Source organism: Aythya fuligula, chromosome 2 (genome assembly GCF_009819795.1).
Source record: "Aythya fuligula isolate bAytFul2 chromosome 2, bAytFul2.pri, whole genome shotgun sequence".
NCBI classification, from domain to species: Eukaryota; Metazoa; Chordata; class Aves; order Anseriformes; family Anatidae; genus Aythya; species Aythya fuligula.
The window spans coordinates 21629403-21701491 of record NC_045560.1 but is presented as its reverse complement, the minus strand read 5'-3'; the positions used below and the strand labels follow the sequence as shown (position 1 = coordinate 21701491).

The 72089-nt window shown below is 42.0% G+C and overlaps 1 protein-coding gene across 1 annotated transcript; it reads right to left on the bottom strand.

Annotated features, from left to right (window-relative positions):
• Positions 1-18305: 18305 nt before the first annotated feature.
• On the bottom strand, positions 18306-59015 carry ST8SIA6 (ST8 alpha-N-acetyl-neuraminide alpha-2,8-sialyltransferase 6). The gene is made up of 9 exons (XM_032183470.1): positions 58789-59015; positions 58525-58620; positions 48642-48740; positions 42179-42265; positions 30608-30752; positions 28891-29003; positions 27478-27570; positions 24053-24525; positions 18306-19533 (listed from the first exon to the last, which is right to left on the bottom strand). The coding sequence occupies exons 1-8, from the start codon at positions 59013-59015 to the stop codon at positions 24057-24059; spliced, it is 1329 nt and encodes a 442-aa protein (XP_032039361.1). The 3' UTR covers positions 18306-19533; positions 24053-24056.
• Positions 59016-72089: the final 13074 nt, after the last annotated feature.

Below are 72089 nucleotides of genomic sequence, written 5' to 3'. Positions count from 1 at the left end.
AGATGAGTGGCTGAGTGTCTGGATAGAGAATCTCACTGATGACAGGTAAATAACAGAAATTTTAATTGCAAATCCTTTTACTAGGGAAAGGAATGAAAGCCTGGGTATTACTGAAATTTTTGAAGTCATTTGCATATAATGAACCACTTTAGCAGACATTTGCTTGAGTGCAGTCATGCATGCAGAACTAGGAAGTGCCAAAAATAAAATTACATTTTCAATCTTCATTTGGTCTCTTTGTGCTCATGCAGAGCGCTACAGATTTCAGCTGCAAATTCATGGACCTTGTCCCATTCAGTGCACATACCAGACAGAAGTGAGCGCTCACAACAGCCCTGTGAGGTGGGTTACAGTCTCCCCATTTCATGCATGAGACTGAGAGGAAGAGCCGTCAAGCTCAGGAGTGTAAGCTAAGCCCAGGGATCTGGTGTGAGGTCAGTCAGCACTCTATACTTTGAAAACACTTACTGGTTTCAGGTCCGGGTACGTTCACAGTCTGGATCTCAGCTCAAGTTCACAAACTGAAGATTCAGGGGATACCAGTGAAAAGCACGGTTCAGGTGAAATTGCCTGCCTCCAACAGTAAAGCTGTAGCACAAGGGGGAACAAAATCCAGTTCTACAGCATGTCATACAGCTCCCTTACCTGTGGGGCCCTTCTCTCTTTATAGCACATCACATTGTTCATCCACAGTTCCCTTCAGTGGCAATAAGGGAAGCGATGCTCTAGCGAGCTGTCCCTCCACAACCCAGCCCAAGGCCACACCTTGGGCCTTGGCTACTCTATGAGGAGCCCACAGGTGAAAATTGCTTTTGGGCTTCGGTCCGCAGCAACCAAACTCACTGCTTCACAAAAATGCAAGTCCATAGCAGCCAAATCTCTGCACAATGGTGCGTAATAGTTTCCATACGAACTCCTCAGCCTGACATTTTCTGCCCATTTCTTTTTCAGAGATGTATTGCAGCTGTCTCCCTGTGGTGGATTACACAAACTGCAAGGGGAAGGCAGCCTGTCCAAGCATTGCTGTCTGATGGATCCCTTACTGCAGTGTGCTATGCAGGATTGTATGGTCACTAATGGGAGAGAGGTGATGCTGAAGATGTCTCAGACTTGGCAGACACAAAATGAAATCGCTTTCAGGATGTAGAACTGTGGGAAATTGTCCAAAGTCAGCAGCCAAGCACCCACAGAGCTGCTTTCTCCCTCACTCTCTGGGACAGGGGGAGAAAATAGGAAGAACAAAAGTAAGAAAAATTATGGGTTGAGATAAAGACGGTTTAATACGTGAAAGAGGGGGAAAAAATAGAAGCAAGGCAAAGGAAATCATACAGCACCCCCCACAGGCAGGTCGATGCTCATTCAGTCTCTATGCAATGGCCACATGGGAAGCCAAAACCCCTCTTCTTCTTCTGTCTTTATCACAAATTTTATTGCTGGGCATGATGATATACAGAATGGAATATTCCTTTGGCCCATTTGGTCAGCTGTACCAGACATATCCCCTCACAACATTTTCCTCCTGAGCTTTCTTTTCTCCAGGCTGAACTTGTCCTCTTCTTGTATGTCAGGTGCTTCAAGCCCTTCCCTGTCTTTGTGGCCCTTGGCTGGACTTGCTCCAGCTGTAAATATCTCTTTTGTACCGTGGAGTACACAATATTAATCATTGAATTACACTGACTGGTCATGAAAAGGATCCATATACAGTGGTGACGTGACAGATGGGAGTGCAAGTAAAGGCCACAGCTCTAAAGTGAACAGCCATAGCAGGTCAGACCAACTATCCACCTCATCTGTTATAGTATTTGCTGAAGAAAAGGGCACAAGAAACAGGGTCTCAGTCCCTGGAATATCCTTCATTTTCCTGAAAACAAATTCAGGAAGTTTTTGAGCCAGTGACTTCATCCAGACCATTGATGAACTTGTCTCATCTATTCTGAATCCTTTAATATTTCTGGCTACTATCATCCTGTATTTCATTATTTGACAGCGTACCAGGGAAAAACATCTTCTTTGGATGATTTTATCCTCACTGTCTGAACCGACTGATATTTTATTTTATTTTATTTTATTTTATTTTATTTTATTTTATTTTATTTTATTTTATTTTATTTTATTTTATTTTATATTTTATTTTATTTTATTTTATTTTATTTTATTTTATTTTATTTTATTTTATTTTATTTTATTTTATTTTATTTATTTTAATTTAATTTTATTTTATTTTATTATTGTTATTATTTTTTATTCCAGACGTTTATGTGTTAGGAAACTTAGTAAATATTCACTCTGCATTCAGTCCCTGCATGCCACCCCTCATTTGACAGATTTCTCTAGTAGCTCTTGCATGTTTCTAACACCTAAGTGTCTTCTCATCTAGGAGCCCTCATCCAGGAACCCTAATAATCCTCATCTTTCTTCATATTTTAGTTCTGCTGTAACCTACTTAAAACAAGGTGACCAGGACAATGAGTAATCTTTAAGACATGTGCATTGAAGCAACACAGAGTGACATAATGGGAACTCCTGCTTTGTGCTCAGTTGCTTTCAAGGTAAGTAAAAATATCCCGTTTGGAGTTTTGATCATTGCTCAGTACTGGGCTGACATTTTCAGAAAGTTATCCACACTGACTCAAAGACCTATTTCTAATAGCTAATTCAGAATTCTAGCTTCACAGAGTTATTTTTTCCCCATTCTTTGCAGTCTTTGACATTAAATTTTCATTCATTTTGATCACCCAGTCAGCCAGGACTGTGATATCCTTCTGCAACTTTGAGCTTGGCACTAACACTGACTGCTCTTAATTTTGTACCAGCTGAAAACTTTGTCAACTTGCTGTTCATTCTTTGCTAGGTCACTGAAGAATACATTGAATGGCAAAGTCCAATGTACAAATGCTTGTGGGAGTCCAATGACAACTTCCTTCCGTAGCGAAGGCTGTCCATTATTTCTTGTTTCCTACTTTCCTTGTTTCTGTCTTGTTTCCTACTTTCTAACTTAAAATAGGGAGGATATTCCCTCTCAATTCCTTAGCAATCTGCAGTGATCATTTTTCAAAAGCTTCTGACAAAATCTTCCATCTGTCTTACACACAAAGCTTATAAAATCCTATAGACATTTCCACCAGATTCTTGAGGCATGACTTCCTCAGGAAAAAATGTGTGTGGAATCCTACCCAGTATAGCTGCTTTTACAATTTCTTCTGAATTTGCAAGGTGAAAATGTTAAATTTATTGCTCTATAAACTTCAGCATTATCCTGGAGACTTTTTATAGTCTGAAATTTTACTGGCCATTGATGATTCCTCTGACTCTGGAGTGCAACTAGCAATTAGTACTTTCACACTGAGGCACTTCAGACCTATTTAGTGGTTGCCATTCCATATTTTTCTTACCTGTCAATGCATCGATTTGTTCCAAAACCTCTTCAGTTTGAGATTGACCTTCATCTGGGGCTCCCTGACCTTATTCTTAATGAACTGTAGCCATGCCGTATTTTTCCTATGGCTTATCTTTGCTGAGTTCTAACTCTTCACTGTCTCACTTGAAGCTGCACTGAATTTCTGATAGGCATTATGTTTTGGATGTGTATGAAAGTGTTTTTTTTTTTTTTTATTAGCAATTTACCCCTTGAGCTGGTATTTGATCCAGCTCACTGGAGATTTACTTCTCATATGACAGAGACCATATTTTCTGGTTTGCTCATTTGAACGTGACTGCTGTCAAATTTTAGTAGTTCCCCTCACTGGCTTTTTTAATTGAGCTGTGTTTTTGTGTGTGTATGTGTGTTTTTGTTTGCTTTTTTATTTGTTTTGCAAGGATTTTCAGCAGGACAGCAGGCAGTTTTCAGTGTTTGATAAGGTATCTCAAAAAGTGTCTTTGTGGCTTATAAGTTTTCAATCTTTTTTTTTTTTTCTTTTTCTTTTTTTCGTTTTTGGTGTCTACATTTGAGGAATTCTCCCTTTTGAAGTTCAGCTTGATTGAAGTGGACTTCCAGGCCTTTTTCCTTCCTGGCTGGATATTAAATTTCAGTACATGCAACTGCTATATCCTTTTCACCACTAACCTCTTCACTTTCCACACAGGGTATAAATTACCCATCTCTCTCTTTCTTTTGCAAGATATGTTCTTAACATTTCTCTCCTTTAATTTCTCAGTATCTAGCCACCTTTTCCTTCATGTACTGCAGCTCCTATGTATCTAACTGAACATTCAGCAATTGCTTTGAACTTCATGGAATCTACTTCAAACATGATAAAAAGGGCTTTCAGATGAAAGCTTGTTAGTTCTTTCCCCAAAATTTATTAGATTGGGCTACTATAGCACAGGGCCTTTATCCAAAAACCTTGTCTTGTACTGTTATTGAAGGGATGTTGGGGCACTGCAGGCCTCCCTGGCGCCAGCATGCCAAGGCCTCAGCTGCCAGAAGCCAGGCCCCATGGCATTCAGCTCACCAAGGGAAACACGGGAGCTCTGGCTTTGCTCGAGTGCAGACCCTGAAACAGATCCTTGTTTATGCCTTCACTCGTTGGTACCTCCAATGCCAGGAGAGCAGCACTGGCTGTAATGTAGGTGGTATCCTGATGCCACCAGTGACTGTGTCACACTAGCTCCAGGCCATAGGTCAGTCTCTGTGCTTGACAACCCCCTCAAAGGCTGGGCAGTGATACCTCTGCCTACTGTAGTTATAGGCTCTCCATACACCATATGAAGATCTAATTTGTAGTCCCCTCAGAGGTGGCTCCCTACAACAGGTTGGCTCATTTTGGGGGTACTGGTGAGGTGGACCATGTGGAGATGGTGAATTTGGAGCATAGCCTGTCACATCCTCCACAGGGGTGATCAAAAGGCTGGAGCACCTCTCATATGAAGACAGGCTGAGGGAGTTGGCGTTGTTCAGCCTGGAGAAGAGAAGGCTCCGGGGAGACCTCATAGCGGCCTCCCAGTACCGAAAGGAGCCTACAAGAAAGCTGGGGAGGGACTCTTTGTCAGGGAGTGTAGTGATGGGTCAAGGGGGAATGGCTTTAAACTAAAAAAGGGTAGGTTTAGATCAGATATTAGGATGAAATTCCTCACTCTGAGGGTGGTGAGGCACGGGAACAGGTTGCCCAGAGAAGCTGTGGATGCCCCATCCCTGGAGATGTTCAAGGCCAGGCTGGATGGGGCTTTGAGCAACCTGGTCTGGTGGGAGGTGTCCCTGCCCATGGCAGGGGGGTGGAATTAGATGATCTTTAAGGTCCCTTCCAACACAAACCATTTATGACTCTATGGTTCCATGGTTCTACAATTCTATGATCTCAACTCCATGTGCTGCTACCCTTCTACACAGTGGGAGTGAGGTGCCTTGTGCTTGGTAGAGCACTGAGGCATCATGTCTGTAACTCAGTCTGCAACACTTTGCTCAGGAACTGCAAGGCTCTCCTTAGCTCCTCCACAAACATCACAGACTTCTGCAGAAAGAATAGTAGTAAACAGTAATATGGTAGCTTCAGAATACGTGCTAAATGCAGTGTAAATTGAGAGGCTATATCTGGAGACAAAAAGAGGCATAAAAATGGAAGAAAAACATTTACAGATCTACTGCTTTTGCATCTGACTTTAATTCCTTGGCTGAGCACAAAGAACTATGTATATTAGATATTTTGCTCTTGCAGAATATTGAAGGCTGAGGCATGAATTTATTTTTCAAAGGGAGGTAACACCTCCACCTGATATCCCACATCATCAGCCACCAGTTGGAGAGATGCACTTCGAACTTTGAGATTTGTTGACATTAATGTGGGTTAAAGTCTACATGAATAAATTCTGCAGGGTTTATTTGCCTGCAGTCTGAACTGAGCTCCCTGGAGCTGTTGAGGGGGTGAGAAGGAGACAGCAGCAATCTGATCAGAGGAGAAGGAAGTTCTACAGGACCTAGATAAGACAGGTTGGTATAGGCTTGGATATAGGTGGCTTGGAAAACCACTATTTTATCTTAAGTTTATGCATGAGACAAAGCAAAATACTTGGCTGGCCTTCTACCTTTGTTCAATTTCCTTTCCAGGTACACAAAGCAATTTCAAATAGAGGATTTGCTTTTCAACTCTCAAATATTATTTCTGCTCATCCAAGAAGACCTTCCCCAAATGCACCATATATCACCAGGGACCTGCTCCACACTCCAAATGTTTTTTTCATGTAATAAATACTTGACATTTAGAAAAATTGCTTCTAAATTTACAGAGTGCAGTGCTCACAGTTTGAGATTACCCTCTAAACACCCTGAAGTGCCAGCCGCATAAATAAATATCTTTGCAAATAGATTCTCATTTATTAGTTTTGCAAGTGTATTTTCACTTCTTGGAGATGGATGATTACTATAGGAGGAAAGAAACAGCTCTGGTTTAAATTACATAGTAAGAAAGTGCAGGAGAAAGGGTGATCAAAAAAGTTAAATCCTCTCCTTGTTCTTTTTGATTTGTTTTCTCTTTGTAATTCAAGTTTCATAAGAATGGCACGATACATCCAAACTGTTCAACTGTGCTTTATGTCATGGTCCAACCAAACATAGATCAAGCTGTGAAACAGCAGCAAGAGAAAAACTACAGTTTTAAGAGAGATGGAAAGCCGTCTATCTTCAGTTCATGCATAGTCTCCATCATAGAGAACACAAATAGGTCTCAAGATGTGGTGTGTATACCCCAGTGACACTACTGGGAGAGGACCAAGCATCACTTTTCTCATTTAGAAGGGGACTAAGTACTCTTACGGGACAAAGTGCTTGGCCATAGAGAAATCAAGATACTGCTTACTAATATCACTACATAGAAATTAAAAATTAAAGATCCCTACAGAGGCACCCTTCCCTCTGAACTGCAAAGGCATGCCTCATTTCCACGGGGGTGTGTGGGAAGGAAAGAGAGAAAAGGTCTGATGGCCACAAATTGGCTAGCATCCCATCCCTTCTCACTATTGCAAAAGGCCTGTGGAGGGTGCCTATGTTGCAGAGGGTGGAGTATTGATGCAGTTAATAGTGTCATGCAAGGATACAACCTTAATCAACACACAAGGTGATCCTTTTGTCTGCTTTATCTGTCAAAAAGTTAACCCTCTTGTTCAAGTTGGCTTTCTGTTGTCAGTGGAGGCACATCGGCACCATGGTGATTGGGTCAAAGGGCCTGTTTCCAGTAGTGACTACTGTTTTCCATTAGTGACTGCTGATGAAGGCTAGGTGAACCCTGACTTCTAGCCTTTCTGAGGGCAAACTCCACTGGCCAGTTTCCTCTTCAGTACAGGCTGAGCCTCAGCAGCCAAAAATACAGGCGCCCAGAGATCCTTGAACACGAGCTCTGAGCCTATGAGCTGAGGGCCTCCAGGTCAGGAACTGCCTTGTGTTTTGACCCATAGAGTCTGAGCCAGTAACCATGATGGTCATGGCAATTACAGACTTCTCTTTTGGTTTGGATGTGTCAAAATGATGTTTCTTGGCTAAATCACCACAACACTTCAAACCAGTTTGCTGCTTTTTCTGGCAAACGATAAACAAAGCTATGTGGAGTGGACAGAGGATGGAGGTCCTTGTTAGCACAGAATCATGCTTTTGTTGCAGCTTACCTCTTTCTCTGAGCATAGATAACCAGATTCAAGGAATATGCTGTCCAATCAAGCTTCACGACACCCTCTTCATTAATTAATTACACTGAGAACTGGCTCCTACCTACCTCTGGTTTTGGTTCTCTTGAGAAGGTCTAGCCCATGGCTCACAAAGCTCCTCAGACATAGTCAGTTTACATCTTGCTAATAAATTTATTCAAGTCAGGCTGTGAGAATCCCTAAGTAAAAGCAGTTTTACTTGCACTGCTAGATTGCTGAACTAAGCTAAAGCCAATGTAAAATAGGATTAAACTATTTTTAATATATCTATTGAGGGCTGCTCAACAGTTTAACTGCACAAATCCAACACTGATTTCAACAATGAACATTTCATAAAGAGCTTTTACATTCTTACTAACTTCTTGTGACTGTGAAAATTGCTTGGAAGATCAAGGAAATTAAGATCACTCTGTTTGTTATCGAAAAAGGTACGTCTTCCAGAGAATCCTTATCAACTTGATCTCGTTGTATGCTATCTTTAAGTAATGTTATACAGTCTGCTACTTAGCTACTGTTTCCATGGCCATGAAGTCTGATGCCACAGGTGTGACGATTGGGCCATAGATAAGCCCATGACTCTGTAGAGATCAGGCAGATGGTAGCTCAGTCTGGGCTTGTACCTGCACTTCACCAACACTGTGGGCCCTGAGACTAGAGCATCTAACTGCAGAAAATATGCCCAAGCTTTACAAACCATGGAGTCTAGGGCATAATTTATCACACCCTAATGTAGATATCTAAAATAAACTAGAGGAATTATGCTCCAATTATTATATGCTCCAATTATGCTCCAATATGGTCAAGCTCCATAGTCACACAAAGACCACGCTTGGTGTCAAAATGCATCTGCTGCAAATCTATAGGCACCGAACTCCCACTCTGGGACTCATTCTCCTCTCCTCTTTTTCTTTTCCCCTGGTCTGAGGTCACTTTGCAGTGATCTTTCATCTCAGCTGATCTCTTGCTGTCTGGCTTTTGAAATTAATATCCTCAGCAAATCACTCAGCTCCTGCAGAGCACATACAACACAATCAGTATAATTACTTCACGTCACACCTCAGTTGTCACTTCACTTTAATGGACTGCAAGTAAGATGAACTTGAAAAGTGCTCTAAGTTAATGTTCTTAGAGTCTCTATTTTAGACTCTTATGAAAGACGTTAAATATATTCGGAAAAAGAGATTTCATCCCAGAAATTATTATCCGCATTATAGCACAGTGAACAGGGCCAACAGAGGTCAGGGCTCTGTAATTAAGAGACTGTTAAAAAAATATTCAGTGTAGACAGGAAAAGGGTAGGACAGGAATGATGGGACTCATCTGGTAAGTGTAGGTGTTTCTGATGTAGAAATTTATATATCAAGTGTATACTCTGTCTATGAAGTAGCATCCAGTCATTATGGACCACAGAGCTTAGCAGACAAATCAGCCTTCTTTGAATCGGAGTTGGTGAGATTAACCTCAGGCTATTTGCTTCTACCACCTCATTCAGCTTTAAAGAGATATGAGGTGCCCAAAGACAGCCAGCAGACCTGTGTCACGGCTCCTAAATCTGTCTCCTACTCTCACCACCCAGGACTTCAGCATGTTTGGCTCTTTGAAATGAAGTAATTCTGCATTAGCATTTGAAGAACAGCGTATTTAATATCAGAGTAGCACAATCTCGCATTTTAGGTCATTGTCTGTGTCACTTAATAATCACACACCCTTCCTCCTTCCTTTGTCACATTTCTCCCCATTGTGTTGTGCACGAGCATATCCAGAGGATATGAAATCTCATCTCTTGTACTTCTATTCCAATGCCTCAGAGAATATTTTTGTCTTTTCTGCAACTAGCTCTGTAGCCATTCCTGAGAATGTAACAACTCCGTATGTTTGGAGACTAGATCTGGCTCATTTAAAATCCAGCTAGGATAAGACTCCTTTGTTCCTCTTTTATACCATAGTCCACTTTTAGGACATCTACCAAGGCAGCATGTCATCCAGCCCAACTCCTTCCTCTCCTCCAGGTGACTCAGATTTGCAATTTCTGCCTTTCTGGAAGGACCCTTAGGAACCTAGCTGCTGACCAGCCTGGGCAGGAGCAGGTAAGAGCCCTGGGGCAGAAGCTGGGCCCATGCAACGAGAGGTGGCACAGAAAGCACCGGGCTGCAGCCCACCCCTGGGTTCACCCCTGGCTGGGCTCACAGCAAGCTTTTGCATGATGTATATCGTTCGTGGTGAAGTATCAGTTACAGAGAGGCAGCTCGAGTTGACAGACCATTACTGAGTGTTTTTACTCTGCTAAAGCTCATACATAGTACAAGAGCAATTTTCTTCCGTATAAAGGAGATTAAAAGCTAAACAAAAAGAACTAATGCCCCTGCAGGTTTGGATTTACACAAGCAGCACTGCTTTTAGAATTCAGCCAAATTATTTTTGCCCTTAAAGTCTCTCAAAATGCCTAATAAAGTAATTTGGAAGATGAAAGTTTTTCCATTTCTAATACTTTTATCTTTTTCCCAGCACATCCAGCATTTCCTCCTCCAATGACAGTGGCGGGATGTGTGCTTCTGAACTAATTCAGCTTTGATTCCCTGTGCTGCAGAAAAGAGGCAACAACTTAAATGCAGTCCTTGTTGGTCTCTCTCCTTTTTCACTTACATGATAAAAGAGTTTCATCCGCATTTATATACTTAAGAGGCAGTGCTTTCATTACGGCCTCTCCATTAACCAGATGGTTCCTTCTATCGCTCCCCACAGGCTGTGAGACCCCCCCGCTCCTATTCACTATTAGCTGGCTCTGGCCACAGGGTGAGGATGGCACAGATCCTTCATACAGGATGGAAGAAGGAAGCTAAATCTTGTATGTACCTCAAAACCCAGGCACATTCAGATACCCAAAGAAGGGAATAGCAGGATCCTTCAGGAGGAGGTGATCTCCCCTCTCTTTTAAAAATGCTGATGGTCTTCCTCAGCCATATGCATACTTTTCCAGCTGCTGGCTGTATTGTGGCCATGATCCCAGCTAGCCAACTGCCATGACTTTCATCTTGTGGCCTAGATTTTAGCCGTTCTCCTCTCCTCAGCCAACCCATTGAACGTAAGTGCCTTCATGTTGCAACAACTTTACGTGACACTTTTTGCCTAACAGTATTTTGAGAGAGGAGAAAAACCTAACCTGGTCTTGACCAGTCTTGCTGCTCCGAGAAAAAATCCTTTTGAGTCCTTCTACCACCAGTGACCACGTGTTCCCTGTCGCAGAAGAGCCTTCACGTGAGAGGTTCTGTCCATAGGATGGTTTCTGCTTGCCATGATCCAGAGGCACTACAGCTGTTTGACAGGGAAACACAGCCGCATCCCTCCCACCCTCACCTTTCCCAGCCAGCCTTTTCCAGACTGCTCCCTTTCAAGCAGGGGTTGAGGAGGAGGCAATGCTCTGTTTGGGGCACTGCTCACTTATTCGGTACCTGGACAAGCAATCCTGAGCACCAGGCAGTGCTGCTCTTTCACCAATTAGCTGCTCATCGGCTAAATGTTTGAGATGCCTACGCTCATCTTAAGACACTTTCCTTCCACAGCAGAAGTTGCACTTCTGCTTCAGCAACAGCTCAATTTATGAGGACACATTTGCATCTGTATCACTCACATATGCAATTCCAGCTGTTAGCATAGCAAACAAAAGAAACCCTTTGTTCCTGAAAGACTGACACTCTATGGGAAAGGGAGAGGGGACAACCACCCAGATCCTCATCATTGGGCAGAAGCCACTTCGTGGTCTCTGAGGTCCAACGAAACCTTTCAGTTCTCATCCTCTCTTCTGGCTTCAATACAAATTGGCAATTGCAGTTCAGTCCCTAGAGGGCCCTAAAGGATAATAGTCCCCGTCACAAAACAGCTGCACGTACACATTTACCCTGATTTGATGAGACAGCCAGCTTCTATTTGGAGAAGTCACAGCAAGCAGCACAGAAGCTAGATGGCCTTCTTTTGTCCCAAAGGGAGAAGTAAATGCAATGAGGGGAAATTCTTTCTCTGAAATTCATGTTTGAAGCGCACCTACTACAAGTATCTGTGTACGTGTCCTATGTCCTGTGTCCTTGAGGTCCACCAGGTATGTGTCCACTAGACATGTACTCATGGTCAGTATTTTCTATGAAAAACTTTCACATGATTGGTTTTAACATGTTTCAAATTGCTTGGTTCTTTTTAGAGATATTTTTCAAACCGTATAGCTACTTTTTAGAGAAAAAAATGCAACGTGTTTTGTTTCTTGTTTGGTTCCTTTTCTTGATTGATTTTTCTTCGATTCATTTGCTGAAATAAAAAACATATTTCAAGTCGATAGAATTAACAAAAGCAGATGGAGAACTGTGTTGCCATACAGGAATGGAGAAATGAAATGACATGAAAGAATTATTTAAGGTATATATCTTTATGGAGGCACCAATGCACAGCCCATACCTGTTTTCAAGCACAGCTTGCTTTCTTCCCTGTTCATTTTTAATGAACTGTTCATATTTGTACTAACAGTGGCTAACACTGCTGTGGAGAAATCAGACTAATGCATTGTCTACACTGCTGTGCCTCAGAAGATGTCTTTTTAATTGCTAAGGCTCAGGAATTAAACAAGAAAATAAATCACAATTATGGCTAATAAGTCTTTATTTCCAAACAGAAACCGCAAAAAAAAAATGTTCTATTACAGAACAGGTAACAAGTGCAGAATTCTAAGTATGCAGTGTAACAGAAACCATTGCCTCCTTGACAAAAAATCATTAGGCACTTAAAACATGAAAACAAAGTATAAATTAGGTCAGCTAACAGATGACTCAACAATACAACTTCATCTCGGTTTTCTGTAATAAAAGCACACACACGCTTGAGGGGCTTTCCTTGCCTCCTCCTAAATCCTGCGCAGACACGTCTATGGGAGGCTGCACACGTGCTACTCATGTGCGGACAGACAACATCGAGTTCACATCTGAAGACATAAATAAGTTCAGCACTGAGAGAATTTGAGGGAACCTTTTTGGAAAGAGCAGCTGCAGAGCAGCTTCACGCAGAGTTTGGCCCTCGCGGAACACAACCACACCAGCTCCAGGGACGGGAAAGCTCTGCTTGGACCACACTGCATTGAGAACACAGGGCCAGAAGTGAGCACAACGCACCTTTGGAGAGATCATGAAACCTCTGGGCACAAGCTATTGGGGAAACTTTGTGAAATTACATCTTGACAAATGGAACAGTCTCTGAAAAGAAGAAAATGTGCATTTGGCATCCCTTAGCAAAAGTCCCAAGCAGAACCTCTCCATCCATCTATTTTCTTGTATTTCTTGACCTAAACCAGCAGCAGAGGTGGCCTCTTAGCCCTGCCTTAGAAAGGCAAATCCATGAAGCAGCTGTCCCCAAAATTCCCTTCTAGAAATCAGTCAGATACCCTCAGAAATGACTTTGGGTTGTATCACTGTTATTTTAGGTGGCATTATGCAACTTTCCCTGTAGCTTACTCTGGTAGAATAAAACACAATGAATATTTTAAAATAATTTTAATTCAATACCTGAAGAAAAGAACATTACGAATATCAACATAAAGAACACATCTGAAGCTGCTATATAAAACGTGCATATAAAACAAGCAGAAATTTCACCTACTACACTTCAGTTTCACAACAGTCTAAGACCGATTCTGTACCATAAGCTCTAAAAATAAATGCACTAAGAAGTAGAAAGAGGATTTTTAGGGAATCACCTCACCACTAAGCCTAGAGCTGAGAAACCTAGCAGGCTGCTGAACCACAGGCTTGCTGTGAAGGATCTCCTCTTGTCGAGGACTAAAGTGAATGGTGAGGAATTAGAAACCCGTAATCTTGTCTTACACTAGGATATCCCGTCCCAACCATTAGCATTACTCATTCTGATAGCCTCTTGCCATAGTACCATGAATTGATGGTGGGATGATGAAAATACTTCCATTACTCAGCTTTCTGAGCTGTCTCCCGCTGTGGAGAAAAGCAGGATGAGAGAAATAAAAGACAAAACAGCACTAGGTGCAGCAATTTATGTGGCACGCTGTATTGCTGGTGCTACCTCAAAATTTAGCAAAAGACAGGCTTGACTAGTTACTGGAAGGCAATGTGGGGATGCCATTCCTCCTTGGATTTAATAAGGAAAGAGAAGTTCCAGCAGTTCTACTATTTGAATTAAGAAACACATTCAGAGTGTTTTCATCCTTAGATGGGTATTTGCCAACACTGGCCACTGAAGGGCAGTTATTTCTCGCCCACAAAAGGACGTTAATTCAGTAAATTCTCAAACATCACAATAATTTTAGCTCACTTCCCTCGTGATGGGGTCCACGGGACAGGAAGCTGCTCTGAAAGGTGATGTTACAGAGACCACTAAATAACCACACCAGTTCCTCTGCTTAGTGGTATGCTGCAGATCTTCTAATGCTCTGCTTGACACATTATTGTAATTTAGAGCCAATTAAGAAATACTTAATATGAGCCTCATGAAGATCCAGAACGAAGCTTAGCAGTAATAAATTTGCCCACTCATTGTGCCCTGTAGCTGAAAGCCTCAAATGATTCCTTCAGAGTATCCCAAGAGAGCAGCCCGTGAAACTCTGGCTGTCCAGAAATGTGGAGAAGGAGGATTTTCCAGCCTAAAATGAGAGAATCTGAAACTAAGAGAGCCAGGCTTGACGTGGTAATAACACAACCCTTTGTCACAACTCTGGGCGAGCAGACCCAGAGAGGAGAGAGAGACTGGCTGCAGGAATATTGCAAGATAAAGGATTACCTGGCTGTCAATACTTCCAGCTAAGGTATACCTAACCAGCCAGCTCATGTGGAAGAAGTTTACTGCTTCAAAGTACTACAGCACCCTGCTCTCTGCAGGTGTTGTATGAGACGCTGGGCTGAGCAGAGGCTGAGAGCCCAGGTGTGCTGAATTGCATGCAAGTTTGTGCAAGCTTACCAGTGAAGTGAGAATACTATTTCCAGTCAAAGCCTTCACTTACAGTTATCATTTCTGAACCCAGTGACGGTGGGCAGCTTGTTAAAATGACTGAATTGGGAAAGGGAGAAAAGGGCAGCAACAATCACAGAATCACGGAATCATCTAGGTTGGAAGAGACCTCCAAGATCACCGAGCCCAACCTCTGACCTGACACTAACAAGTCCTCCACTAAACCATATCCCTAATCAACAAGTGCAGGTACCCAGAGCCCTCAAGCCCCCCTGTCCCTGGGAGCAGAGACGGGCCCCAGCCCTGCCCCTGAGGTCCCCAGCGGTGTCACATCCCCAACTTGACGTAGGCTTCGTCAGGCAGCTGGGCCCATCCAAGAGCCATCAGATACCAGAAGGGCATTGCTGCATCCCTACATTCCCACCTGCCTGGTCTCACCCCTCCTTTGCTGTGGCTGAAATTCCCCTGGCTCTGTTGGCATGAGCCAGTTTTCTCCTTTTGGCGCCACGTTATATTTTTGCCATCTCGGTGTGCCGCATGGGTCAGTGTGGGAGCAGACAGGCACCACAGACAGCACAAAGGAAGGGGACTCGACCCCATTGCCAGCCACCACAGCTGAAGTCACCGTGGAGCTACAGCCCAAATTTAGCACCTCAGTGTGAACATTGCTGCCTTCCCGGAGACTGCACACCAAGCCATCTTAGGTGTGTTTTACTATGTTGCAAGCACAGCAGCATTTGATTCACAGCCACACAGGCTCAGTGACAGACACCAAACAGAACCACGTAATGCCCCCAAGGAAAAAGAAGTAACTAACTCCGGGCAGCGCCAGATCCTACAAGAAAATGCAGCACTAAAGATTCGGAGGAGAAAAGGGAACAAAAGGAGACGAGCGGGCTTTAATCTAAGGATGCCGTGACCCAGTCATGTGCAAGGACACTGTCAGCCCCTGCAAAGGTACAGTGGAAGTATTAGCACATTGTCAGGGCTTCTATCTTTAGAAAACTATTTAATCTCTGTATTCGCTCCGCAGCGTGTGACAGCACTGGAGGCCCACAAACCCGAGGAATGATTACTCCTCATACAAAGCAGAGGGAGCTGAGAGGCCCTTCCTAACCTCTGGTCAAGAGTCCTTAATCAAAACCGCACTTGGCTTGGTCTTGCAAAAGCATCATAAACATTCCCAGCCAGGTACCAAATCCATTTACTCATCGTTAACCTGGCACAGATGTGCACTAAACGAGAAATAATTTATTCAGCTGTCAGAGAAAGCATCCTTTACCACAGTGACTGTAATTCGGCGAGTCTTGATTAATCTGACTGCACTCTGCCACCCAGAAATGCTGCTATTAGCTCGCCTGGCCTCTGCACAAATTAAGCAGGACCAGCCACAAAGCACACGGCAGCAGCAGCGGCACCAAAACTGAGGGCAAGCGCTGCGCTCCGGTGATGTGGAGTGGATGCGACCAACATCACGTAATGGCCTCGTGTCTGGAGCACAGCCTGAGAAAGCTACATTAAAGATAATGTCTTAATCTAGAGTCTAACAGACTGCATTTTTATACTGCGGGGGAGTTAAGAGTGTTTGCAGGAAAGGGTAGGAAAGGTTAAAAATCCCTCCACACATTTCTTGTCAGTCTTGTGCTCCACATAAATGGCTGAGAGCTCTGAGAGCATCAAGGAGCAGGTCTTCAGGTCAGTGGCAAGTGCAGACTTCCCTGAAGGCACTAAAAAGTCAAAGTGTCTGTCTGTGTTACAGAACTTTGCCCCCATTTGTGCTGATCCATTAAACCCTTCAGTTTAGCCCTGTTTTGTCAAGGAAACTAGAACGGTTTTCTTCTTTTCAGCTACAATTCTCTTAAAATATATTCCAATAAACTTTCTCGTTACTAATATACGTGTATTATAAATAACATAGCTGCATAGAAATAGCCCAGACACATGGTAACTTCAGCTCTGTGGTGTGTCATAGCACACAGCACACATTTATTCACTGACATCAGGTAATACGGTGCTATCCAACACAGGAAGTTGCTTCTCTACTTCTCTACTTACACAAAACCACAAAACCAGGCTTTGCACTTTACTCATGCTGGCTACAGGGCTGAGTGGGCTTGCAGCCCCTCTCCTGCCATGCTGGGTACCGCTTCTACTCCCATGCAAAGCACAGGGAGAGTCTAGGGCCATAGAGACTGGTCTGGGGTCTACTGCGACTGCCTAGCTGCACTCACGACAGCCACACGACTAAACTGGGGCTCTAACAGGTGCTGCTTACAGCTTGCATAAAAATTTCATGCCATGCAGCTACAGGTGTCAACCAGCAGATCTCAAAGGAAATGGAGCTCTTACCTGGGCACAAGGTCTGCACTGGTAAATGCGGCAAGAAAGTCTCGAGGACTGAGGCCAGCTGTACATCTGTGGTAGCAAACCCTCCTTGCCTTGAAACAGAACAGTAATTTCAACCCCAAAACTCTTTGTAGGGACAGTCCAATCCCAAACCCTGTTGCACACATGGCACTGATCTCTCCCTGCACTGTGCTCAGAGGTGGAGCCAGCCAGGATGGAAGAAAATAAGGGGAAGGAATAAATATCACCTGTGGAGCCTTTTGAGATAATGATCCACAGGCTGAACAGAACTCAGCAAGAAGGAGGAAAAGCTACACAGCCAAGATCATCTCATTGCTCTGCACTAGCTGGGGGTAAGCTACAGTCCATGCCTGAACACTGGTATGTCTTTGACTCCTGGAGGAAATACGAGGTGGCTCTCAACCAAGTCTATTTGCATCACGCAAAGCACATCACTTTGCACAGCTCCAGTTACCAACACTCAGGTAGAGTCCACACGAGTGATTTATGGCAAAGAGGAGTTCTTGGAGAAAACTGGTCTTTTATTTGTCTTCTCCAGATTTTGTCTTGGAGCAAATTTGGATGGAGCAAATTTGTCTTTTACCTCTTAATTGGGGTCTTGCAGTAGGCAATCATCCACCACACTTGTAAAGTGGATGCGAGGTCTTACAGCAGCCAGCTCTCTGCACAAGTGACAGATGCCTGTGGCCAGAAACTGGCACAAATTTCACTGCTACTGAGGACAAAATGTGGACGTGTGGTGCTGGAACCGTAACAGATCACAGTGAATCAAACCCTTGTGCTCGCCTTTTTCAGTCACCAGCTGGTAACACAGCTGTACCAGCGACTCAATTATGACATCTTTGTTTCTGCTAAAAGCCCTACTGATATTCAGAGGTCCACTTGTGTATTAGTGGGGTACCATTAGATTCTGATAGCATTATTTTGGAAATGGATCAAAATGCTGGATATTTCTCAGCTAGCAGAACTGGAACAATAACGATTGATTCTAATGCTTTTAGGATTATTTCTGTGATTATAAAACTGCTGCAAGGTAAGCTTTCAAATATTGCATCAATATAGAAATGCTCTGATAAGGTATCAGCCTAAAAATATATTCTATAAGGTTCAATACATTTAAGTAGTTTTTTGTTTGTTTGTTTGTTTGTTTGTTTGTTTTTTTTGTGGGGGAGAGAAATAATCCTCAATGAGTGGAAAATTGAATGCTCTGTAAACTATCAGTTGATTGGGGATTTAGTGCTACTGTGGTAAAATGAGTTTTTTTTTTTATCCAACTGTAAAAGGATAGGAAGGACACTTTATCTTTGAACTGATCATTGAGTCTCAAAAAAAACACTGAAACTCTTCCTTTTTTTTTTTTTTTTTTTTTTTTTTACTGCAGTAAAAAATATAAGCAGAAATATACAAGCTGCTACAGCTAGGGAAACAATTGCTTGTTGTAGCGCCCATAAATGTTAATGTGATCCTTTATTTCACTTTTGCTTTTCGCAGGATGTTGCTCCACTGGACCATATGGAAACTTTAAGCACAAGAACTGCACGGGGTTTGAATTAAATAACCGTAATTTTCTTTCTTATATGTCCTGGTACAGGAGTTGACTCTAAAGGGAACATTCTTCTAATAATGCTCAATGCAGTTTCTTTATCTGTGGTCACATAGAGAAAGGTGTTATGCTAGGTGGAAAAAAACAGGAAAACTGCTGGGGTTGGTACAGAACATTTTTCTCGTGAAAGGTCCATCTCGTGTGTCAGCAGAGATAGAGATCTGGGATTGCAGGAGTGTGTGCAAAGTCATGCCCTAGCAGGACTCTGGGGACTGCAGCATGAAACCTGGTTTATTGTCCTCATTTGGAGCTGAGCTGGACCTTAGACAGGAACAGGAGCAGGAAGAGGGGTTTGAAAATAATTACACATCTCTGGTCCTTCACACAGTTGTTCACAAAATTAACATAATTCACATGAGCGATCCCATTAAACCCACAGCATTATCTACTGGCCACAAAATTAAAGCACATAAACTATTTGACTATCTCTAACCTGAGGAACTTTTTAAATTTGTGCTCCCAGGGACAAACTAAGACTGACTTAGCTCTGAATTAAGTACTCCACCATTGCTCTTCTCATCACCTTTGTCATGTAGACAAATGCTAGCCTTTATAGGATCAAGTTCTTAATTGCAAGTGTTCACTGCCAACTCACGGAGCTACCATACAGAGACTGTTGCCTGTATTATGGGATAGTAACAAAATCGGAGATCTTACATCAAAATATTTTAATAATGCTTTAAGAAGCAAAACATGATGAACGTCACATATTGCCACCATCCTGAGATTGTGCTTTGCTACAATTAAAACAATAGGAAGGAGTTTCATAATTTACCAGATAAATGCTATTTTGCATTAAAAAAAAGATTACTCAAGATTCAGAAATGTAGCAGTCAATGTGTGGAAAAATCACTTTCTTTTCTCCCTAAGTGTAAAATATTTCTCTATTGTAATAATGCAGTTTAATGCTCACGAAATCACATCGGATCAAATCCAACACCAAGCTGCTGAGATACACAAATTGTCTCCTTAGCATCATCACCCTGGAATTAAAACAATAAAACATGTTACTGGTACAGTAGGAAAATCACTTGTTATATTCCAAATCAACCGATAGTTTGGTCCTCTGTGCGTATGCATTTCACCTCCTGCATGTGCTTTTTCAGCCTTATTTCAAGCTGGAAGTTGGTGACATTTATTATACAGTCCTACAGGCTCACAGAATTCTCCTGGGTAAGCTGGGCTCTTAGTACCTGACCTAGCCTGAGCATCTGCTCTCTGTAAAGGGGGACTGCTTCGTTTTAATACCCCCAAAACTGCTCCCACTTACCCCACCTGTACTGCCCTCTTCAGCCTTCCTAAGCCGAACAAGGCTGGGCGTAAACACATCCACTGCAAATCTGAATATGGGTGAATTAAATTAGCTTAATCATATTTTGCAATAGCTAGAGAATGAAATTATTCTGTTTCTTCAACAGGCTAGTTCTGCTGTGGAAAAACAAAACAAATCCCTCATAAATCTGTAAAGATTTTTTTTTTCATTTGATTTAAAACCTAATTTAAATTCTAATCTGATTTAACCTAAATTTTTCTATTCTGGTGGGTTTTAACTGAACAGAAGCAACTTATCTCCACTGGTTTCATTGCTGACATTATTCTTAACACTTAAACTTAGCTCAGTGGCTGAACACAAGAGCCAAGTGTGTACTTCAGAGCTATACCGCATGGCTACTAAAGCAGAAGATCTTTCTTTCAACATTGCACACATCTCATAATTTCACGCTGGATAATATTTTCCCAAGTCAAGGATAGGCTGAAATTCGGCTGCCTGACAGGAATCCAAAGGGGTCCTTATTTTCAAAACGTGCTATCATTTTCCTCACAGTAATTAGAAATACATTGTGATGTAGCTCATATTGCTCCAGCTACACTGAGACACCACAAGGATAACAGAATTCCAGTAGAATTTAAGCTCGTGTAGGTATCCTACCATTATAAATAGGTTATTTATAACAATTATATTTATAAATAGGTCATTTGTAGCAGTATTTATAACTTATTTGGATTTCCAGCAGCTTTCAGTATTAAAAACCCATCACATGCTGGCAGTTTGGAACAACATGACTCGCTTTGATGGGAAGAGAATCACAAGAAAATGAAGAGGCAGCAGCCCCCTGCTCTACTTGATGCGGCCCAGCCAGCTCCACCTGGACTGGAAGGCTGCACTGCTTCTCCCTCTGTCAAAAATAGACAGCTTTTAATCATCTGCTTGGAATGGAAAAGCCTAGAGCCAATTTTTACTTTCCAGGTAACATGCACTCACTCAGCAGTTCTTACTCTAACCTCCAGCTCCTCTCGGCTCAACCTTTCCTCCCTCAGCGCCTTCTGCTTGGACGACTGAGCGCTGTTCTCTTCCCCAGGCTCAGGGAGTCTCAGTTTCATTCTTACTTGCTGTGGGTTTTTTTTTTCTGTTGATTGACTCCTCTGAGCAGCTGCTTAATGCTGCTGTGCTGTATGTCAAAGCAACACATACTCTCCTTCCCTGCTGTCTCTTTCGAGCATGAGGAAAAACTGATGGTTCCTTGGTCAGACAGTATTTGCATTTTAACCAGGCTTCTGAGCAATCAGGTTTTTTGCCAGTCTGATTAATTTATCATCTCACAATTTTTCTAATCAGATTTTTCTCTCTATTTTTAAATAGGAATCGGGCCAATTCCCCTCCTTGAGCCTATGTTTACTTGAAGCTAATAACACACCCTTCAGGCTTATCAGGTTAAAGCAGTGAACAAACAAGACTTCCTTCAGCTGCAGGGCCACAGCAAAAATGATTTTATAATTTAATACAAAATAATCAAGTTCATTATTTTAATTACATTTTGAGATTTTGCTGATGTCTCCTTTCCCAGCTTACCATGTGTGATAGGTAGGCATCTGCTTTAGTGAAGATGGGCATATCTGTTGAGTATAATCATAATGGTGCAGGAGTGGATAATGTAAGGCTGATGGAGTTTCCACAATGATCTACAGGACTCACAATCCCCTCTACCCAACAAAGTTCACCTCTGCAATGGCAAGGGTGGCGTTTAGGAGCGACAGGGCTGAAATGGTTCATTGGGATGCAGGTATGCTCTGCTCTCCGGTAGTGTTCCGGCACCTGCTCCCTGCTTGGGACACAAAACAGCTTCGCTCACTTCTTGTTTAGAGCAGCAGACTTGTGCTCCGGGAATGTGTGAGGGAAATTCTGCCGGAGACTTTTGGGGACACCCGGTGATATAGGGAACCTTCAGCTACCCGCTAACAGGGAAGAGCGGGGAGCAGGGAGAAGAACGTTAAAGGGAAATTGAAAAGAGAAATGAGATTGTTCAATTTTTAGAAAAGGTCATCTCTGGCAAAACATACTCATTAGAGAATTTCAATTATCTCTAATAGTTGATAATAGCAGCAGAATGGTAGCTCATACTAAAAGCATTTAAATTCTATTTTTTTTAGGGACTAACTTTTCTCTTTGTAAATAGAAGTGATTAACGTAGTGGAGAAAAAAATTAGGGCAGTACAACGTATCCTTCTGGTTGCTTTTTTCCTTTACAGTTTATTTCATAAATTTGGCTGCAGAAGTCATTTTCAGCCTGCAAAGCGTGGACAGCATTTAATTAACCTATACAGATGCTTAAACATTTTTGTGGCTGCTAGCTGCTTTTCTCTAGATGAAAAATTCATAAGGAGCTGCCTTCCATTTTCTTAGCTGGTGTAGTTACTACAATTAAAATTACATGGTATGTCTCCAGCGATTTATACGATTTATACTGTATGAAGAATAAATACAATGCAGGAATATAAACAGCTTGGCCACTACGAAAAATACATTATGTATTTCTTAAACTACATAATGCTGCAACTTTTGACAAGCGAAAAAGCTTACCTTAGCAGCATGAAGCTGCATACACACACACCTCCTTTTAGGTAACCTCCTGCCATGGGCTACTAATGAGAATGGATTCACTAGACAGCTTCTAGGTCCCTTCTAGCCTGCTTTATATTATGCTAATAATACATGAAAGCAGTTTGTTTTTCTATTTCTTTGAAGAAATTGAATAAGAGTGTGCCTTCTTGGTGTTAGCTATCTGTTAGCTTAAAACTTAGCAGCCTCTGACTATGAACCAACTGTGAATGCATCTTGGACAGCATATTTTCTAAAGAGCACAAAGGGTACCTTAAAATACATTTCATAAGTTAGTCAGAAGAAAGCCCTTAGCTTTCAAACTTAAAATTTCTGGCTTAAGCAATCTGCTACTTTAATTTATTTAATTAGAAATACAGTCGTAAGATTACATCACTCCGAATAAAACATATCGCATACAGCGGTAGTTCTGCTGTACAGTTTCCTTACTGCTATATTAGCTTGGGTTCAAGTTAAAAAAAAAAAAAAGAAGTTAAGTTAAAAAAAATTTGGTTGTATGGAAGGCAAATCTGACAACAGCATTCTGAGCTGGGGAATTTCTCAGTTAGCTAAGAGGATGAAGAAGTACAGGCACTGGCTGTCCAGGGCAGTGGTCACAGCCCCACACCTGCCAGAGTTCAAGAAGTGTTTGGACAACACTCTCAGACATACGGTCCGGTTTTTGGGTGGTCCTTGCTGTGTGGAGTCAGGAGTAGGACTCGGTGATCCTTTAGGGTCCCTTCCAAATTGGGAGATTTTATGTTCTATTCTAAGTATCTGTACAAATGGGTCTTCTTTTGTCAACAGGGCAAATTAAGATTGAAAACATGCAGACAAATCTTTTCAAAGTCATCTGTAATCTGTATGCAGTAAATTGGCTGAAGGTCAGGCGCCAGACTGTGTGCGGCATTTCTTTAAGGCAATACACAGAAGGTAGAGGTCCAAGGGGGATGGGACAGTTAGAAAGAACAGAAAGGGAATGACACTTCATCCTATATTTATAACTCCCAGATTTGGAGCTGCCTCAAGGTAAAATGCTCAGCAGGATCTGCTACAGTGCATGGCAGCCTCTTCGCTGCTGTCCACAAGCTGTTCTGCAGCCCAGGGCTGACAGCACACTGCTCTCAACATCTCCTTCCCTAACAAGAGGGAACCAGAGTGCATATGCATGCTACTCCTTCATTGTAATCCTTATTTTGTCCTCTGTATAGACCTGGGAAGGCTGTGTTTGGATTAGGCATCTTCTCTTGTAGAGTATTGTATGTGACTGCCTTAAATAAAGCGATTCACAACAGAGGCTGGTTCACTGATACCGAACCAAACAGGTTGGTGGAGACATGTATCTGACATGAGGAGACACTACTGATTGGCTGTGAATTGTGGTGACAATGTGTATTTAGTTATGCTCATAATCTAAAGTTCACTATTAGGAAGCATTTCTCAACTCTGCAATACATTACATGTATGCAGGAAATTCCAGTCTTCCTCTTATTTATGAACACAGCATCCATTGACGACTGTAAAGTGTCTTTAAGGAAGGATAGACCCAAACCGTTTGCAAAACAGGTTTTCCTTTGACTCAGTGCTTAAATAAGGACATTTTATGTGGTAAGAATGTGACCTACCTTTTTAGTCTGATTCACATTTACCAAACTGCAACTTCAAAATGCCTTTGCCATGAAGCTGAAGGATCTGGTTGTATTCTTTGGGCATTGCATGGAAACCTGGTTTAGGCAGCTGGTTGTCGTAATAGTGGTGGCTGATTGGCATCTTCTCTGTGGATTTTGAGAAAGGCCAGAAGCCATAAAGCTTCACATTCTCACACAGCTCAACAGCAGCACTAGTGATCATAAAACCAGATGACAAACGATAGGCTTTCACACCCTTAGTTCTCCAGAACTGGGCAAGACTTTTCAGATAGGTGGGGTGAAAAAATATTGCCCTTTGGGTTGCTTTGAACTCTTGCAGAGTGTGATAGACTTTAAAAGAAGTGGCTGTGTTGCTTCTGAAGGAAAAGGCTGGTAATAAGAGGAAAGCATCTCCATAGACCGCGATGTTCTCCACAAATTCTGTCTTCTTTTCATTTAGTTTGTTGTATCTGCCAAGTACAACGTTTTAGGAAAAGAGTGAATGGAATGTACTGCCATAAATACATTACAGAACAAGACAGTACAACAGTACTTGCATATATGAGCTGTGAACTCTGCTGCACCAGTTAAGCCTGTCTACATTGCAGATTTATACCAACCTGTTAGATGTCGTCATACGTGCTGTTATGAAAATCTGGCTTTATTGTATAATAAAAGTGCATTTCGTAGGATTGATTTGGCAACACAGGAGTTACTGGAGAAAATCAAATTTACTGTTAATGTGACCAGGACCTGTTTATAGAAATGATTTATTCAAGAAATTTCAAAGGAGAATGGAAAAAAGAAATAGTATTTATACTTTCTCTGTGTAAGAATACAGGCACGATGGTATCTACTGCATGTATTTGTGAAAAATGTTTCTGCCATCAACATGCATAAAATAACCCCTCTTCAAATCCTGGCTGTCTGCCCTTTGTGGAAATACAATTATGCATGTAGGCAGTCTTGGAGCATTAAAGGTTTGTGTGTGCTCAAGTTTTGCTGGGTCTTAGCTGCTTGTGATATGCTTTTAAAATAGCTGAAAATATAGGCATATATGTCTCCTTTGACAACAAAGGGAACACACATGGGGTTCTGTAAAGACTTAGAGGTCTAACTTCGTAAATGAAGAGGATTTATACTCAGTTGCTTCAGTTCCCCAACAGCCAGCAAAGAAACTTATTTCTCGCCGTTGGATAATGCAGTGTTCCCAAATATCGAATAGGGAACTTTACAGCGTGAAACAACACACAAGGGAGTCACTCAGTTCATTTCCTTTGTAGATCTTAGTTGTCTGAATGCCCTGAACATATGGCATTTGCGCCCCCCTTGGGATTCAAAGCACTGAGTCCTCTTTTGTTGGTGGCTGATCACCTGAGCAGTGTGCTTTCACCTTTTTTTTTTTTTTTTGGCTACCAGAACCCACTGTTCACAAATGGCTCCAGCAGAAAATGGAAAACCTGGTTTCATTTCTCTTTGCAACTTGAGCAGGTTCAAACCCTATTCTCATGCAGCACTTCAAGACAGAGGACAGCAGCCACTGCCATTTCCATTCAAAACTCTCCCTGCTGGAGTAGTTATCAGGTGCCTCTGGCACAACTGAACTCATGCAAGTAGTGACACACCCCCTCTCAGTCTGAAGGGCTTTAAGCTTCTGATTCCCAGAAAAGTGCCATTACCACCAGGCTCTGAAACAAAATGAATGAGAGACTCTCAGCCCCTCCTCTTGAACCTGGGGCCCTGTGAATCCAAGAGGCACAGAGAGAAAGCAAGCAAATCCTGAGCTACAGATAGGCAGTCCTATAGCTAGGAAAAGTGGCCAAAGGTAAACTTCTGCCCTCTACTACCAGAATCATCTTTGCTTCTACTCAGTGTAAAATGCATAAAAGACCTTCAGGACAGAATCTAGATGTCTGTTCCTCCTGCTTAGCTAAAAGCCTGAACAACCCAACCCGATCTTGTCTTGCTTTCCCTTCAAGCTCTGCTCTGGTAAGGTGCAGCACAGCCCGGCTCTGTTAGGACACATAAGAATTGTGCTCTTTCCTCCAAGAGAGTCTCTGTCTGTATCATAAACTCTGGCAGACACCATTCATAAGGTGATCACCTTAACAGTAGTAACATCAGATTAACCCAGCACCCAAACACAGCATTAGAAATTAAAGTGAATGAAGTTACTTCCCTCTCCTCTTTCAAAAGCATTCAGTCTTCTCTGAATATTTAAATAATTATTCTTTACAAACCCTAAAGTCTTCCCCTAATCTCATTTCATCCTCAAACAGGTTTAATTCCTATTACTTTCAGTGTAAGTGGTATCAGTTCTGGTGTGGTTTAATTTGGCTAACACTGAGTGTAGCTATGGCAGGGCACTATGATCAAGCCCAGAGAAATCATGCATCATGCCAGCAGTCACCAGTGAAGCTAAGTCACTGCACAAAGTTTTCCTTTCTCTTATTCTTGTGCATGCCCAATAACATCAATGAGCTATATCTATTATAGGGGAAGCAAAAATCCATCTTCATTTAAATTTAAATTCTGCTTTGGGTAAGCATCAAAGCAGTTAGTACTCATTACAAAAAATCAAGTTCTGTCCTAAATCAATGACAAATGCCTGTTAGTCATTTCTATGCTTACTATGCTTACGGTACCTTTCCTTCTGGCTTTTAAGGAAAAAAAAAATCTTTGCCTGATGTTGTCTATTTGACAAATACAGATATGACAGACAATAAGATAAAGTAAGATCAGTAAGGAGTAAATAACATGCCACAGTAGTCCTTTTCATAGATAAGCTGCAGCTCCAGACTGCTGAAGATGCCAGATTAGTCAGCCTGGTCTTATTAGGTTTTCTTTTCATCAAGGAGGTAAAAAAATATTTTCTGAGAAAAAAAGGTGCGACCAGCTTTTATACAAAGAAAAAAAAAAAGAGAAGGAGAGAAAACAGATTAGAGAAATTGGGTCTCTGTTTAGGAAATACCCTTAATCAGAACAGCCCCTTAGAACATTAACTAGTAACGTGTTTACAGTCCAACTGATAGAGTTGGGCACACATTTCCAAGCTCTCCTGATTTATGATTCCAGTTTCTTTCTTATGCTGGGGTCATGAGGGCCTTGGTGGGGAGGTGGGGAAAGGAAGAGGCTCAGGCTTGCAATCATCAGTTTTACTCTGTCATAAAGTATAGATTGATGCCAATCAAAAACCTTGCTAAACTGGGGATATTGCTGGCTTCTTTCTACTACAAAAGGCCAGGTTTTACAGATTTCCATTTAGAATGGTGCATATTTTACATGAGAACTAAAGCTCATTAATGGAGTAATCTGTATGCACTGCTCTCTGTGAAGGTATCCCAATGGATTTTTAACAAAAACTAAATCATGTCAAACAATTACGCGATATTGCACAGAATCAGAATTACAGTATTACTTACTTCTGAGCTATGATACTTGGATTAACAGTCACAAGGTTTGTTTTATTGCCAACATCTTTGCTAATGCTTCCTGTAGTTGGAGGGAGGTTACACCTGAAATTGAGAAACACTTATTTAAACAGATGCCCACCAGAAATGCTTTGCAGTAGTTACTTGCAAATTCTTCTCTTGTGCAATGACACTTTCATGTCAGCTCTCAGGGATCTCTAAGCACTTTACAAATATTAAATAAGGCTTAGAGCACTTCTGGTAAAAATATTTAATCTACTGTACAGATGGTTAAAATAGGGCACAGAGAGCTCATTTTCATAAATCACCTCGCAAATCAGAGGCGAAGTCAAAATCCCGTAAGGAGCCAGTCTGTGAATGCCCTATGTTAGCTGCTAGAAAACATTGCACTTCTTGCCTAAACAATGCATTTCATTTGAAAAGTCTTCTATTATTTCCTGTTTAAAAAGATTGATTGATACCAACCCCTCAGTCATCAACACTGATGGCTGTTTCATGAGACAACAGCAGCGTAACTCACCCAACTGCAGAAACAGTGGTTTCTGTTATAAGGTAAAGAAGGTATTTTTTTAAAGCCAGGTATTTAGGTTTAGCATCTTAGTATGCAGATTTTAATACAAATCCCCATTTGTATTAAAATCAGTTATCTAATTAGATTTTTTTTATTATTATTTGAAAAACCCATATATGACTCAAAGACAGGAAAATGAACAATATCCGGGAGACCATGTGATTGGACATCACTGAGTGATGAAACTTCACTTGGTTAATCTCCGTACTTGCAGAGGCAACAACCCATGACTTGCACTGAAAGAGTGGGTCAAGTTACGCTCTGAGTGTGCCTATTTATCACCACACTCTATAGAGGGACTGGAAAAAAATACTTAAATTAGACGTCTAATTTTTTAGATTGATAACAGAAGGTGAGACAATACTGGGGCAGTTAAATAACTGCATTAGTGAGACAACCTAAGGCTAAGTAAACCTATTGAAAGCCCAGGGGCAAAAGTGAACATGATATTTAACGCCAGTCTTTCTTGTTTCAATTTCAGTTTTTTTTCATTCTCTTCTCCTGATTAAAAAAAAAAAAAAAACAAAAAAGAGAGAGAGAGAAAAAGAGTTCTCTGTCCCTAAGGGTGTTAAATGAAAAGAAATTTCAGTTTCTCAGATAATGAAATTTCACATCACTGGCAAGGTATCTTTATAATCATGGATTATACATCTATCCACATAGTCCCTTCTTCACTTAGGAAGCAGAGTCCTGAAATCTACAAAGCAGAAAGAGTATCTTTTGAGAGGCAGAAGATCTTTCCTCCTTGATACAAACTGGCATTGGCATGCTTCTAAGCCTGCCAAGCTTGTAGAAATGTTCAACAGTCTTCAGTGAGATGAAGCAGCTCTTACCTAAACACAAAGTCAGAACGATCGATTTCAGCTCCACAGCTGGAATTTTTCAGAATGCCTCCATTTCCAACCACTGCGCAGTTCTTGAAGGGATAAACCGAGAGAGGAGGAGACTGCAAACAAATATAAAGACACAGCATATGCTTTATAAATCTTTTATTTCTTTGAATCTTCAGTCATTTGTCCTTGCAGGCTTAATCCCGTAAATCCCAGTGAAAGCATTCACCATTTAGCAGACGTTGTTGCCTGGCACGGACAGCCAAGAGCCAAAAATAGGCCCCAACAGACTGAGGACTGTTACTTCTGTCTTCAGTATTTTGAGAGTAATATTGGATGAATACGTTTTAAATTTGCAAAATGAAAAAATATCTAGTAGTGGAGTGAATTCTTGACAAGCTGAAGAACTAACTCTTACTGCAGATAGTTTAAACTCACCCCTTTTCCTTTGCACTGCACCAGGCTGAGTTGTCACAGAGTCACTGACTGTGTCAGCTTACAGAAAATAACTTTGTGAATACTCATTACTCCGTTATAGCTCAATTATATTTGAGGTAAAATAATGAAGACAGGGGAACCTGAAGATGCTGCAAGGGATAGGCATGTGCCCTGGCTTAGCTCATGGTGAATCTGGTAACTGAAGTAGTTACTGCCTCTCTGGCTGTTCACCTTCTCTCTTCCTCTTCTTGTTAGAGGTTGCTGTCTTGCAGTGGGGAAGCTACATGGGAGCGAAGTACGTCCACTTGTGAACCAGCACAGATCACAACCTAGCAAATTAATGAAACTTGTTGGCTGTTTCAGTTGACAATATAGTTGGCTCTTATCCCAGGGTCTCAGAAACATCTCATACATCTCATTCAGTCTCTCCTGCTGTGGGAGCACTGGCATTCAACAGAGAGGCCAACAGCTGGGCTACTTCAGCTGCAGAAACTGAACCTCCCTGTAAAACTGAGTCAAAACTTGCTTACAGAAATCATTATCCTTCCTCATTTTCTCATCAGCTTGCTCAAAGAAAAGCAGGAGGGAGCACCATTATGAACAAGGAAAAAAAGAGTGAGGAAAGTGACAGATGTCATGCTACCCACCAATGTATCACAAAACAACATGTTCAAATACTTTGTTCAGCTCTGAAAAGACACCAGGAGAACACACAGGCCAGATACCTCTGGTTAGCCTAGCAAGTAAATATACGCACAAAAAAAACCCCTACATTTTTCTTTCCTTCATTGTAAGTTTGGAACCACTGTAACTTTCTGCTTTGCAATGAAGATTTTAGTGATTCAGAGCAGCATAAGAAAGGACTAGGCTCATCTCACAAATCAAGAATGCCAAAAAGGGGTAAGAGGGCTCCCATGCACTCATATTGAGAAATTAAGTACAACTTTGTGCCCCTCTTTGCCTGGTCTCCAGAGCTTGTATGTCTGTTAAAAGTCCCCAGCTGCAAAATCTGATTGCTTTGCTCAACCTGTGTTTCTGGCTGCAAAGGCCCCACACCACTATCAGGTTTATCCCCCAAATAGCTTTCATCTATGATGTGCTGTCCATGCCTCCACCACTGCAGAAGAAAGCTTATAAAAAAAAGGTCTTGCAAGGTGAATGAAGAAGCACATACAGAGGCTGAAGGGGCTCTACGATATGAATGAAACAAAGCAGCTCTATTACTAAACCACAATATAGGTGATACTGCAAGTATAATAACAGGCTAGGCTACAGTTCTTACCACAGGCAGCATCCTATAAATGTCCTCTGTAATAAGGATGGTCTTTTTACTGTCCACTTCATAACTCATGTTACTTCCCAGTGGGGTGTTGTTTTGAGAAGCAATAAAATTGTGAGCTGCATCACAGCAGGAAGCCAACTCTGACCTGCAAAAACAAACAAACAAACAAACAAAACTTGCTCAAGGACAGGCAAATAAGCAGAAAAGAGGTGGTACAGAACTAGCTGAATGAAAACCAGCTCTAATTAACTAAGCACCAGAAGTCTGTATGAACCCTCTGCAATACTGTTATTTCCCTTGACTTGCTTTGTAGAGAAAGCCCATTTTCACAGCAAATGTTCAGGCGTGGATCAGTTCAAGAACTCCTTCTCTTGGCCTGTTTTGCTCTCTTGGTCTCCCTTTGCCATGCAGAAAAAGTCATAATCAGGTTTCTCCTTATTATTAACTGCTAAGATTATTGCAGAAACACTGAGAGACTTCATTTCCCCAAAGAGTTAACAATGGGATTTCCATCAACCTAGAACAAGTGATTGTAAGAAAATAGAAAGCTGAAGAAAGAACCACGCAGATGAAAAGAATGGTGATGAGAAGTACTGGGTATAGTACTCAGGGAACAAATAGGCGGTTGCAAGTCATTTAATTAATAATTCATTTCTGCAACTGTTCAGCACAGTTTTCTTGTACACAATATATCACAAATGTTAAATAAATTATATCACAAATTTTAAATAAGAGGACAAACATCCTCTCTGTAGAGGCAGTCTAGTTGTGCCCCAGAATACCTAGCAGAAGTCCTTAAATATGTAAGAGCGCAAGGGACTCACTCAAACTTCATGTTGGAGTGAAGTCTCTATCACTCATCTTACAAATCCTGCTACCTCCAAATTTATAAAGACATATAGGTATGTAAACAACCTATTTCGTTAACTGTGAAATGCAATGGCAAGCTCCAGCAGAAGTTTGAGATCAGACCTGAAACTCTGTAATGCATTTGGTTCAGGGAACGATGATCTCTGCAGCACTGGATCCGATTTTCAGATTGTGAAGCTGAACCATTCGTGGCCAGCCATTACCTATCAATTGAAAGGACATAGCTATCTCGTGAAGTGTGATACAAAGGGAAATACCAACCACTCAGAGAGGGAAATTCACTGATAACAGAGTTGCTTGGAATTTTGAAAAAAATAACAGAGCAGGGAAAAGATAATAATTCCTGTCCAAACATGGAAGGTTAATTGTGAAGATAAAGAATAAACACATTTACAGGAAGAGCCAGAGAAACAGGAACGTTTTATCTCAAACTTTTTCCTTTGCTAAGGTAAAACAAACTTTGAAAAAATTAAACAATACAGGCCAAATTCTGTCTGAAAGTAAGCTGATTTTAATAGGGTAAGATGGGTAAGAGAAGTTGCTACATCTGATTTTATCAACATCGTACGCAGAGCGCATATTCTAATAATAATATAATTTTATTTCTGATGGAGATGGGGGATGCTTTAGCATGTGGAAGAACCCAAGGACTGTATTTCCTGGAAGACAAGGGAAGAGAACGATTAGGTGGCAATTGCCAACCTACACTTCTCTTGAAATAATGGTCAAAATGGTGTGTGCAGAGGTAGAGAGGAAGAGTTTGGTAAGTAATCGGTTTGATTCATAAATGAAAGAGCAAGAGTACCATTTCAATTGGCACACTGCTTACTGGTACATATTAACCCGTTTTAAATACTGGTATCTGAAACTCCTCAAAGACAAAGTTTCCAGATGTGTGAGGAACACTGGGAATGATTGTGTTCTGGGATGGAACAGATCTGAAATAACTGTACTGGGAGAGTTAGCAGGAAATGTTACTGGGAAATAATTACTCCTGAGAGAGTAAACAGTAGGGTTTGGATTTGCACAAGCCACATTCCAGTCCTGTCCCTACACACAGTGATTCCCATTGCCTTGCTTGAAGCCTTAAGGTTGGGTTTGCAGTCATCCAAAAACTGTTAGGTAGAGGTGGGGATGGAACTAAGACTATGCTCTTGTGGGTCAGGAGCTGCTTACACAGTGAAAATAATTACTCTGTGCACATAGTGTCCTATTTTAAACACATGGAAAAACACAAATTGAGCCATGAGGCAGGAAAGTAAAATAAGTAAGTCCAGGAATATTGAATGTTATTCAACCAGTGGTGACTGACTGGTCATACCTGCCCCATTTCAGCCCCCATGTCCAGCTTCCCCACAGCCCTGCCCTGCTGGCCAGGTTACTGCTCTGGGACCCCACTCTCTGTCAGCCCTCGTTTCTCCCTGGCAATCACATGGAGACAAGCAATAACCAAAATGGTAATTTTGATATTCTTGAATGTTTTTCTTAAAAGTAAACCAAGCAAGCCTAGGTATTTTCTGTGCCAACCACAGGACGCTTGGAATAGAAGGAATAACACCAGCATATTCTTGCCCAGCTCTCATAAAGCAGAAGCGTGTGATGGCTACCAGAATCTGAGAAAGCAAACTGATGATAGATAACATTCATTAATAAAGATGATGCATTTTTGCTTTTTATTACTCATCCACGGGAATGAATGCCTCAATAAAAGCAGAAACAGTCGGGGAGAAAAGCAGATATCAGAATTAATAAGAAAGTAATCGCTTAAATTAATATTATGGGTTCACTGAAGAAGTAAAACAGAGCCAGACTAGTTCAGAAATGCAGCGAGAATACACATTGATTGATGATATATATTCTTATATTACCTTACAGCATACATGCTAAGACATAACAATAAAAACCTAGCACCTAGATCAAATCAGGACAGACTTCCACAGTGCCCATGCATCCACGTACGAAGCTGGAAAGTGTGTAGCTGCAGACAGCAATGCTCAGGGGTAGCATACTCAGCAGTCTGTTCCTATGAGACTTTTACAAGCTGGGACATGGGGCACCTCTACAGTACAAAGAATGAAAGGGGTACAGACTGGGCAGTACAGGTAACCTATTAGCATCGCTGTCATCCTAAATTAATGTCATTCATGGTCTCTGTCATGAGCTAACAACACCCTGAAGTGCTTATATATAAGACTGTGACATGTATTGCACGAGTTGTTTCTTCAACAGGTATGATACGTTAGGTGGTATAAAGACAAGACAAAACTTTAACAAGTGTATCATGCCACCTGAGGAGAGAGAAATTAGTAAAATCTACAAGACGAGACAATTTCTAAACAGATGGTGGGATAAGAGAGAGAGATCAGAATCATAACAGCATCAAATGATACTACCTGAAAGCCAAACTCTACATTTCCCTTGGAAGGATAGAAAGAGATCCATGTTGTCTGTTCAGACCAAGAAAAATGCTGACATGGGGACAGCCCTTGGAAGCTGGGATGTTGCTATCCCAGGTTGTGCATCCACCCCATATACATGTAAGAACACGGGTACAGTGTTCTCTTACAGTGAGGTTTAAGTGCCAATTGTTATCAGAGCTGCTACACCATTTGAACTGATAATACATATCTCATAAACCTGAGGAAGTACAGTCATGATAGCCTTAATCAATAACCTTACCAGAGCCGTGTGCTGCATTTGTCTCTGAAGATTTGTTTGTATTAGAAAACAGAGTCACTGTTGAACTGAATAACGCTTTTTATTGATCATCAGATGCTTTTGCTGAATTTCTTCCTTTGTGGACCAGCAACACTGGAACCAGTTCTGTACTGAGGTCAACTGAGATGGGATTCTGAGCCCACACAGCATCTAGATAGTTTATTCTGCTTTGCAGGCACTGAGAACTTAAGACAATCGTGTTTTCTGAAGGAAGTCTTCAAAGTATTGAGACAAGCCAAAGGAATGATGTTTTCCAACTCCTATGCAGTTAGTCCATATTGAACTGTGGGCAGTATACAGGACTGCTGCATTGACTGCACCTGCATCAAAAATCCTCTGCGTAACACAAACCCACCACACAAATGCTATACTTTATTTAGTGAACTGGAAGTCAGATGTCTACGTATCTGCAGGATCTAAACATGCTGATGCAGTTTCTTTACAGCTTCTGTAGTAGCTGTGTAGCCAGAAAACTCAGCCAGAACTACTGTATCCCTCCCAGCTGCAAAATTAATTAGCTCAGCCTGGTTCTGCGCAAATATATGTCTCTGAGCTGGTTCGGTGCTTGGGCACAGCCCGCAGATGCCTGCTGACAAGACACAGCATGTGCACATCCTGAAGAGACTGCAAATGTCTCGACACTTTCCTTCCAAAAACTCATTTTGAACCAGCCATAAAGTTCAAAGCAGTTGGTTAACCAAGGGCTAGCAGAGTTTCTCAGCAGATCCAAAAGCCAGCTTTGTCCTTATCCTGAGTGGAATGGGAAGAATGTAACAGTTAATCACGGTGAAATCTGTCTTCATGCAAACAGATTCTGCAGAGTTTAAAAGATCCTGACTCCTCCACGTTACTCATATAAGCAGCAAGAGGACCCTTGCTTCATCCTCCTGCAGAAAGCATGATGGTTTTTATTCAGAATGCTTTCTTTCATCAGAGATGCTTAGCTAAAGTCATTTTGTTCTATATTTTTCAAAAACGTATATTCAGATAAATACCTGCAGGCATTTGCTTCTGCACAAAAACCTTACTCACCCTAATAATTTGTGGCACAAAAAAGAAGATACCACTGGAACAGTCTGCTCCAATCTAGAGCCAGACCACTGGCCAACACAGTTAACTGTTATCCTCAAGGGGTTACTGTCCCCGCCATGGCACGTGAGTTGGCAGAATCTGACACAACTCTGTGAACTTCATAGGATTTATTTTCCGTAGGTAACACTTCAGCGTGACACCAGTGCCTGGAGACAGGAGGCCAGAGGGCATTCTTCACCACTGAGGACAGCAGTGTGAAATACATCACAGTGATTATACATTGGACTAAATTGAGGTGGGAGAAGGGAAAAGTGGATGTGGAGTAAAACATTGCTCTAAAAGGTAGATGCTCAACTGTCCACTAAGGCCACTGGGGGAAGGGTGAGGAGACATCATCTTAATTTGCACAAAAGAAAGCTTAAATTCACTATTAGGAAGCACGCTGAAACAGGTTGCTTGGATAAGCCGCAGAATCTCGACAACTGGAGATAGTTGATAGATATATGGCCAAACGTCTTTCAGTAATGTTCCAAACACATTGGATTCTGTCTAAGTCAAGATGGACTACAAAGATAGTCCAGAAACCAGATAGTCTTGAGATCCCTTCAAGCTCTGTATTTCTACAGACTGAAATCTCTTCAATTCATCTTTCATAAATATCTGTGTAAGTGAATGCTTGTTTTCAAAAAGCTTGTCCTGTCACTCTTCTTGGCACACTATCCACACCAGCAATGCTTACTGCCATATCTCTTTGTGGCTCTTCAGTTACTCAGTCAGGAACTGAAACACCACATAAAATAGATAACCACACACAAAGTAAGAATGGCAATTATTTAAAGCTGTAACTCCTCTGAGCCTGGTGCTAAGTGTATTTCACAACATGTTTTTTAATATCATTTGAATAAAAGACAAAGTATTCAAAGTAATGTCTGTGGAATACTAACAACCAGAGAAAATCTGCATTTTCCCAATAGCTTTTTTTAGTTTTTCACTTAGCTTGGGTATTTGCAACCATCAGTTCATGCAAGCTATTGTACTGTACCTGTGCAGATGACAAGGACTTTGAGGATTCACATTGAAGAGACAATACCAAGAACCCATAAAAAATTCCTCAATGTAGCAGCAAAATGTAAAAGATGCAATCACAGACAGTGAGAGGACCTCTCATCTATGGCCACTCCTGTAATCTTTCACAATGAGCAAACAATTATCTTACTGTAGTGCACTGGGGATGCTAGACCATGTTACTGCTTTCTCCAGGCTTTTGTCAATCCAAGTCAATAGCATCAAAGTGCAATGAGGCATATTATGACATATTCCAATCTTTTAAAAAAGCGTGGTTAAATATATCTGGAACAGAATATGCTGAAGGGATATGCTACACTGACAGCCCTTGAACTGTTTATAAATGAAGTAACATCATTTATGTCTAAGACAATGAAATCCAACAAGGTTGAACTTGAAACCAAGGCTGAATACATAACAAATGCAATAAAATTTTCAAACCAAAGACTATGTAAAGAGTCAACCATAAAACATAACTAAATCTGTTTCAAAATCAGTCTTCCCTTACAGGAATCCTCCAACATTTAGGAAAGTATAAAGGCTGCAAACCAATTTAAATATTCATCCATTTCTCCAAACTGTCACCACTTCCTCTGTCTTGACCCAACCTTTTTCTCTTCTGAAATGGAAATATGTCTCTGAATATATACTTCTGATTTTACATATGGTCTATTAAACCCACAGCAAATGTATTCTTAAATCACACCGTAATCTCCGAGTTATTTCTTGTATACTGGAATGGAAGACTTCAGAGAGTACAGTGGAATTATTGATCTGTTTAGTGTTAGGAAAGCTATTGATTATGTGGTGGTGTGATCTTATGTAAGCATAAATTGACCTTGCAGGGTATTTTATTTGTGTTTCAACTGTTTCACTGCAGTACACAGCTGTGTTAAGCAATACTGTTATATATGCTAGAGTGTAACGTACTACAAATTAATCCTTCTGAGAAGCAGTGGGATTATATAATCTGCAGCAATGTTTATCACACTTTTCAGAGGAGATATTAAAGTGGAAAAAGAGTAATAGAAATTGACTGGAATAAAAAGCAGAAGAGTAAATAACAGGGCTAGGAAAATGGGTTGGTCTCAACTATTTCTTTTCAAGATCTAAGGTTCTTTTCTAAAGTAGTAATGTTTCCCTAAAAAATAAAAGGTTACAAATATTTTGGTAGCTGCAAAGCGGTCTGCTGGCTAAACTGTGGTGTAATATCAGGATTTTTAGAACTGTATTTTACATCTAGGAGTTTCCTTTCCTCTTCATTATCAAGTGCAAATAAGATTTTCAGGAATGGTATTTACAGAGGGAGGGGAGCCAGAGTCCACAGCTCACACGGGGCTATCACAGTACAACACTGCTCCTGAAGAACTGCTGTATCACTTTGCCAGGCTCCAAGCTCAGCAAGGTACCCCAGAAATACAGTGCCCAGAGGCTTCTTTGAAACACAGCATCTGCTCAGCCCTTCTCCATATCCCCCCCCATCCTCCTCCCCAGCCATTTTGAGGGCTTTTTTTTTAGCTATTTGCTAGCTTCCAGCAAAAACAGGAGTTGCAACGATTTGGAGGAACTGCAGATTATTTGCCACAGTGGGAGCATAGCCCAAATGAGAATACATCAAGCTTAAAAGTCTGTAAAGCAAAGGGATGTGGAGGTGTAAAAACCAATTACAGCTTCCACCCAATTGGGTTCTGTAATTTGTTGCACTAATGAAACATTTCTTTTAAGTGGAAAACCTTTGAAGAATACTAATATAATAATTAATATTCAGGTTACCTAGGGAACCTAAGACTCTACCGACTGTAGCTAGAAGAGCCTTTGCAGAGGAAGCTACCCAACACTGCTTTTTTTCTAGAGCTTTAAGAACGATGCTTCCAGGCAGCACTGAGATTATGTCACCTCTCTTTCCCAGTTTGCATCAATCCTCTCTAATAACTACGAAATCCGAGGACTTGCTTTGTCTAAAACAAGTTAGAGCTGATGTAAATCTGAAAAAGGAGGAAGAAACCAGGTGAGTGTAGTGGCAAAAGGATTATGTGAAGAAGCTAGATGATTGTAGAGCCATAAAGAACAAGAGAAATAATAATAATAATAAAAAAAAAGAATAAGAGAAGCACAACTGAATTGTATAAAGGAAAGGTCTGAATAAAAACTTTAATATTTCTCTATTTGTCAGTAGCATATACATAAGTGTTGGTGAAGAGTTTCCCTGAATTGCTTTTAGTAGGATGCCATTTATACCAGCAAATTAACAGCATTGCTAGGTCTTCTGCTATATGTATATCGCCTTTGCAAGCATCAAGTGCTAAGGAACTCCTTAGCAGGGGCTGACAAACAATTACATGGGGCACCGCAAATCTTAACTAGATTGCTGGAGCAATGAACCAAGTGCTTGCACAAGTTTCTCCAAGGTTAGCCTCAATCTAGCAGTGCTGATGTCAGCATTACAGATACTGAATTAAATGAAGCTCTAAGAGCCTGACTGGGGCTGCACAAAAATCCACCACAGAAGAGAGACTGTGGGTATGGGAGGTATTAAAGAGGACATCATGGCTCACCCTTGCCTCATGATTCTTTTTGACTTTGAGAAATGCACGGGTAAATACCACTTGATTGTTAAGAACCACAGACCACTGCCAGACAGATATGTAGTCTAGCGGATGTGAGCACACACGCTGCAGCAGCTTTAGAAGACAACATTTGGAAAGGGAAAGGGGCAGCTCTCTGACAATGAAGGGACTCAGTTCACACAGCTGCATGGCAAAGCTGAGCTAGGTCAACCTGGAATCCTGCTCTCTGCTTTTTGTACAATGCCTTGGCACTAGCACTGTGGTTTGTGCAAACCAGGGCTGTCTGCTGTAGCCCTTTTGCCAATACACGAAGACAAGTATTTCTTTCCTGTATTGCAGTTCTAATTCTTTCTCTTTTTTTTTTTTTTTTTTTTTTTTTTTTTTTTTTTTTTGGCTTTGATCTGCCGGGAGTTTGGCTTACAAGGAAAAATGATGTGTACTCATTGGCACACAGTGCTGTCTTCTAGGAACTCGAGAGTTATTGGATTGGATCACATATTCATTCACCCCACTACCAGAATGAGAGTAGCCAACAGCAAAAGCTGCAAAGGAAAATATAAGAAAGCTTCTTTGAGAAATTCGCTACCCCTGGGGAAGCTTCTGTTGAACCTTATTAATTAGAGGTTAGTTTACGCCCCGGAGCATAAGACATTAAATCCCTTATAAATATGTATGTTCGTTCTTCAGAACTTCGGAATAATACAGAGATGTTGTACAACTGACACCATGCCTGAGAAGCATGTAAGTGTTCGCTCCGTTTAATAGATGGGCAAACAGGGAAAGAAGTCAAGCAGCTCCTCTGCAGTCCAGTCAGCGGGCAGACTTCTGGTGGCACTGGCAGGTGAATAATGCGACAGGCAGTTTCAAGCTCTCCTCCTGAAGGTGGCTAGCTGTATTACCTAATTCCTGTTGCACGGCCCCTCCGAGATTAATTTCCTCTCCTGCAAAATGGGTGTGTTTATCTACCCACTTAATGAGATTTTTAGAACTGAATAATATTTATATTACACAATTATTATGCATTACTGATACTACACAATGTTAGAAGAAGGAAGAGATGCGCTGCCAAGGGATTATTAAATCATTAATTTCACCACATTTCTAGAAGCTCTGTTCCCCATAGAGCTCTGTCAATGCGTCTCTTCTCAGCTAGAGCATCCTTTCAAAATAGTTCCAGGCTCTCGTGCTTAAGTCTAATAAACAAGGCTGGGAGTGCATTAAGCACGCAGTGTATTCTGCTTTAGACAGTAAATTTTATACTGAATTTTTCTCTCTTTTTTTTAAATTTTCCTTTAAAAGTCTGTTTTGACCAGCTACTAAGAAACTGGGAGCCTTGAAAATCTCCAATATGGTCTGGGAGCAAGGATAACTGTAAAATTTTAATATCCTGTTTCCAGAAAAGAACATAGAAAATGACTCTGAAAGAAAAAAAAAAAAAGAAAAAAAAAGAAAAGATTTATGCAAGAGCACACAGCTTTTGTAAGATAATCATCAGCAATGCCTCAAACCAAAGAACCAGCCCTTGGTCATATCGATAGAACTTTTGGATGATATCAATGCAGGTCAAATTTCATACAGAGGGAAGAATACAGAATGCTGTCTTCAGAACTGCAATTACAGCACAGGTTGTGCTATGTGAACTAGCCAGGATCCCAGCCAGTTTGGATGTTAAAAAGCATTGAAACCCTAACAGCAGAGTTCTTGAATGTCAAAGGAGTATCAGAGCTTATCCAGCCTGTGCTGAACCATGGGTTGCAAAAGATTTTTTTCACCTGGTATTAGGGCTAAGTAAAAGCTGGCAAGCTCACCTCAGTGTAAATACAATCCACATGTTCTTTATGCACCCCACAGTTTGCTCTTTTGTATATTTCCAGTCTGATCACTGGTTTTATAACCCACTTTGACCACTTATGACTCCCTGTCCTTGCCAGAAGGCAAAAAGATAGCATATGGAAGAGTAAGCGTCTCATCCTTAAAGTCCAACACCCTTATGTGAGGGTTTAGATAGAAGGTGTCATGCTCCATTCTCACAGGCCTGGAAGATGTAGAAGTTGGCTCAATGGAAGGTAGATTGTGGAAGCAATAAATAGCAAAGAAAGAAGTGAAGCTGGAACAGGGAGCCGTTACTCTGACTTGTGCACCTAGCACAGCAGAAATGGAAAATTGCTGTGAAGTGGTGGCTGAAGGAAGGAAGGAAGAGAGGTTCAGAAGGAAGAGAAGTTAAAAAAATAAAAAGGGAAGCAAAAACTCTAACTGTAGTAGTGTGAACAGCAAATGAGAGTAGTTTTATCTTTTGTCAACTCTACGAAACACCCACCTGTTCTGAACCAGAACTGACTGCTTCAACATTTCCTTATCATGCTCTCATATCTCTGTGCATAGCTAAAGCCTGCCTGAGTTAATTGAAAGTTTCTTAGACCTTAACTCTCTGTAATATAGTACCTCGGCTTCAGGAAATGCTATTAATCAGTTATGATACATACCAAACCCAGTAATTTATGTTGCACAAAAAGCCTTTCTTCCTCCTCCCCACCCCCACCAACAAACTATTTCTTACAGTAACATCAAGCTGAGCTTGTGGATATTAAGTTTTCAGTGCTAGTCAGTTCCAAGGAGTTGGAAGGTAGGACAGTTTAATTATTTTTAATGATCTTGATAGAATCTTTAATTCTGATGCATGTAATAATGGAATTCAAGAGAGTATTTGCCCCTGAGAAAAACAAAATTGGCAGAGGGAAGCTGTTCTGTAAACACAGCATGATGCATTTCCAAATGAATGTGGAAGCTTTTCAGGGATCTCTGTCCCTACTGAGCAAGTACTTATGTGCCATCCTGAACAAGGACAGATGTAGCCATGTGTTTATATGCATGGAGGCCGTGACAGAGCCAAACCTAATGAGTGCCTACGGTGCTGCTGCAATAGAAGCAATAGCCTTGGGGTAAGACAGAAACTGCTTCACTACAATCTTTACCAGGGTGCCAGTTCAGACGGATAACATCACATTACTCGTTTTCTTTAATACTGTAGGTTTTGTGTCAGGAATATTTTTAATCCATTCCAGATCAGTTAGTTAACTATTCATTATAGAGGAGATAGGTGAAATCACTTCATTCGTGTAGTTCTTTTATCTTACTCAGTTTGCACAGTTCAGTTCAAATAAACAAGTAGAGTCCCGGCAGCAAAAGCATAATACAAATGTATTGCTGAAAATTAAGTCTGAAAGCAATACAAAATTATCTTTTCAAAACGGAAGATCTAAATTTATGGCTTGTTAGACAAGTCTAGGGTAAACAGTTTTTCTAAATGAGCCAAAATTACCTGAATTTTGCGGATTCTTCTGGTCTCCTTATCCACGTGCAGTTCTGTAGCTTTTTGACTATGTGAAGATAATAATCTTCTGAATATCTAAAAAAAGAAACAACATCAAACACTTGAATATATATATATTTAGAAACAGTCTCTAAAACATTCAAATGATGCATGTATTAATAATAATGTGCATGGTGCATATATAATAGTTTGCTTTTAGAACTCCATGACCTATTTTATTTCCATAATCTGTAACTGTACTGTCCTCATTTAATTAGCATGACCTATTAAACATTGGTTCTTAATAATGACGTCCTAATGAACTTTTCTTTTCAGAAACTTTCAAATTACTCTGGTTTCAAACGTAAGTATTCAACCATAAATATCTTGAAGTTATTAGATGCCTCAAAAATTATCTCTAGTACAAAAGTCCAAAATAATACAACCCCCCTGTTTCTTGTTTTTGGTGTTTTAAACTTCAAAACTGTTTTGACATGTGTCTCGTGGAAGCAAAAACTAAAATTACACTTTTTATGCCGTTTCCTTCATTCACCTTATCCAGTCCCCAAAGCTCAATTCAGTCATCTAAGACTATAAACCAACATTTACAGATATAAGGTTTCCTTCAGACTATCTTTTAAATAATAAAAAAAAAAGTGTTTTACATCAACCAGAACTAAGCACCAGAGGGGTACATGTACCCAAAGAGTTTTATGCACTTTTTATGGTTTGTTTCAAGAGATTTAAATTTGTCCATATGTGAAATACTGCAGACAGTGTAACCAAAAAGAATTGAGACATGTCTTCCCTGGTTCAATGTTAACTCTCCCATTTGTGCTTGGTTCCTACTAGAAGGTTTTTAAAAACTAGGACTCCGACTTAAAAGGAGGGCTGGGCAGATGGAATAAGAGATGACGTGGATGTCAAGGCTACAAATTCTATGTGACTCATATCTCCAGCAAATATCTACCTTGTACCATTCTAGCAAAAATGGCTCAGTGTTGGCCCAAAACCAAATGATCATGAGTTTATTTAACCTGGAACTTAGAAGTGTGTATTTCAAACAACCTTAAAACAAACGTGGGAAGACACGAAACCTCACTTGTTTTTAAATGGAGCATGAGAACTGATAAAAAGGAAAACGAAAAGGCAATGATGGCTTGCAACAGAAGAGCACTCAACAACCCGAAAGCTTCCTTCTCTCTCCATGTTCAACATGCTTTTAGTACCACAGCTTTATGGTAAACATTTGAAAAAGCAGAACCCTTTTCTTTTTGTTTGCTTGCTTCATAAAAGTACTGCTATGGCTAGAGTAACCTGCTTTGTCTACCCCAGAGTAAAATTACGTTGCATTTCCACATGGCAAAAGAAATGAAAATTACCTAGAGGAATTCTGCACCGGAATTGGTTTTTGCCTCAAGTTTGCACCTGTGACAACATGCATGATGTTCACTCTCTACGCACAGACACAGGAAGCATTACCAGACACAGAAAACACCTAAGAAACCAAATCATTGTAACCAAACTGATTTTACTGAGTCCCTTGCACAAGTATAAGAGAGCAGGAAGAAATGGGCTGAAGTGGGAGCAGCATGCAACTGGTTTCATTGCAGCTGTGGCCATCCTGACCTGCTGCAGTACCTTCCTCCTCCTTCCAGTCCAACTCCATGTCTGCTCTCCCCCCTTGTGCCATGGCTGGTACTGACTCGACACCACCTCTGTTGTGTTTTTACCAGCTTTTGCCCTGGGCAAATGTCTCCCTAGGCCACTTTTAGTCACTACCATGTAAAAAAAAATAATAAAAAAAAAAAGTAATATAGAAGTAAATAAAAAATAATAATAATAATAAAGCATATATATTTTCTTCTGCTTTAGTGTCTTCAGCTGCATCAGGAAAGACCCCATCACACACCATTACCAGTATAAGAAGTGACAGGAGTGGAGAAACTGGAAACGAGGCCTTCCTACTTTGGCAGCTGCCTGCTGGTACATTGTGCTAGCAGCCTTGCAACTGCAGTCACAGACCATGGAACTAGTTTCTTGCTGAAGCAGCCACCCAAACTGGCTCGTCTGTGGGGTCAGAGGAGCGCCAGCAGCAGCACAGGGCAGCACAGGCAGCGTGTGAGCAGGGGAGGGTGGGAGAGATGCAGAGGATCTGAACAGCCTATGCTAACGTTGAATCACTCGTCTAGTTTTGTTACTTAAGGCTAAACAATAAATAAATCTTAGATGTTGGGACTTAAGGTAAAAAAAAAAAATCAAAAAATTAATAGGATAACAGAGTGTGAAAATTTACTTAGGCTATCATTATCTAGGAGAAAAAATATAGGGAAGGGAAAGCAAGTTCTAGCCTGAAGACATCTATAAGATGAAAATAAGAGTCAGAAACAAATAGGAAAATTACCAGGAAGAAATGGCATGGACTGACAAGTTATTAGCAAGTTACAGGGAAACATTTCATGTGGATTAAAATCAAAGCATCATCCACAGCGCTAGTATTAAGGCCTCATGAGAAACACAGGCCTGTCAGAAACTGTGAGGGCCTCCTGGTAGGTGTAACAGAAGCTGTAAAGCTGCACCTAGGGTAAAAACACCTATCACAGTGCAAGGACACCACTGCCTTTCCACTGCTCTGTGCTGGATGGAAATCACTTGCCCAGAGGTGTCCCACGGCTCACCAAGAAGCCACCGTTCTCAGGTCCGTATGGGATGGAGCAACGCCTCCTGTTCACCCTGTGCACCCAGTTCTGCTCCTCCTGTGACTTACAGAGACACCACGGCCTGTCAGGCCTCATCTTTGCCCGTGCTGGCACAGAACCACAAGCATCAGAGATATCTCAGCAGCAAATCCCTGGGGACAGGAGTTCTGCGAGGCAGCTGCCACATCTGCCCGCAGCAGCGTAAGGCGTCTGTGCCGGTCAGTTCCGTGAAATGAACTCCACTTGAACGCAGACAATATTCCCATAGATTAATTATTTTTTTTTAAGACTCAAAACGAAGCTCTGGGATTTGCTGCAGCTGGGTTTACAGCCCAGAAAGCTTTGTTTTCCTCTCAGAAAGCCTATTTTAGCATTTCCTGCTCTAAAGGAGCCTCAGGGACATGCTCGAATGGAATCAGTCCAGGAAGGCCATCAAGATATTATTTCATGGCTCTGCTGTAACCTAGACAGTCCTTTTCTCCACTGTTTCATTTTAAAGAGCTGGAACAATACGTGTATTTCCACTGGCACCTGAAAACTTAGAGTACGTGTTCGATGATGCTAAAATATCTTTATTATTAAGTTAAATTGAACTCTAACAATATGTGGATGAGCCAGTAATTACAGTGCTGAGAATAGCGAAAGAAACATGTTCGGTCCAAGTTTTGTCTGCCACCTGCATCCTAGCCATTACAGAAATTTGCTCTTGTAGGAAACTCGCTTACACTGTTTGAGTCTTGCTGGCAAATAACACCTGGAAGGGGTTGGTTTTGCCTAGTACTCATCAAGTACGCATTGTCCTTCTAATTTAAACGCCGATGTTAACGCGGGACTATTACACATAGTTGAGGCACTGACAAAGTGCCTTCTAATTTTTGGCAGCTATCTAAAAGAAAACAGCAGGGACAGCATTGCTGAGATAGTAGGGGCACAACAGGTAAAACGTCAGAGCAGACAGACAGATGCAGCCCCACTGGTTACTCGCTAGAACTAACACCTACTTGGAAAAAAAAAAAAAAAAAAAAAAGCTATTTGATTAGCAGGAAAATTGAGCAGCAGACGTGAAAAAGGGAGAACTTCCTATTTGGCAGCTTACATTCAAGAAAGAAACAAAACCAAAAAGAAACACATCAGAAGGAAAAGCAAGAGAAATGGAGGATCTCTTGTGCCTTTGGAGACTTTAATACTATAAAAACAACTACTGGTTTTTAAAGCCCTCAGGAGACTGTGCACAGAGCTTGCTCTAGAATGAAAATGGAAAGCTGCCAGCAGAACACAGCATTTCAAGCTCTTTATCACCACCAGTACCTACCTGTTATAATAATACTTCCCACTTACATAGCATTTTTTACTATCAAATCATCTGACAAGCTCTAAACTAGGAAATTTTTCCAGTCTCTGCCAGCTCGAGAGGCCAGAGAGTCCAGAACATCCCTGAAAGTCTCAGGCTGCAATGTAAAGCATTTCTACACCATGCCCGTGGGTCACACATTGAAAACGCAGCCAACATCCAGCAGCTCCTCCCAGTGAAGGGCAATGAGCTGCACTATTCATGGCGCAAAGCAATGCTCTGCTCTTTTGTTCCAAATACCAGTTGCTCTTCCCACCTGCCCATTAGAAGATGGCTCACCTCCTTTTTCTTTAGCCACAAAATAAAGGTCCGGTACTTCCTCACGTTTCACCTACAAACTCAGCTTCAAAATGTTCTGGATGTAAAAAGCAAGTCTGCATTCCTACAGCCTCTACAGCTTTGTAATACACAGGATAACAGGACCTATACCACCAGAGCTGGATTTGGGAGCCAATATAGTGACTGCTTGTGCTTCTCTCGGCATTGAACAGGCACTTCAATTATATTCTTTGCCCTCTGTTTGCCCACCTCTGTTTCAGCTCTCACTAGCAGTGGAATGGTTGCATAGTACTATAGCACCACCTCTCAAAAGAGTAAAACTTCAATGGTAATGTTGATGATGAGATGGAACAGTGGCGGGAGAAGAGGTTATAGAAGAGGAAAAAAGAACTGAAATAGTAAAGGCAAAATGCTGGTAATATAGTGACTTAAAAATGGGTGGAAGATCTTAAAATGCAAAGAGAAATTGAAGAGGGGGCAGAAAGCACAGGAGAACATTTAAAATTATGATTCAGTGGTTCTTTATTTTTTGTGTTAAGGAAAATTTTGACTTCCCCAGTCCTTTGAATTGGGAAAAGCACATAATTATTTTTAGCAGAGTTTTTGTTTCTCATTCCATTCCACTTCTCTTCACAAATGAAGAAGAAGGAAAAAAAAAAAGAAAAAAAAAAAAAAAAGCTTCCAATTTTAAAGACACCATAGCACATAATTAATCGAGCTACAGACTGGGAGAGGAATGGTTGGAGAGCTGCCAGGCAGAGAAGGACCTGGGAGTGATGGTGGATAGTCGGCTGAATATGAGCCAGCAGTGTGGTCAGGTGGCCAAGAAGGCCAACGGCATCCTGGCTTGTATCAGGAACAGTGTGACCAGCAGGGATAGGGAGGTGATCATCCCCCTGTACTCAGCTCTGGTGAGGCCGCACCTCGAGTACTGTGTTCAGTTTTGGGCCCCTCGCTACAAGAAGGACATGGAGGTGCTTGAGCGGGTGCAGAGAAGGGCGACGAAGCTGGTGAGGGGCCTGGAGAACAAGTCCTACGAGGAGCGGCTGAGGGAGCTGGGCTTGTTCAGCCTGGAGAAGAGGAGGCTCAGGGGTGACCTTATCGCTCTTTTTAGGTACCTCAAGGGAGGCTGTAGCGAGGTGGGGGTTGGTCTGTTCTCCCACGTGCCTGGTGACAGGACGAGGGGGAATGGGCTTAAGTTGAGCCAGGGGAGTTTTAGGTTGGATGTTAGGAAGAACTTCTTCACTGAAAGGGTTGTGAGGCACTGGAACAGGCTGCCCAGGGAAGTGGTGGAGTCACCATCCCTGGAAGTCTTCAAAAGACGTTTAGATGTAGAGCTTAGGGATATGGTTTAGTGGGGACTGTTAGCGTTAGGTCAGAGGTTGGACTCGATGATCTTGAGGTCTCTTCCAACCTAGAAAATTCTGTGATTCTGTGATTCTGTAATTTTAAGCTGGCACCTGGTCCTAATAGAACACTCTTCTTACTCGCAATGTTTTATTTATTGCTGTATCCTTATTGGCACCATGTTACATGTCAAAAGTAATGGGCTGCTTTTCCTACCTCCACTTTAGCAAGTGGGAAGGAATTTGAGCAGGGCTGATAGCAAGGATTTTTTTCCATGTCAGGGAAAGGCAGAACAGCAAGTGGAAACCAGAAATGGAATTGTGTTTGTTTTGATGTATCTAAGATTGAATAATTAGTTTCCTATGCACTAGTTATTATAATAATGAGAGCAATTAAGAAGTTTTTATACTAGTACATTTCTATACTTAATCTAGTGAATATGCTGAAAAGAACTACTAACTAAGGTTGCTCATAGCGGGAGTGTTCACCAATCAGGAAGAAGACATTCAAGAATGAAATGATGCCTCACAGATTCTGGTCTACCTTTTTGCAAATACCTTGTAAAAGATGAGAATAAGAAATCTTGTTGACTTATGCTGTAAATTAAAAAAGAAAATCCAACCTAGAATAAATATAACTTGTCAAAGAAAAAATGCAAGCAAACATTGGTTGAACAATTTCAGTTTCCTGTTGTGCTCTTCCACATTAATATCATCAAGAATTATGTGAAAGAGGAGGACAATATTTTAGGCTTTTATTTAAAACAAACAAAGCAGAAAGCACAGCAAACACCTACCTTTTCTTCTTGATTGATGATGATAAAATATTGTCCTGAATCGCCTTACACTTCGCAGCCTGTTCAAACTGGTAAATTCCATTTTTATTAGCAGTTGTTCTGTTAAAAAAGTGGGGTGGGAGAAAAAGCAACATACTTTAAAAGAAAGAGCATATTCTGACAGACCCATTGCATTTACTTTGCTGTGACACTAAGATTAATAACTGTTAATTTAGCTGAAAACATTACCAAAGCAATCTTATTCACCTCTATTGTGGGGCTCTTGTATAAAATGAGAGTTTGCTGCTAGTGACTATAACATATTAGATTCCTTAAAGAAACTCTATTTCATAGTCTGAATTATATTTTCTGCTTTACACTGTAATCAGAAAAATGTAATTAAGAACTAAATGAAACAGGAAGCCTCTTGAACATTATGAAGATATTTAAAATATTTGTCATTAAAATATTCCAGCAGACGTGATTTCCTAAAGCTGTTGATGAAATGCAATATTCAGAGCCAATATAATACGTATAGGAAACACCACAGGTGAAGTGAATCATTTTACTTGGGCCTTAACTTATTGACTCGAGCTTAATACTTCCTTCCTTGTTTATTCTTTATTTACACAGTGAGAATAAATATTTGTAAAAGGCAAGTGCCAGACAGTGATCTTTAACTCCTGTTGCCTTATTTTCACCAAAATCCTGTGTGGTCCTCTTGCTTTGGCAGCCCTGCCAGCCTGAGCTGTAAATTAGTAAATGCCTGAAATACCACGGTCTTATTTCATTCACCTCAGTTCACCATGTACCCAGGTTTAATCTCATACAATCACCCTCCTCCTTCAACCTTCTGCTCTCCGTATTATCACTTATCATGATGTTCCTTCCTCCATCATTTTTATTTTCGCCGTTCCTCACCATCTTTCCACCTGCCTCATTCCTCTTGGTTTCCTTCCACTGACTCACTACTTACGGAGCACTTGGACACTGCAGCCTATTTACCCAAACCAAAATTAGAAATATGGGAGACACAGATGCTGTGTCATTCATTCCTGGCTGGGAGCTGCAGCAGTGAACAGACCCCATGCTGTTCCTAGAAGCACAAGGGTCTTCGTGCTTCATACACATCGCAGTCTGCTTCTGCATCATCATTCTTTACTAACATGGACCAAAACTATTTTGGCTTCACCGGTTAAAAAACTGAGGCCAGAGCTGGTTGTCCTGTACCATGTCCAGGTAGCTTTTGAAGATCTCCAAGGAGAGAAACGCCACAGCCTCTCATGGTGCCAGTGCTTTGTCACCCACACAGCACAGGAGCGCTTCCTGATGCTAACAGAACCTCCTGTGCTCCATCTTCTGTACACCCTCCTTTCAGGTAGTTGTACACATTGAGATATCCCTGAGCTTCCCCTTCTTAAACAAAATCCTAAACAAACATCGGCAGTGTACCCAGGCGGCCAAGAAGGCCACAACGGCATCCTGGCTTGTACCAGGAATAGTGCAGCCAGCAGGAGCAGGGAGGTGATTGTCCCTCTGTGCTCTGCTCTGGTGAGGCTGTACCTCTAGTGCTGTGTTCAGCTTTGGACCCCTCACTACAAGAAGGACATCGAGGCCCTGGAGCATGTCCAGAGAAGGGCTACAAAGCTGGTGAAGAGACTGGAGCACAAGGCCTGTGAGGAGCAGCTGAGGGAACTGGGGTTGTTTAGTTTGGAGGAGGCTCAGGGGAGACCTCATTGCTCTCTACAACTACGTGAAAGGAAGGTGTGGAGAGCAGGGGGTTGGCCTCTTCTCACAGGTAACTAGTGACAGGACTACAGGGAATGGCTTCAAGTTGTGCCATTTAGGTTGGAACATTTAGGTTGAAAATGAGGAGAAATTTCTTCTCCGAAAGAGCAGTCAGGCCTTGGGACGGGTTGCCCAGTGAAGCAGTGGTGTCACCCACCCTGGGGGCGTTCAAGGAAAGGAATAAAGCACCTTTTTTTCTTCTTTCCGTTGCCCATAAATTTGCCCCCCAAGGAAGTGTGCCCCTTGTTGAAGGCAATGGTAAGACCACACAGTGTAAACCTCTGCCCTTTGAGTTCTGCAGTGACTTTAATGTGTAGTAACAGCTGGCACTACCCACCGAGAGCTCCATGGCTGACTTTGCACACAGCTTTTTATCTAATTCTTTTTCAAGGAGTGACACACAAGGGCGAGGGCAGAAGGCTCTCAAAGCACACAGTTCAGGGGGTCAAGCACACAACTCTACCAATCATACATGGTAAGTGACAGCAAGTATTCTGCTTACAACGTTTGGGTACACAGGTTTATTGCAGCTTGGTTTGAGTGGTTCTGTGTACACAGAAGAACCAGGTGGGCTGCCCCTTCCTTTCATAGAATAAGCCAATGCGTGTTCCCAAACAACTTTGTTTAGTGCTAATTCATATTTCCTCTCCTTTGCTTCTTTTAACTCAGCAGGCTGGAAACGATCCTTCTAAAGCTGCAGCTTCAAGAAAGAGAAATGGCTACAGGCAAAGCTTAGCTGCATAAACAATACCTAAAAAAAAAAAAAAAAGAACTATTGTTATCATAAACCAAGCGCATGTTACTGCTGCCAATTGTCTCTAATTACAGCTGAAAATCAAGACGTTGGGCGCTGCCTTGAGAAGTGGCCCTTGCCCTTCTGAACCACAGCTGGCCAGAGGAGATCACCTTCACCATGAAGCCTGCCAGGAAGACCACGTCAGGAGCTGGCTTGCAGGTTTGATCAGGTCACTGCTGGGTGCATTTGCAGGCATCACTGGAGAAGTAACATCCTTTCACAAGCAAGATTCAACCGTGTGCAGAGAAGGGCCTTACAGCTTCCTGATAATTTATGTCCCGAGGTCAGTGGAGGCAGTGAATAACATTCTCTCAACCAAATAAAAGCTTTATTCAACAGACTTTTAGCATTTTAAATTCATAGCGCTAAGATCAACTGAAGCGCGTTGCCTTGTTTTTTTTCATACATAATTGTTTTTTATGCACACATTTACAAGAATTGAAAAATTCAAAAAGGAAGAATTCAGATAAAAAAGAATGAGCAAAATAAATTGCTGTTCCATTTTGTCATTAAACCCTGACAATCACTTTTATAGCCACCAGTGGAGGGAAAAGGAATAAGGAATCTTCCCTTCCCTTTCCATGATCCATATAGAGACTGGTGAAAATGGCACAGCTGTAGGGAAAACCAAACATACTTTTTAATCCGCACTCTTTATCCATACAATGCAGACACAAGACAGATCACCAAAATATTTCTGCTGTGGTTTTTTTTTTTTTTTTTTCCCCCCATACAAATTTGACTCAATGAAAAAAGACACACAAATAAAGCAACTTATTTGCAAGGCATGCAAAACAATGACTTCTTCCAGTAAAGGTTAAACTTTTGAATTCCTCTTTCACCATTAGAGTGGCCTCTGCTTCACATGAGCAGAAGATTTTTGCATTCAAATAAAAAGGGGTGTGCAAGGGGCATTCCAGACTTCCACTGCATTATTCATCGCAGAGTGGTGCAGACACCACACTCAGATTAGATTTCTGATCACTTCGGACAGTCATGCCAGGCAACATTTATCACTGCATGAATTTATATGGCCAGTGGATGACAGTTTTTGTTCAGTGCTTGGAATGGCATGGAAACTTTTTCAATGAAATCAGATAACATATCTAACAACGCAGACATCAGGCTACATGCAACTGACTTTGTAAACTCCAGCTAGATGAGAACTTGAAGGGGAAACCATGCCAACCAATCTGTTGGCTCAAACATATAAAACAGATGAAAGGTCCGTTTCTGATAAAATTCCTTTAAAGTTTTAGATGTTCTCAAAGCCTATCTTACTCGCCCAAATCTGAAAGAAGGGTGGTTTTGTGTTGTTTTTTTTTTTTTTTAAATTGTGTATGAACAGCTTGAGGGCTACATCCTTCCTATGGTAATTCTAGAAACTCAGAAAGTACACCATCTGTACTTTAATAAAGCCACAGTACATTAAGATCATGTACCATATTTATCAGTATGCTGTTATGCTATATGTTACTCACAGAAAGACAGAATACAGCATTTCCTCAAACTGTAAAAGCCTTTAAGACACGGATTGCACCCACTTCCATGTAGTACTATGGACTTCACATGGGGTCTAGGTCCTGAGAGTCAACGGACAAAACTAAAATGTAAATTCTAAAAAATAATAATAATAATAAAAAAAATCAATGGAAATTAATTGACCACAGCAAATACACTGTTAGTTTGTGTGTCCAGCTCAGGAACTACATGTTTTCTCTCAGGAGGATGGTGCTAACAAATGAAAGGTAACCAGAAATAGGGAGGGAAAAAAGTGTGTTACTGTTTGTAATCATGTACCAGCAACTGGGCTGGAGAGACAGGTTGCTCCAGAATACCCTTTTAAATTGAGAAACTGTATAGGAAATGCAAGGCCCCTTTTGCTGTACCTATAGCATTCAGTCCTGGGACTGTAAGGGGCCTTGGTGCAGGGAGTCACGAGACAGACAGGTACCTCAGGTACACGGAGTTCTAGGGAAGCAGTGGTATGGCAACGGAAAGAAAAGGGAAGCCCCTTAAAAAACAAACAGACACAATTCCCCTAAAAATGATGAGAGTAGGGAAGTGGATGCATATAGAATGGACAAAAAGAAAAAACGATGTATGGCAGGAAAAAAATATGGAAAGGAAATATAGCGCTGCGACCTATACCATAACAGAGATATGCCAAGGGCTGAAAGACCAGTCCTCCAGAATTCCCACAAAAACAGCTGGAAACTATTAAAGAATTTGGGATGAGATCTTTGAAAGATCTTGGGACTCAGCTGCCTCGCAGCACCACAACAAACAATAGCTTCACTCCTAATTTCCGAAGGAGTTAAGCCCACACTGAACATCGGAGAAAAATCCCACTCTTTGGCTTTATTTATTTACTCACTGTACAGCAAAACTAGTTGCATTTTTTCCTGTGTCTTCCTGTTCTTGTCTCCCTGATGTAGCACAAAACCTGTGAACTCTGTTCCGGCTGAGCATCTCCAGCTAGGCAGGTTAACTTCTGCATGCAAAACTACACACTCACATCCTTCTGGTTCTATACAGATCATGGATACCTTCTAGCTTAATCTCTCCCTTGAAGTGATTCATTTATATTTGAATCTCATACTCTACCAGTTGAATACTAGTTGTTAAAAACCTGTAATCCTTACTTCCCTGGGAAGCGTGCTCTTCAGAGCTGTCTTTGACACCACTTCAAAATGAATTGGATGAGAAGAATATAGTGATGTTTTTAAGGTTCACAACACCTTGATTAATAAGGCAATACACAATTTAAATGCTTGGTGAAATGGACTATGAAAATGGCTTTATCAAGCCATATTTGTAAGGAATAAGAATTTGTCTTTTAAAATTAATCACAGTAACTGTGAAAGAGACTGATCCTACTATCCTTGTTCAAGTTCCCATGGAGCTTTTGCTTATCTAAGGAATGCTAAATCAGGTCTTTAAGGCAAGCTGCGTTTTAAAATTATTTGGTAGACCTTCCAGTGCATTCACAAACATTATACATGACATCAGATACTTTTTATTTATAAAATCCATTAACCGCATGGCATACAACATGGAAAACAGTATTCAGAGTCTCACAGTGGGTAAAGTGAAAAAAATAAGGTACTTACACTAAAATGATGTTACAATCATACATGATAGACAGAATGACAGAGCAGTTTCACTTGGACCAAGTAAACAGAAAGGGGAACTGAAAGAGGCTGGGAAACCTTTCACCACTGTCAGAACATGAATGTGTCCAGGCAGCAGATTTCTGCTGAACACCTATTCATTTACACGGAACTAATACACGAGGCATGCCTTAGAAATGTGCTTTTAAGATATGTCTGCATGCATCACTTGGGAATGAAGGGAAAGAATACTAAAACAGCAGTAAAATTAGTGAAGTGGTCACCAATGCTGACTAATCTAAACTGTAGCAAATTATTTGTGCAATAAACTAAGCTACTGTTTATAATCTTGGTAATAACCCATCTCTTCTTCCCTTTCTGTCTGCCAGGATGCAATATTTTGACAGGAGACTGAACGTACAGGTCTCTGTAGCATAGTTAATTAAGTATAGTTGTTTATTCCCTAGGCCTGCATAAAGATCTACTGCTGAGGGAGGAATTGGGGAAAGGAGAACTATGAAACCCTGTATCAATACTAACTTGTTTACTCTTAGCTCCTCAATCACTTCCTCCCACTGTTCAATTACCCCAACAGCCTCTACGCTGTGCTTGCCTTCAACCTGCAAGGACAGAGAGTAAATTAGGAAAATAGTAAGAGTGCCCTAAAATAGGCAATGCACACAGAATAAAAGAACAGCAGTGGTCAGTTCTTCAGGGTACTGCTGCCTTGTTAGTGCTCGTATATAAAATGTACATACATAGTGCTTGAAAAGGCTATTTTCACCTTCCTGGTAGGAGCTGGAGTTATTTATCTGCTCAATATGCCACAGTGCAAAAGGAGCTGGATTTCCTGCTCAACCTTAACGTAGCACACTCATGGCAGCTCCATGATGAGGGAAAGGCTGCCTAGGTCCTCTCAATATAGACATCCTCCCGTGATGAGCACTAGCACAAACACAAGCAGGGAGGGAGAACTGAGTGTCTAAAGGTGGGACAAGCGCAGGATTACTTTTTTGGTTGCACTGTTGGCCTAGGCAAGTTTAAGCTGTACCTGCAGTTACAGCTTAAAACATGAGGGGATGGTATGAGGCACAGACATGAGGATTTGCTAGAGAACAATCCCATTGCAGTAGAAATGATACCAGTTACATGAAAAAAAATATTGGGGAACTACTAGAGAAGTCTTGCTAGCAATGGTTGTGTTTTCACTAAGAAACCCTTCTAACAGATAGAGGCTGTGAAGTAAATCCAAGGCAAAAACTGGAAATCACACTGCAGAGGCAGTCACATTGTTTGAGATTTCTAACATTTAACAAGGAAAAGCGGTATGAAATGTCTTGTAAGAGACAAAAACACATCTTCAAGGTTATCATGATCTTCAGAGAACTTCAGGTGCCCAGTCACTGTCTAATTAAACACTGCTGCACATAGTAGCTGCCTAGATATCTAAGACAGTCTGAACCAAGCTCCTGCTTTCCATCCTTTCATCTTTCAGTTTCATCCTTTTGAAAAAGAATTACTCAAAGTGAAAGAGCAGATTAGCTTCCATTATTGCAAGGCAACAGAATAATAGGGTCTTAGAGATTCTTCAGGAGATGTTTGATTACAAATATGCATCCAACAGCAAAGGAAATCACAATAAGAGCAAAGGTTAGCTTGCGGTTCTAAAGATCACCTAAGCTACTAATTCTGATTGGAGTTCAAAAAGGAAAGTGGCCTTTTTTTCCTTTTTTTTCACCCTCACTGAAGTTGGTGACAAAAATATTAGCTTGCCAGAGAAATGCGTCAAACTGATGAAGAGATCAGAGTCTAACCTAACACCTATGCACACCCTCTTATTCTTACACAGGGGAGGACGTTGCTGTCAGCAACGCAGCACGGCTGCTCAAACCTTCAGGGTACTTTTGGTGCAGCCTTCCCAAAGTGTAGTTCTCCTAAAGATTGTTCCTACTTTTATGCATCAACATACTAACTGTGTCTCATCTGATTCAAAAATCCACTAATCCCTACACAAACTTTCAGCCATGGACTCTTCTGTGCTTTTGCCATACTCATGGAGACTGCAACAAAATCCCACCAAAAACTGGAGTCTAATTCCTACTGCCCACATCATCCATCTCCATCACTGAGGGATTGGTCTGAATCTCCTGAACGAGTCCAGATGCTCTCTGGATCACATCTCTCCAGCATGGCCCTCAGCCAGGCCCAGTCCAGCTGCTGTCTGGATGAAATCCCTACAGCATGGCTCCCTGCCCACTCCAGCTGCTCTCTGGATTAAATCGTGGCTCCTGGTCAGTCCCGCAGCTCACTCTCTCCTTCCTCAGATGCCAAACATGTGCCACAAACTCCTGTAAGGACATCCTACCAAGCACAGTCACTCAGGTGAGAAAGAACATCCCCTTTCGGACTCAGCCAGCAAGCCATCCCTCCACTCTACAGCTATTGGAGCTACAGTGAAGTGAAGCTTTTTGGAAGAATAATTCACTTATTGTACTTTTGCAGTCACTTAGTCACTAAAATATATGATTTCAGGTTGAGGGAAACTGGCTCCACTTTGGTGTCAGAATCCTTCAAGTAGTTTAATGAAAAACATGTATTTAAAACCTCACGCTCGCTTGCCTTGTTACAGAGATTAACAACTGACACATGCACACGGTGAATTTTCAACCCTCTCTGGTATGTGTTGCTTCCACTTTCTTTGCTCCAGTTGTGTGTGTACTAATAGCAGATGGGAAGTGGCTAGATTCTGCTCTCTGAAGTGCTCTCTGCCAGCAGCATTTCTAGTCAATTTGACTCCATGGTTTAGCACACAGAGCTGAGTGGCAGGAGACTGCAGCTCAGAAACAAGCAGGGAAAGGCAGAGTATGAGAAGACGGTTGCAGGGGGGAACCACAGACATAACACAAAACAGAGTGGAAATGAGAATGGAGAGACAGCTAGAAAAAAAAAGAAAAAGAAAAAAAAAGCAGAACAGAGCACATACTGCAAAGCCAATAAACTGTAAGGAGTGGAAAAGAAGGGAAAAAGGCAGAAAGGGAAAAATGAACAAGGAAAGAGAAGCAGGCTAGAAGAACATAATAGCAGCTCGAAGTCTGCAAATGCTCCTGTTCTTTCCTTTCACTCTGATTTTGAACAATGTTACAAACTTATGGAAGTTCAAAATATTGAGGTATGGAGTACAGGGGTCTCTCACTGGAAACGTGTAATAGACCTACTGTTGGGGTACGTTGCAAGGGTTATTAAGACTACTGCCACTTGCATTCACTTAAGGAGAGCATATGCTGTTTCAGCCTCAAATTTCAGTTAAAATAGATGAAATGCTGGCCTCAGAAAGGTTGCCTGCAGTGTCACCACTGACTTCAGTATAGCCAGGACATCGCAGCTTCAGTTAAAGACTCAGCTCCCATGTTCTTTCTGTGTTTTTTTCTCCCCCCATTGGAACTGCAATGCTAACGTGGTCATATAACGTAAAAGACAATATTTGCAAAAATATTTGCAAACTACTTCTTAGATGGCAGCATCTCACGTGGGGATGCACCATCCCCTTCTGCACTATTAGTTTTCCTACAGTGCGCAAAGACTTGAGGACAAAAACATCGGTGTTACCGCTGATACCTGCATGTATGGCACAACTTGTTTCACAGCTGATTTAACCAGGCATTTTCTTATCAAACTTCCAGTGTAAATTAGCAGGCTGTAAAGCAAAGATTTAGGGTGATGCAGAAGACCGAGGCATGGGATCGGACTAAAGGACTCCTGAGAAGATGCTCCGTGAAATGGCAAAGGCTTTGCACAGCTGGCTTAGGATTTTGGAGGAGCAATGTGTGTTTTTAGCAGAACACACATTAAAACGTGGTCACAGCACTACCCAGCCTCAGCCCCACCTTAAAGGCGGATAAAGGCACCTGGAAGGTGTCTGCCAGGACTTTTTGCACCGGCTGTAACCAAGCTGCCACCCGCAACATTTCCCCGGGCTCAGAACCAGCACCCGAGTGCCAGCCGGCACCACGAGGCCCCACCATGGGACCCACACACCCCAGGCAAAGTGGATTTGCACCTTCTCAGCCCCATGGGCTCGCCCCGATGAGGATGCTAAGATGCCCACCCCCGACAGAAAGGCTGAAGGAGTGGGAGCAGGGGCAGCTGAGCGCTCCCGCAGACCCTGAGTAACGCAGCCACCTCCAGCAAGCAGCCGGGCAGCCCCTACCTGTTCCCGCTGCGAGGAAGGGGCGGCGGGGGGGCTCTGAGGGCTCGCACCACTTTCGGCGTGCCGGGCGCTCCTTCTGCCTCCTCCTCCCAGCCCCTGACGGCAAAACAAAGTTGACAACACCGCTGCCCGAGCCCACACCGCCCGCCAGCCGCGCCGCTCCCTGCCCCACGAAGCAGCTCCGGGGGCTGCCGAGCCCAGCCCAGCCCAGCCCAGCCCAGCCCCGTCCCGTCCCGCTCCGCTCCTTCTCCCCTCGCCCTTTACCTGGCTCGGAGCGGCCGCTCGCCGCCCAGGCGCAGGAGGCAGGCGGCCAGCAGCAGGCTGCCCAGAGCCGCGGCCAAGGCGATGACAGCCCGCATGGTGCGCTCGGCGGCGGCTCCCGCCGCAGCGGCGGCCGCCCCATAGTATTTAAGGCGGGCGGCGGGCAGGGGGAGGCGGCCATGGCAGCACAGGGGCGCCGCGCCCCGCCCCTCGCCCTGCGCCGCCGCCATCAGCCCCCCTCCTGCCTCAGCGCCGTGCCGCCCAACTTTCCCCTCAGGAGGAGGCCGCCTTGTGGGGTTGGAGCCCTATGGGGCCGCCTCCTCGGCTGCCCCGCTGTGGGGTCGGGGGGCTCCCGTGTGGGGAGCGGCTCCTCCACCGCGGTGGTGGCGGAGGGGGGCTCCTGGAGGGGAGCGGTACCCTCAGGTCGCCGCGCTTTGGTGTCTGTGTCTTACTCTAGTTACACACTCAGCCTGTTTTTTTTTGTATAAAATGTGTTGTCATTGCCCTCGGTGAATAAATCTGTGGTAAAGCTTGCAGTTCTTTTCTTCTTAATTCTGTCATTAGTGGTGTCTGCGCGGAGCCAAGCGCTGCTGTGAGAAATGAAGTCAAATGACAAGGCACCTTTAATTAGGCACCCTTTATTAAGAGAACTGGTAATAGAGATGCTACATCTTAAAGCAGCCGGTCAGTCAGAGCCAGCAGGCTGACAACTTACATCTGCAGATTTTTTCTGTATCCTTCCTGTTTTCTGTATTTGTTAGCATCTGAGCTTCCCTTCTTGCTCTGCTGTACATCAGTGGCTGAGAAGTCTCAGAAATGAGAGCCCTGTTGTAGTTACGTAAATGGAATAACGAGGGACTCGGTAATTTGACTGGTAAGTGGTTAGATATTGCAATAAGCCACAGCATGCCTATGGTGCATCAAAGGAACTGCACAGCACCAGCTGTGAGGCTCTACGCCAGGAAATATCTCATTATTTGTTCCAGGGCACTTGCTAAGGCAGCGGAGAGCAGCACCATGGGTGCTGGCAGCAGCTGGGGGCTGGCATGGCGAGGGGCAGCAGGTATTGCCTGGGCTCACTGAGCCCCTCAGAGGCTGCCCAGCCTCCCTCCTGGCTTCAAAGTACATAGTCATAACGCAGAAGTCAGCATTAAGGCTTCTGGAGTCCCAGAAAGGTTTGCTGGTTTGAGTCTGTCATAAATCGTGAACATCTTGGGGAAAAAAAAAATAAAATAAAATAAAAATAAAAATCACCTTTTCTGGGAAATTGATTTCCTTTTCAGGCCTGTGGTATAAACCCAGTTGGCACTGTATGTGAACATGGGCAAACTGTCAAGCTTTTCAAGGTAAATGTGTGTTTGTTGGTTAGTAGATGATAGAAACTTCAGTTCCACTGTTACCTCTGAAAAATGCAAAGATTTCTGCTTATCTTAGTAAATACTAGCAAACTATTTTGCAATTTCCCCTAAATACTATGTAAACCAATAAATCTTCCATTTTAGAAAGTCTAATGATATTCTATAGCAGATGTGAAGGAAGGACAACTAAGAATTACAGTCCAGAAAATAAATCTGTTTTTTTCCACTCAGTGTTACTTCCTTCTGAAGTAGTTTTCCCATGAGTTCTGAAGTATCTTTGTCAGCTAATCCATGGGAAAATTAGTGATGTAAGGACATTGTATTTCAAGCTACAGGTCTGCTGCCAACACCAGTCTAATACCAGCAGGTTGTTTTTTTTCCCCAGATCAAAAGGTTAATCTTTGCATCATATTGAAGTTCTTGCAAAGAAAAGGGGAAGATAATAAACAATATCTGTTTAAATTAGGCTTAGCAATTGTTTACAAACAACTTTACAAATGCCTATTGATTGATTGTCACAGTATCTGTAGGTGTTAACAGCCTTAATTCTCTGACAGAGCAGCTTAGTGGAGAAGTTTAATGACCTAACTAAAGGATGAGTCAAGAATCGATGGTAAATCAGAATTTGAATTTAGGAATGCTGGATTCAACTATTGTATGTGTCTCTTCCATTGTGTTGTCACATCAGGAGCAACAGTTTCTCATAACCTAGCATAGAGGTCAAAAAGATAAAGGCACAGGTGCCCAAGAAGCCCTGCAGAAGAGGACCGTGTCCCATCCCATCCCCTTCCTGACAGCTGGAAGCTGCTGCATCTTGGCAGTGGCCCCCAGCTTCTGATTCCCATTAGCTTCTGGAGTCGGTGAGAACTGCTAATTGCTGGCTTGCACAGAAGGAAGAGATCACTAATCAGCCAGGTGGTGTCATGATGACTTTGCCACCGCGTTCCTACAACCCTACTTAGCTGCTAATTTGGAAAAATAAAATACGGCCCTGGGTATCATCTGTGAAGGTCTGTTCCCCTCAGGCTGATGGGATTGCATCTCAAAAGAAGCCTGGTGATGCCTGTAGGGCTGCCTGGTCACATGGTGCTGCTACAGCCACCTTATTTCCAGCGGCTAAATCATATTAAGAAGCAATTAATGTTCATTAAACGCTTCCCTAATGCTGCCTTCTTATCTAAGCAGTGGCTGTCACAGGGATATTAGCTATTCCAAACAGGAGGGGAGGGGAGTTGGTACAATTAGGAAGAGGACCAAGGTACCAAAGGTATTCGGTGAAACTGGAGTCCCACATTGTGGTAAAACATGGAAGTATTCAGAGTGAGGTGTAGGTGTGAGCCTACTGTTCTTAGTTTAGGCATCAGTGGAAGTAGATGCTGTTAGCAATAAAATAAAAATGCATTTCAAACTGGGAGGAAGTCATTGGTTCATTGAATTTCACAACTTTTTATTTCTTTCTACCTGTAGTTCCAGGCAGCATGGTTTAAATAGTCATAAGCAGCAAAAACAGTGTTGCTGTCTGCCAAACTCCAAGATCAAAATATCCAGGCAAGAGACAAGTACCCCCATTTAAAACAAACACACACACAAAAAAAAAAAAAAAAATAAATAAATAAATAAATTCAAAACTAGTGAGTACTTCATGTTGGTGCTATGCTTTTCTTCAGTCATTCCTTAATATTCTTCAGTATATTTTTTTTTCAGATCTTACAAGTTCGGCTTTACTAAAATAATAACCTAATAACAACATTCAGCCAGCATACAGCGTGTCAAGGTCTAGACAAAAGAAGCTGAAGTATCACGTGTTTCAAAGCAGTTACAGGTACCCCAGTTTTGAGATAGTCATCAAGAACGCTGGTGACAGCTCATCCCGTAAGGCACTGTTCGCTCTCTGCAGTCAAGATGAAAAGAGGGCACATGGAGAACTCCTCAAGATGTTGAGTGTCTCATAAGATGTCACACTGATGGTAGGACTGGCCTCCCGTGCAGAAAACGAATATGGTATTTGCTGTTGCAAACTGCATGTGATTTCTCTGTCAGAGGAATGCATTGCTCGTGCTCCTCCACATTCCTGTCTCTAGTTTATGCAGGTAAGCAGCTTGCACTGTTCAGTAACGGTGATCCCGCCTGACAGCAGACAAACGTTCATTGTCTAAAATGCCCCTCGTAGCAGGAGCAAACTGGAGGCCAGCAACTACACTGAGAATCAGTGCTCTATTGCCAGCAACCATGCAAGACTTCATCCAATTAAGGGCACGGCTGGTGTTGATATGCCCATGATTGTAGCACAATCCGATGTGTATGTTCTTCCGAAGGAAGCTAATGGGCAGAAGAGGATCTGAATACTAATTAGATACAAAGGAGGATTTTAATGCAGAATTCCTGACAACTTGCAAGTTGTTAACCTGAAGGTAAAGACTTCTTTTTTCTGCTCTCACTTCTTCCTAAATGCACTCAGTGTGACTTCTTAACGTGACACTATAAGAAAGGCTGCAGTGGGTCAGGTGAGAACAGCATGTTCTTCAGGCAGCACTCAGCAGCAGACTCCTGGGGAAGAGGCATGCAACGATCCATCCCTAGATCCTTTCTCAGCTTCCAGCAATCAATAGATCAGCTATCTGTGGGTTTGGTTGCCTTTCATAGATTTTTCTTCCATAATTGTGTCTAATTGCTTCTGAAACCGTGTAAACTTTTGTCATCGACAGCAGCTTGTGTCAATGATTTCCATCCAATTTGAAATCCTTCCCATTACAGTTACCCCAGGAACAATTTTCTGAGAAAAAATTACATTGTTATTTGGAAACTCTGGTTTCCTATGCTAAAGGACATGAAGTGCTAAATATTCTTTTGTAAAGAATTTTGCTACACATTGCACAAATTAGCACTGTTGTTAATACAAATGCACAGCATCCATTGCTCGAATCAAGGGTGAGTTATTACAGAGCATACTGTGAATGCAAATTAAAAATAATGCACAGCACTCAAACAAATCCTAATGGACCAACAGCACAATGTCAAATACATCAGGAGCAAAGACTTTTAATACTATTATTAAAGCCCCAAACAAACAAACAAAGCAAGTAAATCAGCGCTGACAAAAACTGTTTGAGCAACATTTACTCGTCAGAGATCAGCATGCAGGCGAATGGTGCAGCTCCCGGCTGTTCTGAAAATGTCTGCATGGCAGAAGAAGGGATGTCACGTAGCACAAGGCTTCTCATCGGGCAGGATGGTCAACGGTTGAGGTAATTATGTCCAGCTAAACATTTCCTTCCATCGGTGAGTATGGATGATGTGTCCAGCTACTTATCTGCAGAAAAATCTAATTTGGGATCACGTTTGTTGAAGTGTGCAAAGAAAATACTCAGCAATAAGAGTGAGAGACCATGGTGGAGTCAGAGTCATCCTTAATACAAGTGATGGGCTGCAGGGGTCAGTCAGCGTCGCTTATGCTTATGGGAAATCAGAGCCACAGTTTACAAAAATAAATAAATGGATGATGTAAGTATGCAGAGAGCAGGGATTACTGGGAAGGAGAAAAGAGAGGGATGGCCATGTGAGGCCTAATCTTGGGATGGGAAGATTAGCTCTTGAGTTTCCTCCAAGACAGTGGCCTGATGGCCCATCTCCAAGCTGTTTTGGGGGGGGGGGGGGGTCATAGAGCACTGAAAAAAGCTGGAGCCCTTTTTTCCCCATTCTTACATTTCTTTTGTAGAAATTCACATTGAGTATAATAAATAAAAAAAATAAGGACACATTATGTGCTGATATATGGGGATAGATTATTTTGCTGGTCCTGGATAAAGCAGCAGATGTGATACAGAGCACCGTAAACTCATGGGTGTAAAGGAACCTGGAACGGGGATGACAGGACCTCTGTCTTTAAACTGAGCAAAAGCCATTAACCTCATTAAGCAGAATTAAAAATATAACTGCCCAGAATGCAACCTAAACCTATTTTTCACATAAGACTGATTCTCCCATTCTATTCTGCAGTAAAAAAATGTTGAATACTCCATAGAAACATCACTGCTGCGGATCCTGGATTCCCCGTTTTCCATTACCATGTCCTTCTGAAGCTGTTTGCAGAGCAGGTGCCCAGCTGGGAGCAGACCTGGGGCAGAACCCACATCCCACAGGTCACGTTGGAGGTGAGGACACTGTCCTGAGGGAGCTGGAGGGCCTGGCAAAATCCTTTAGACTTGGCTTTAGACACATGAATATCTCTGTTAAACTGGAGCCAGTCTCCTGCTTCTAGTTAAGCACAAATCGTCTAAAAGGTCAGTATGTCTCCACGAGGAAACATCAGCACAAAACGTCCAGGTGGGGGCATACCCATGCAGAGACAGGGAAAAGCAAGGTGGTAACAACTGTCAGAGCACACCCTGGGAAGAGAAGTGACACAGGAAAACAAGCCATGCGATAAAATACCTCTTGGCCTCGGGGCTGCCTTCCTCTTTCGGGAACCTCAAGGAAACCAAGCCCAGGAAAGAAAAAAGCCCAGGCAATTCTGCATTTCTGTTTGTTGAGTAACACCCTGAGACATTTCTGAACTGGAACTGAAAGCCTTTACCTCCAAACAGAAATACATCCAGGCAACTTCAACGGCTGACAAGACCTGCAGGCATTTGGGAAGGATACCAGCGGCTGGCAGCCTGCAGTCCCCAATGGGTCACCACGGGAGCAGTGGGATTTGTGGCAGTGCTGGTGTATGGTCAGGGTAACGCCGTGATGCTGGGGCTGGGAAGGTGGTGGGGGAACCAGGGCTGGGAGTCAGAAACCATGGTCTGTGCCTTGGCCAGGGCAGGTGAGGCTACGGGAAGGAGCTGGGGCTTGTCCCTTCATCCTGCAAACCATCCTTTGTGCTGAGCTGTCTCTGTCCTCTCAGCTCGTGGCGCTATGTACAGCGCTGCATCCCCACAGCCAGATCCATCCGTATGTAAATACCATCTCCTCTGTGATTCACGCAATAATAATAGAGAAAATCCAAATAATTTAAATGTTACCTTCTCCGCCTCGGTAAATGCACTGGTGTGCTGTGCCTCGGAGACAGACCCCGCTGATCGTGTTACGCTCCTGACTCGCTTTCATTAGGCTCTGCACATACACTGTAATTCTCACTAAATCCATGTGCTGGGTAAGCCAGAATCTCTCTTATGGTTCTCAGATAGCCAATTATGTATTTGTCTCCCTCTCAATTCCTGTACTTCCAGAGAAAGTACATTTTTGTTTATTATTATCCAGTGCTTTCAGTGTCCGGATAGGATTAAGGTCTGGCGAAGGGGAAAACCAAATGTAGCCCAGAAAAACGGGTGCCATCTCAACAGAGGGATCAATAAATACTCTTATATTTAGCATTATTTTCCAAAACAGGCATTTAGTACCTGGCTACCAGGTGAGACTTGTGTAGTCCGTGCTCGTTTTCTCTGTGGATACTTACAGATTGATCCACTTTCTTTTTAACCTTGAGGGCTCTGACAGCCACAGTACTTGTTTGGAGCCGCACTATGTTAGGTGCCATTAGGACCGTCCATGAGTTAACAAGTCTGCCTAATGGACTAAGTTCATTAGGTGTATGGTTTACATACAACATTTCTGAGTCATTTTTATTCAATAATATTGGCATAACCATCAGCTCAGAGAGACTAAAAGCGAATCAGTGTTTGGGAGGAGGACCCAAAGGGGAGAGTGGGAGTAAGAGGGGGGTGGGAAGCTGGTGAGGGGATGCTGGGGGGGGCCGTGGGGGCTTGGTGTGGGGAACAGCTCGGCGGTACCCCAGGGTCTGTGGGGCCCCAAGGGCAGAAGGGAGCAGTGGGGAGAGGGAGGAAGGCATTTCCATCAGAGAGAATGCTGATGCTTGAAGTCCCATTATCATGCTGCTGGGGAGATGTGCATTTTAAGTACCCACGTTTAAAATCCTTCGCTTTTAATTTTGCGTTTGCATATTGCATGAGTGTGCATTTGACCGAATAGCTGACTATGTGTAAAAGGCGATTCTAAAGCAAGGAATCATCACTTGAAACCTACAGCTGGAGAAAATTTATTCAGGCTTTCCCAGATGTGCTCAGGCTCAGTGTGGCTGTGGCTAAGAGCAAACTGGGAATTTAACAAGCAGGCAGTATGTGCTTTTATTGATAGCTCATGGGTGTGGTCACGAAAACCTGGACGAGTGCTGCTGGCAGCTGACAGGGCTAGGGCGGGCAGCAGCAAAGCAGCACAGCAGCCCCTCTCCGTACTGCCCCAAACCGCTCTGCCCGCATTTTCCTCAGGAACAGGTTCAGCCCCTGCACCACTCCTTCCCTCCTTCTGCAGCCCAGTCTTCAGTACTGCCCACGGTGCAATAGTCTTGTGAAGAATTGATCTTTTCACCAGGAACACCATTGAGACCAGAGATTGAGTCCAGATAGGAGGAACTGGAACGAGGTTCCTTTCTCAGACTCGGTGAACTAAATTACAGTTTTCAGTTCCGTGGCACATTGGCTTCTAGCGAAGGATGACTAACACGTAGTGGCAGGTACCCGAAAGAGCTGCTGTGAACGTAGCGCACTGAGCCCTGCAAGACAGGAGCTGGTGGTCGTCATGGGGCTCGTTGCGTGTCTGCCCGTGATGCATGTCAGGATCCGAAGAAAGATGAGCTCTGGAAATTAAAAGGTGCCAAGGAATTCAAAATTGTGACATATCGATTTCTTTGTACAGACACCATATTATCTGTAAAGCTGCAACACGGCACTATAGCTCAATGTTTTTTCGCTTTAATGATTGCTTAGCAGCCCAGTTATAAATACCATTTTCCTATTTACTGACATTTTACATTTATTGAGCATATATTTTATCTAGACTCATAAAGCTAGTGCAGGATTTTTTTAATAAAGGTAAAGCTTGGGGCTGATGTGAAAAGGGTGGTGGTGCTTAAAGGTGTCCACTCCTTTTGCCCTACAGAAGGCATCATCTGACCACGTCCTGCAGCACATGTTGGAGGGGACAGCAGGGGTGGGAGCCCTCTTTTGCCCAGCCACTGGGTGAAGAAACCCTGGGAAGACAAAATGCTCTGTGGGGTAGGCACACTGCAATCAAATCACTCTTGGTCTTCTCCAGCTGTAGCAAGTAGGAATTATTTTTTTCCAACTATGGCATCTGCACTCACGGGTCAAGGCAGTGTAACGAAAAGGTGACAGAACTCCTATTTTGATTGTACCAATCTATTCTAGAATCATAAGGTTAAGACTGTATTATTTGGAAATCTATGTTAGATTCCTGATTCCACATTTAGTCACCTCTCTGATATTTACACACACAGTGTTTTGGGGAATTAAGTAAGTTATTAAATATAGGCTTAGAAAACTAACCTCCCATCCACATTTTATTTCTAAACAGCCTACAGATACTGTTTTCTCCTAGGGAGGATAAAATGTAAGATGAATTAACGATGTACAAACAAGCTGGTTTTGCCAATTATAGGTACAAAAACTTGTAAGGACCTCTGCTTTTAAAGGAAATCTCAAATAACGCATTTTTCAGGCAAGTATCAACCTCATTAGATCTAGTTATTTAAAAGATCTTGAAAACAAGAGATATGAATGTCAACCTTTATGGGCACAACTGAGATACATGGCTGGGTTTCATATGATCAGATAACAGTCATTTAAACTGTTATCTGATCATATGTGGTTTAAATTTAAACATTTAAACCACATCTACATCTGAATCCTTCTCCCTGGCTCCACTTATATTTAAAGGAAAGACATTCACTTCTGGGGAGAAATTTACCTCATCCAAATGTGAACATATTCAAGCTCAGGTTTCTTACCATGAAAACAAACAAACAAACAAACAAACAAACAAAAAAAAAAAAAAAAAAAAAAACAGAGAGAGAGAGAGAGAGACAGAGACAGAGAGAGAGAGAACTGTTTGGCTATTAGTCTTTAAGTGAGATAAAGGATAAAGCCCTCCTTCCTGACCTCCTGCCTGACAGTGAGAGCGATTTATGGGAATTAAAAGCATTCCTGTCCTCATCTGAAAATGCAGATTGTTTCTTTTATTCAAATGTTTTGTGCCATGAGACAGGTACAGACTTTTAAGCATTTCTTACATAGCTTGGTACATAACTTCTACTGAAGACGTGATTGAGTCAATTCCCATCTTGAAGTCCTTTTCCAGCCTCAGTGATTCTCTGATTTAGCATGGACTAGGCTCATCAATTCTGGGTTTTAATAGCACTTGCATATTTAATTACTTGGGAAAAATTATTCACAGAGACTTGGTACAGTACATGAACTTCATGGATATATTTCTACAAGTTAATTTTCCAAACCAAGCACTGTGCATCCCTGCAAAACCCAAACCCAGAGATCCATTCTTCATCCCATTTCAACTTCTAATTTAAGGCCATTTAATCTACACAGTTTGGCCTGATACAGTTTGAAATAGTGTTATTCATAACGAAGGGGCTACTGCTGCACTTCAGGGCCACTGCTGCACTAATGTCCCAGAAAGGAGTTACGGCTCCCCGTGTTTTCTCAGTAACTGTGGGTCAGATTTGGTCAGGCTATGGAGTTTGGGCTTTCAATTTACATGATATTTCATGTAAGACTAAAGGATGCAACATGAGAGCACAAAGTATTGAGTTTTATTAGAAGCAGGATTTCAGGCATTGCCATCTGTTTGCTAATAGCAGCATGCTCCCTGTTTTTATATTATTTACTCTCATAAATATTCTTATTGACATGAGTTATCCTGTCAGTAAGTGCATGTGGTGCATTTCCTTGGCCTACTTCAGTTTCCTCTGAAATTAGCACAGAAATTTGCCTTTATCTTCCCTTCCCTCTTCCTGTAGAAAATGGCCACCGTCATCCTCTGGGCTACAGCAGGGTGGGAGTTTATCACCACTTGCCACGGAAATCAAAGGGGATTTGGCTGCTAAATTTCATAGAGAGCAGAATTAGTTGGCAGGGAGCACTCAGGAAAATCCTTCCCCCACCAGAGGAACTCATCCCTTGCCTGGGAAGGGCTCTGGTCCTCTGAATCTGGGAGGTGTTGGGGTGCGTGTGGAGCTCTACCAGGCTGGCTGGTGGCAGTGCTTGTGTTAAGGTCACACAATACACACTTGCTGTGCTGCTGGGGTTACAGAGAGCCCATTCTCCTCTAAGTTATTTTTTTCCCTGGTTATCAGAGGCTTGGAAAGAATACTGGGTTTAAATTTTCTTTTACACGAGAAAGAAAATATTTAATGAGCGGCTACGTGCTGTAATGTGCCAGAAAGCTAAGAGCAAAGCAGTGAAATCCCCTATTCTGTCAAGCCGAGCATGCTCCTTCAAGAAAATAAGCTGCCAGCGGTTTCATTGTGCTGAGCCACAAATGTGCAAGGTGATTACAGCTGATAAAGCCCCCGAACGGAGCTTGCGGAGCCAGGCACGCAGCGCGCAGAAACCTCGGTGGTGTGAGCAGCAGGCCCGCGGCCTGGCCGCACGCGAGGCCTCTGGAAGGGCTCCGCAGCCAAACAAATTGGAGCTGAACTCCTTAAAACAAAGGTTGGCAGCACTGTAACAACAACCCTTATGCTGCAAGAAAAAAAAAAAAAAAAAAAAAAAAAAAAAGAGAGACTTCTGGAAACTGGCAGTCGAATTGAAGCCCTGCATGAAAGCTGTGCCTAAAACCTTCCTGTCAATTTGCTTCAGGAACTTTGCTATGCTGCATTTGAGTCATTGTATTCAGCTAAAGAAGCAGAAGTGTTTAAAGAATTTCCACCATGGAAAACATTCAAAGCTGTTTTAATTTATTAAGTTCCTCTTTACTAAGCAACTTTTCTATGGAAGGGGAGCTGTTAATTAGTGTAGATGGTTCTGTCTCAGAAAACAGGGAGCTTGGCTCCGAGAAGAGTTCACGCTTCTTCAGCCACTCCAGCCACGCTTCTTCACCTTTTCTCAAAAAATATCTACCGGGGAGCCATGATAGTTTGAAATAATAGTTATCGTAGGATTTCTTCAACACGTGCTATTTTTAGTTTGGACAAAATAGACAATCTTTGATAAGCTGTCTGGTACTTTTTAGTGTGCTTTTTATGTGAATACACCTTTATTTTTATACCTGAGCTGGAATCAGTAATTAGCCCATGATATAGCAATAGATTATAGTGCCACAGAATTAGAGATGCAAATGGTTTGGTCATGAGTTGGCTTCACTGCACGCCCTAAACTAAATTGGATTAGGGGTGATTGCCTTTCCCTGCCCAGGATTAAAACGATAGCTGGTTTTGAGATCAGAAAAATACTCCCAGGACAAAATCTCAAGAAACTGAAGGATGCCTAGGATTTAATTATTCATCTTGTGATATTTAGTGTTTTTCCCACTGCTCAGTCACTGGAGTCACGAGATCCTGAGAAGCTGAGCTTTTTCTTTCAAAACTAAATTCTCAGCCCTTAAAATTGAAAAAAAAAAAAAAAAAAAAAAAAAAAAAAAAAGGAAAGAAAGAAAAGAAAGAAAGGAAAGAACCTCTGGAGTGTGGAGTGTTAAAGAAATCCAAGAGAAAAAAGATCAAATGTTTTGGAAGAATTGCTGTGTTCCTATGCAGTTTTTGAAAATTTGTGCTTGACAATATCAGTCATTTCTTCTGTCTTCAGCAGTGGCAAGCTGCTAATATTCGCAAGAGATTTGGGTAGTTCATGGGGATAGTTTTTAACCCATTTTTTGCCATCTGATCCTTAGACCCAAACCCATCAGGATGAGGCAGAGCAGAGGATAAAGCAGAACAGAGGATAAGGCACATTCTCCTCTGCAGCAAGCCACACACGGGCCAGGTGGGAGCTCTCTGACACGTCTGGAGCTGGTGCCTCCTGACAGTGGCTGATATTTACAGTGCTGACAACCCGGTGGCAACTACCCTCAGTCAACAGCAGTATTAATTCCGTATTCAGGGAGCAGATTTTTAAGCCAGGCTGTTATGAAAGCGAGCAGATCAGTGTTAACACACACACACACTGTCCTGACAGCTGGGTCTTTGCCTCCAGAATGACAGCTGGACAACAGCTGTCACACATTTAAGGCCATAACAACAGCCACCGTGACTTAGGGTAGCCTAATGCCTTTGTCCGACCATGTCCAAGAGGAGAAATACAAGGAACAGGGGATACAGAGAGCAGGCTTTCTCTTTGTGCAACTCCTCAGCTTGCAGCAGTCAGAGCACTGTGGAATCTCTGAGTTACTGGTGATCTCCAGGCTGTCGTGTTAAAAAAACTATGGGATTTGTCTTCCATGAATTTGTCTAAACTCCTTTTGCCACGTGGAATTGAATCCCACACTTTGGTTGGGCATTGTGTGAAAACAAACAAACAAACAAACAAACAACAACAAAAAAAACAACAGTCTGCTACTTTGTTTGGATTAAATCTGTGGTAGTTTCACCACATGATCTTCACAGCGTGAAAACGGTGACTAACATTTTCTCATTTATCATCCTCATACCAGCCATTGATTTAAATATCTTTGTCTTAATACTTCTAAGCTGATGAGCTATTTTCTATTCTATTCCTTTGCATCTGGAAGGAATCCTCAAAAAGGCTGAAAAAAAAAAAGTAGGAACACAATTTACAAAGATATCAAAGGTTTCCAATATCTGTCTTTAGGACATTCTTTCATTGTCTTTGGTAATTAATTTGCCAATACTACAGGCCACATTTCTAACAAGGTCTTTTTGCACAAATTCAGGATACGATACCAAGGTGGTGACTATCTTTCACCTGTGGCTGAATGAAAACACTGAAAAATAGCCAAAGAAAATGTCAGGATAAATAGATCAGAAAGCCAAAAACACTGTTGTGGGAAAAAAATGTAAGAAATATCACTTCAAGGTTTTGTGGAAGAATCCAATTTGAAGGAACTATTTATAGGTGCTGCATATTATGTTAATTTAGCATCTCCTGACATACAAAGGCTTCCTTTGAGAGCCTTTGT

Bases quoted from the DNA above. Each gene is read 5' to 3' on its own strand.
- ST8SIA6 (XM_032183470.1), bottom strand. From the start codon at position 59,015: ATGGCGGCGGCGCAGGGCGAGGGGCGGGGCGCGGCGCCCCTGTGCTGC. The intron at 30,753-42,178 runs GTAATTTTGGCT...TTGTTTTTGCAG, and splicing joins GAAGAATCCGCAAAATTCAG to GTCAGAGTTGGCTTCCTGCT. The intron at 27,571-28,890 runs GTAAGAGCTGCT...TCTCAATTTCAG, and splicing joins CGTTCTGACTTTGTGTTTAG to GTGTAACCTCCCTCCAACTA.